The sequence below is a fragment of the Vicia villosa genome, linkage group LG4 (genome assembly GCF_029867415.1).
Source record: "Vicia villosa cultivar HV-30 ecotype Madison, WI linkage group LG4, Vvil1.0, whole genome shotgun sequence".
Taxonomy (NCBI): Eukaryota; Viridiplantae; Streptophyta; class Magnoliopsida; order Fabales; family Fabaceae; genus Vicia; species Vicia villosa.
In genome coordinates this window covers 110395087-110456034 of record NC_081183.1, presented here as the reverse complement: position 1 = coordinate 110456034, position 60948 = coordinate 110395087, and the positions used below count along the sequence as shown (strand labels likewise).

At 38.6% G+C, this 60948-nt stretch overlaps 2 protein-coding genes and 1 long non-coding RNA gene across 3 annotated transcripts; all 3 read left to right on the top strand.

Moving 5' to 3' along the window:
• Positions 1-16793: 16793 nt before the first annotated feature.
• On the top strand, positions 16794-17486 carry LOC131597661 (uncharacterized). The gene is made up of 3 exons (XM_058870345.1): positions 16794-16934; positions 17025-17292; positions 17377-17486. The coding sequence occupies exons 1-3, from the start codon at positions 16794-16796 to the stop codon at positions 17484-17486; spliced, it is 519 nt and encodes a 172-aa protein (XP_058726328.1).
• A 1216-nt stretch (positions 17487-18702) lies between these two features.
• LOC131599477 (uncharacterized) lies at positions 18703-19078 on the top strand. The gene is made up of 3 exons (XR_009282793.1): positions 18703-18777; positions 18863-18919; positions 19005-19078. It is a non-coding gene; the product is annotated as an uncharacterized LOC131599477 (long non-coding RNA).
• A 3085-nt stretch (positions 19079-22163) lies between these two features.
• On the top strand, positions 22164-25803 carry LOC131597660 (uncharacterized). The gene is made up of 5 exons (XM_058870344.1): positions 22164-22557; positions 22640-23860; positions 23948-24166; positions 24275-25132; positions 25226-25803. The coding sequence occupies exons 1-5, from the start codon at positions 22164-22166 to the stop codon at positions 25801-25803; spliced, it is 3270 nt and encodes a 1089-aa protein (XP_058726327.1).
• The last annotated feature ends 35145 nt before the right edge of the window (positions 25804-60948 follow it).

Sequence of the window (60948 nt, the reverse complement as noted above, 5' to 3'; positions counted from 1 at the left end):
CTCAGATAGTCAAAGAGAGTCTTGAAGTCTCCTAGCAGAACAGGATAGTCAGGAATAAAGATAACCATGTCCCTGCATGGGTTTGCTTCCATTGCAGCAGCCAGTCTTAATACTTCCAATTCATCCACAAAGGGCTTCTCCTCAGCAGCAACACAATTTCTGAGAGGATGGTAGTATATACCATTATCTCCCTCCAGAAGGTAACCAGGGTAACCAGGGGCAGCAGCCACTAGTCTTTTCTGTACTCCCATTGCTTCTACTTGAAAATCCTTGCGAAATCTTCTCCAGAGATTTCTTGTAGAAACATCATCCAGACCATTTAGGAATGCATCCTTCAGAAGGTCTAGACTGCTAATCACCTCTCGTCTGAAGAGTTCCAGGTATGTAGAAGGTTCAGGTTCAGGCGGATTGAAGGTGAATTTGTAGTCAGGGTAGAGAAGACAGTAGGGTTGGGATTTTCTGGTAGGTAATGGATGGGATATAGAAGGTGGAGGTGCGGTGGTTGAGGAAGAGGGGATATCTGAGAGAATGATTGATGAGGTTGGAGTATCAGATGGGATGGATTGAGGAGAGGGTGGAGTATTTGTAAAGGGAATTGGTGAGGGGGATTTATCAGAAGGAGTTGGTGGAAGAATACTTAAAGGTGTGGGGTTTAGAATGGGAGAGGAGAAGGATGATGGAGAAGAATTTAGTAAAGTGAAGTTTACTTTTGGTTCAGAAGGAGGTGATTGGAGAGAAGGTTTAGGGACAGAAGGAGGTGGAGTAAAGACATTTCTGGAGATTTGTATAGAAGAAGAAGAAGATCTGGTTCTGCGAAAGGAATCTCTGATCCTTTTATCTCTTCGTTCTTTAGAGTCCACCTTGTCAGGATCATAGGTGACCCTCAACTTCTTGGCTCTCTCAGCCTCATCTTCTTGTGCCTTTCTTTTTAGCCTTGCCTGACGTTCCTTTTTATCCTTCTTCAGAATATCATCTTTGGATGGAAGTACTCTGCCACGGATCCAAGCAGGATCAACGTCTGATTGCTTCCTCACACAATCTTCCAAGTAAAACTTGACAACTTGATCAAGTTCTTTAAGATACAAAGATATGAATCCTTCAACAGCAATTCTTCTTGACAGAATGTCAGGAAAGCTTGTGCACATAACAGGTACATTCTTAATGACTTCCAGTCCGAACAGATCAACACCATTGAAGATGGGACCTTGAGTTACTCCAAGAAAATGCGAGGCATTACAATTTCTGATGGAGTCCACCACTTTGCTTTCAATCAGAATGTCTGAAATCATCCTTCCGAAAGGAATGGTTGTTCTTGGAATATGAGGGTACTTCACCCTTTCATCTTCTCTTGAATCAAAGATAGAGGTTTTCAGATTCTCAAATAGAATATGAGAGATGTTGATCTCTAACTTTTTACCAATGCAGAAAAGAGTATACTTGTGAGTCGGACTGATGTAGGAGGAGCAGCGCATCCTTTTTCTATGGTGAAGAGAACCCAGAATAATCTCAGCCCATACTTTATAAAAAGGCTTTAAGTTGCCTGTGAAGTGAGAATCAACTCCAACAGCTGTAGAGATTTGTTTTTCAACTAGAGCCCAGTCAACTGTATGTGGTTGAAACTCAGCCCATCCTTCTTCATCATTAAGACTGTACAGCTTTCTGATGAGTTTCTCAGTGATGATCACTTCATGCCCTAGCACGAAGGAAATAATGGCAGTTGGAGTAACTGTTGCATGTACCCAAAAATCCTTTACAAGTTCAGGATAAATTGGACCAACCAATCTATCAAGATATTTTGACCATCCTTGCTCAAATATTCTTGCATCACACTGAAAGCCATTTGCTTTGAGGTTGTTGATATCCACAGCCGATTCACAAAGAACTTCCAGTTCTTTCGTAGGTATTAAGCAAGTTTTCAATGGAGCATCATTTTTGCTTAAACGGTTCTGTGTGGAAGTGATTCCTTCTTTAGAGATTGATGAACGAGAAGATGGATTCATTATGATAATACTTTGAGATCAAGTCAAGAACTAGGGTTTGAAAAGAGATACAACGAAAAGAATACTCAAACGGGAGAGAAAGAGAGAAAAAGAAGGAATGAAGATGAAGCGGGTTATTTAAAAAGATTTAAAAAGAAAATTAATATGCATTTAATGAGAAATGACATTAGGAGAGAGAGAACTCAGTAAATGACATGATTTAATACAGTTACCTAGGTCGGCGTCTTTTCAACTGCACGCTTTGTACTGACCGTACAGACACGTGTTCATCATCAGATAATAGAGGACAGCTGTAAATATCAGAGAGATTTTACGCCTTCAAATTCTGATTACTGCTTCTGAATTGATCTAATTTCTCTTCTGGAAATACTCCTTCTGAAGTGTGCTGATATAAGCCTGAATGATCTTTTGATCCATTACTTCTGATGTACACAGCTTCTGGAGGTTTACTTCTTTGTTCTGCAGCTTCTGATAAGACAAAACTGTATCTGCAGAAATTCTTAAGCTCTTTGTTTCATCAGAAACAAGTTTATCATCAAAACAGATGTTTATTGATTTGTCCACAATCAATGTTTCAATGTTGTATATTCTGTAGCATTTTAGAGCATTCAGAATACTCAAGAAAGAAACATCAAAGCCTTAGAGGCAAACATCATAGATGGTTCCAAGACTAATAAGCTTCTTTTCTGAAATCCTACAAACATAGTTTCTTTAACAGATTTAAGAACCAGAACTTGGAAGACAATCTTTCTTCCCTTCAAGTGTTGAGAGCAACTTGAGTCCAGGTGTCATGTCATGTTGAATGTTGTCTTCTTTGTTATCAAGAGAATCTGCAAAAGAAATAATCTTTTTCTTTGGTACCCACATCTTCTTGGGTCCTTTCTTGTTAGATTTTCTCAAGTTCTGATTGAACTTGGGTTTGACATTATAAGCAATAGGAGGAACAGCATGATAATTTTTAATATGAGTTTCATGATATTTCCTAGGTTGTGTCACATGCTTCTTGGTGTGTGTTATGTGAAAACTTTGTGCATGTGAAGTGTGCCTAATATCATGAGAGTGGCCATACTTGAACTGATCATACAATGGCTTGTATGTGAGTTTCATTTCATCAACAGGTTCAAGTTTGTATGGGGTTTCACCCTCATAACCAATGCCAACTCTTTTGTTTCCGGATACGGCATATATCATAGAAGCTAGCTGACTTCTGCCAATACTTCTAGATAAGAACTTCCTGAAACTTAAATCATATTCTTTCAGAATATGGTTTAGACTAGGAGTGGATTTTTCTGAATTAGAAGGAGATCCAACATCATTGGATAATTTTAAAAGTTTATCTTTCAATTCAGAATTTTCCAATTCAAGCCTCTTTGTTTCAAATTCAAATAGCTTTTTCAGCTTTTTGTATTTAATACAAATCTGAGACTTGGATTCCAGAAGTTCAGTTAATCCGGAAACTAACTCATCTCTAGTAAGTTCAGAAAATACCTCTTCAGAATCTGATTCTGATGTAGATTCTGATCCGTCATCTTCTGTCGCCATCAGCGCACAGTTGGCCTGCTCATCTTCTGAATCATCTTCTGACTCATCCCAGGTTGCCATAAGACCTTTCTTCTTATGAAACTTCTTTTTGGGATTTTCCTTCTGAAGATTTGGACATTCATTCCTGAAGTGTCCTGGTTCATTGCATTCATAGCACATGACCTTCTTCTTGTCAGATCTTCTGTCATCAGAAGATTCTCCATGTTCAAATCTCTTTGAACTTCTGAAGCCTCTGAACTTCCTTTGCTTGCTCTTCCAGAGTTGATTTACTCTTCTGGAAATCATGGACAGTTCATCTTCTTCTTCAGATTCTGATTCTTCAGGATCTTCTTCTTTGGCCTGAAAAGCGTTAGTGCATTTCTTGATATTAGATTTTAATGCAATAGACTTACCTTTCTTTTGAGGCTCATTTGCATCCAGCTCAATTTCATGGCTTCTCAAGGCACTGATCAGCTCTTCCAGAGAAACTTCATTCAGATTCTTTGCAATCTTGAATGCAGTCACCATAGGACCCCATCTTCTGGGTAAGCTTCTGATGATCTTCTTCACATGATCAGCCTTGGTGTATCCTTTGTCAAGAACTCTCAATCCAGCAGTCAGAGTTTGAAATCTCGAAAACATCTTTTCAATGTCTTCATCATCCTCCATCTTGAAGGCTTCATACTTCTGGATTAAGGCAAGAGCTTTTGTCTCCTTGACTTGAGCATTTCCTTCATGAGTCATTTTCAAGGACTCATATATATCATAGGCTGTTTCCCTGTTTGATATTTTCTCATACTCAACATGAGAAATAGCATTCAGCAAAACAGTTCTGCATTTATGATGATTCCTGAAATGCTTCTTTTGATCATCATTCATTTCTTGCCTTGTCAGCTTTACGCCACTGGCATTTACTGGATGTTTGTAACCATCCATCAGAAGATCCCATAGATCGCCATCTAGACCAAGAAAGTAACTTTCCAGTTTATCTTTCCAGTATTCAAAGTTTTCACCCTCAAATACCGGCGGTCTTGTATAACCATTGTTACCGTTGTATTGCTCAGCAGAGCCAGATGTAGATGCAGGTGGATTTGTCGGAGTTTCACCAGCCATCTTTTAAATGAAGCGTTTTTCTCTTCCTGAATCTTTTCTAAACACGGTTAAGTGCTTGCACCTTAGAACCGGCGCTCTGATGCCAATTGAAGGATAGAAAAACACTTAGAAAGGGGGGGATTGAATAAGTGTGACTTTAAATCTTGGACGATAAAAATAAATTGCACAATTATTTTTATCCTGGTTCGCTGTTAACGAAGCTACTCCAGTCCACCCCCGCAGAGATGATTTACCTCAACCTGAGGATTTAATCCACTAATCGCACGGATTACAATGGTTTTCCACTTAGTCCACGACTAAGTCTTCCAGAGTCTACAGATCACAACTTGATCACTCCAGGAACACTGCTTAGACAACTTCTAAGACTTTTCTAGAGTCTACTGATCAACCTGATCACTCTAGTTACAAACTGCTCAGCCAACTGCTAAGACTTCCTAGAGTATACTGATCACACGATCACTCTAGTTCCTTACAACTTAATGTAATTCTAAGAGTATTACAAATGCTTCTTAAAAGCGATAATCACAACTGTGATATTTCTCTTAACGTTTAAGCTTAATCTCACTAAAATATTACAACAGCAATGTAGTGAGCTTTGATGAAGATGAAGATTCTGAGTTTAGATTTGAACAGCGTTTCAGCAAGTTTGATATAAGTTGTTTTGGTGCAGAATCGTTAACCTTGCTTCTCATCAGAACTTCATATTTATAGGCGTTGGAGAAGATGACCATTGAATGCATTTAATGCTTTGCGTGTTCCGTACAGCATCGCATTTAATGTTATACGCTTTTGTCAACTACCTCGAGCCTTGTTCACGCTGTGTCTACTGACGTAGCCTTTAGTAGCTTTAACGTTCCTTTTGTCAGTCAGCGTAGACTGCCACCTGTACTTCCTTCTGATCTGATGTTTGTGAATACGACGTTTGAATATCATCAGAGTCAAAACAGCTTGGTGCATAGCATTTTCTGATCTTCTGATCTTGAAGTGCTTCTGTTGCGTGATACCATCTTCTGATCTTCAGTGCTTCTGATCTCATGTTCTTCTGATGCTTCCATAGACCCATGTTCTGATTCTGCTTCGACCATCTTCTGATGTCTTGCCAGACCATGTTCTGATGTTGCATGCTGAACCATTTGAGACACAACTTCTGAGCGCTGAATTATGCGTACTCTTTATATATTTCCTGAAAGGGAAATTGCATTGGATTAGAGTACCATATTATCTTAAGCAAAATTCATATTATTGTTATCATCAAAACTAAGATAATTGATAAGAACAAATCTTGTTCTAACACCCTCCAAAGCTGTGTTGAAGCCCCGTGAGCATTCTCCTCCAAAAGACAACCGCAGAGTCTTGGGCAAAACACACACAAAACCCAAGCGGGGCAGACATTCAAACTCCCTCGGACCTAGCGACGAAGAAGATTTCCGCAGTCCCTTGTCCGAGCGCATTCGGCGAGTTCGTCTTCCGCGAGGTATGGAAAAACCACCCGTATTGGACCAGTACGACGCAACCACCGACCCCGACGACCACATTAGGAGCATCGAAGCTGTCATGGACTACCATGTTGTCCGGGGATCCATCAAATGCCGCATCTTTCCAACCACCTTAAGGAAAGGAGCGATGACATGGTACATGAATCTGCCTCCTGACTCCATCCACTCCTGGACTGAACTCAAAGACCTTTTCCTAAGCCACTTCACGGCGTCTCGTCGGCAACCAAAGTCGGAGGCAAATCTTGAAGCGGTAATCCAAGGAACCAGCGAACCTCTAAGAGACTATCTCGACAGATTCAACAAAGAAGCCGTCCAAGTGCAGACGACGGACTAAATGAAGAGGTACCTCCTGGAACGGGGGCTCCTCCCCGGAAGTGACTTTAAGAAGGCCATCATGATTGAGAAGGTCCACTCCATGAACGCCCTCCTTCGCAAAGCTCAAGCTTTCATCGCATTCGAGGAAGGAGAGGCTGCTGCCATCAAAGCCTCGCGAGGCAATGACGCCGCTCGCAGTTCAAACTATGAGCACTCATGCTCGAGGCGAGAACATGAAAAAAGGAAAGACGACAGGTCTCTCGACACCAAGGAGCGCCGAGGACCATCTGGTCGTTTCAACGACTACACCCCTCTGAACGCTTCACGGGAGAGGATCCTGGCCGAATGCCAAAACACCGACTTCAAGAAGTCAAACATCAGGCCCCCGAAATCAAACCCCGCGAGGTTAGGGACTGAAAAATCAAAGTACTACAAGTACCATAAGAGTCACGGACATCTGACCGAGGAATGCATTCATCTGAAGGATGCCATTGAAACACTGATCAAGGAAGGTCGCCTCTCGAGATACACAAAGAAAGGGGAACCTTCCCGGAGAGACGACCAACGAAACTCATACGAGGGGAACTCACCGGATAACAGGCCCCCCGCAAGTAACCCTGTCCGTCACCCGTCTAGAAGATTTCATACCATCAGTCGGGATGTCTACCGCACTCAGCAAATGGGAAAGATTCCCATTCACCATGGTCGTCTCTAACGGCGGAGATCCTGGTTCCCTCACCATCAGTTTAGTGAAGAGAAAGTTCGATGAATTGCTCAGTGCCAACGCGGACCTCGGCCCTACTCTGCGAAAGTTCCGGGGAAAATCAGAACCAATCACCTTCTACCTAGAAGAACTGCCCGGCGGATCTCCAACGCCACAATTCCCCTGCTCGTCCGAGCTAGAATGGCGAATTTTGACGTCCGACGGGTCCTGGTCGATGAAGGCAGCTCGGTCGAAATCATGTATTCCCACCTCTTCCGAACACTCCAGCTGGACGACTCACACCTCACCCCCTATGTAGGTTCGGACCTCTAAGGCTTCAACGGAGCCACCAACAAACCTTGGGGTTACGTCGAGTTGATTGTCACCTTTGGAGAAGGGGAGGCCTCCAGGCAAGTCAAAACCAGATTCTTGGTGATCGACTGCAAAACCCTGTACAATTGCATCATCGGGCGCCCCACTCTGGCCGAACTAACCGCCGTGCCCTCCACTGTCCACCTGAAGATGAAGTTCTACACAAGAACAGGACGAGTGGCCACCATCAACGCTGATATTGAAGCTGCCAGAAGAATCTTCGACGCCTCCGTCAAGGGACTAGAACTGATCGCTCCTCCAACCAGTTCCAACAAAAAGCCAAGGGCCGAAGACAAGCATCCTCAAGAAAACTAGCATCAGACAACCAACGTCAGCTCAGTCGACCTGGATGCCCGGTTTACAGAAGAAGAACTGAAGATTGGGGAAGAGGCGCGATCAAAGGCACCTCATCCCGTCCGACCTGTCCCAGACGGAGATTTCGAGCTTGTTCCCTTGGGTGACAACCCCGACAAAGCGGTAAAGATCGGTAAGGGCATCCCAGACCTACCGAGGAAGCAGCTCGTGGCCTGCCTTCGAGCAAATGCCGACCTATTCGCTTGGAGCGTCGCAGAAATGCCCGGACTCGACCCCGAGGTCGCCTGCCACCACCTCTCCATCGATCCAGCCGCAAAGGCCGTAGTTCAACGTAGGCGTCGGCAGTCTCCCGAGAAAGCGGAGGCTGCCGAGAAAGCTGTAAAAGACCTCCTAGAGGCAAATTTTATTTCCGAGGCCAAGTATTCAACTTGGCTCTCAAACGTTGTACTTGTTAAGAAATCTAATGGAAAATGGAGAATGTGTGTTGATTACACTGATGTTAACCGGGGATGTCCAAAAGACGTCTATCCTTTACCTAACATTGAAAGACTGGTCGACAACTCGGCCGGCTATAAACTATTGTCTTTTATGGATGCTTATTCAGGTTACAACCAGATCCCCATGGCGAGGAGCGACAAACAGTCCACAGCGTTTATGACCGAGTCGGGAAACTATTACTACAACGTAATGCCCTTCGGGCTCAAAAACACTGGGTCCACGTATCAACGGATGATGAACAAAGTGTTCCGAGGAGAGATCGGCAATACTCTCGAGGTATACATGGACGATATGATCGTCAAATCTCGAGAAGACACCGACCACACCTCCCATCTCGAGCGGGTATTTGAGCGGGCCAGGTCCTGCAAGATGCGCTTCAACCCGGAGAAATGCACCTTCGGCGTCCGAGCAGGCAATTTCCTCGGTTTCTATTTGACCGAACGGGGAATAGAGGCCAACCCGGATAAATACCGAGCATTCTCTGAACTCCCCACTCCTAACAATAAAAAATCCATCCAAGTCCTAAACGGGATGCTCACCGCACTATCCCGTTTCGTCGCGAAATCCGCCCAACACGCTCTCCCTTTCTTTAAACTGCTACGCAAAGAAGCGACCTTTGAATGGTCCGAGGAATGCGAGCAAGCACCGACCTTTGCGAAGCAGGTGCTCTCCAAACCGCCCATCCTTTCTCGACCCGAGGACAACGAGCCTTTGTATCTTTACCTAGCCGTTTCAAACGAAGCAGTCAGTGCGACTTTGATCCGAGAAACTGAAGACGGGCAAAAACCCGTATACTTCACCAGCAAAGCCCTACAAGGACCTGAGGTGCGATACCAACAGATCGAGAAAGTCGCCATGACCCTAGTGATAGCGGCCAGAAGGCTGCGATATTATTTCCTCGCCCACACCATCTTCGTTCGAACAGATCAACCTATCAAGCAACTCCTCAGCCGACAGGACATGGCCGGCAGAATGCTGAGATGGTCCCTCGAGCTTTCCGAGTTCGACGTACAATACGAGAGCAGGAGGGCATTAAAAGCTCAGGCGTTAGCAGACTTCGTAGCAGAGATGACCTCGACCACCGACTCCCCGGACACAACCAAGAACAAATGGACCATCTACGTAGATGGCGCCTTAAGCAGTTCGGGAAGCGGGGCAGGCATTATCTTAGAAAACGACGAAGGACTCATCATCGAAGTATCCTTAGTCCTATCTTTCAACACGTCGAACAACCAGGCCGAGTACGAAGCCCTCCTTGCAGGCCTGAGACTTGCCGAGGATGTGGGCGCGCGGGAGGTCAAGATCTACACGGATTCCCAACTCGTCGCATCCCAAATCAGCGGCGATTATCAAGCCAAAAGCGACGTACTCGCCGAGTACCTCACGCTCGTCAAGGATAAGATGAAAAAATTTGTCAAAGCAGAAGTCGAGCATATTCCCCGAGAACACAACTCACAGGCCGACATATTATCCAAACTTGCGAGCACAAGAAAGAAAGGGGGAAACAAGTCGGTAATCCAGGAAATCCTACCCAGACCGAGCATAGGAGAAAACGCGCGAGCTCTACAAATATTCGCCATCGGGGACGACCATTGCTGGATGACCCCGGTATATAACTTCCTCACGAAAGACGAACTTCCCGCTGACACGAAGGAAGCTTCAGCGATAAAGAGACGAGCCTGCTCGTACACTATCATCGAAAACAAACTATACCGGCGAGGCTTCTCCATCCCTCTCCTTAAATGCATCGACGCCTCGCAAGCACTTGAAGTACTCCAAGAGCTTCACGAAGGAATCAACGGCCAACACCTCGGAGGACGATCACTAGCAAGGAAAGCCCTCAGAGTCGGCTACTATTGGCCGACCATGCAGCAAGACGCCAAAGAATATGTCCAGAAATGCGACAAATGTCAGCATCATGCCGACATGCACCTGGCTCCCCCGAACGAGCTTAAATCTCTCTCCTCGCCTTGGCCCTTCTCCACCTGGGGAATGGACCTCCTCGGACCTTTCCCGGTCGGGTCTTACCAGAATAAATATCTAGTGGTCGCAGTGGATTACTTCACGAAATGGATAGAAGCTGAAGCGCTCGCCAAAATCACGTCCCAAAACGTACTCCGCTTTTATAAGCGGAACATACTCGCTCGATTCGGGGTGCCACAGGCGATCATAACCGATAACGGCACCCAGTTCACGGACAGAAAATTTCAGGAGTTTGTGGCTAAACTCGGGACGAAACAGCACTTCACTTCGGTCGAGCACCCCCAAACGAACGGGCAAGCTGAAGCCGCCAACCGGGTCATTCTCCATGGACTAAAGAGAAGGTTGGGCGAGGCGAAAAAGGCTTGGGTCGAAGAGCTACACAGCGTCCTTTGGGCATACAGGACGACCCCACATTCGAGCACCGGCGAAAGACCGTTCAGGTTAACCTATGGCACCGAAGCCGTGATCCCCGTAGAGATCTGAGAACCCTCTCGTCGGACCGAGTCACCTCTCGAAGAGGAACTCAATGACGAAGCTATGAGAGAAGAGCTCGATATGGTCGAAGAAATCCGAATAGGATCTTCCTTCCAAGAAGCGAAATTGAAACAATAGATAGCCTTACGCCATAGCACTAAAGTTATCAAGCGTGGATTCGAAGTCGGACTCTTAGTGCTCCGCAGAAACATGAAAGATTCGCGCGAGGGCAAACTAGCCCCGAACTGGGAAGGCCCGTATCGAGTTTACGATAAAACCGAAAACGGTGCGTATTACCTCAGGAACCTTCTCTGCGAAAAACTTGCTCGACCTTGGAATGCTGAAAAACTCAGACGCTATTACAGATAGAAACAACCTAATGCTACCCGGCCGCTCGTAGCGAACACGGGGAAAGGCTGGGTAAGGACTCGCGCCATGGTACAAGCGCGTATGCTCCACGACATCATCAGTCGGAGCCCCCCTATCAGAAGGCGAAACCGACTACGCAGCGGGCCTTACATACAGACCCTCCGCGGAAGTACCTGCACGGCAGAACCCCAGCTCGCGATGGGATCGTTCACGCTGCGAGCCCTTGGCCCCGACCGCGGTCTCGAGCTCGCTTATAGCGCATACCTGCTCTGCGCACCCTGGCCGTACACTACACGCCCGGGCCATAAACCTCGGCCGAGCACAAACATAAATACTCAATAAACATCAGATAAGCGCAAATAAACATTGGAACATAAAATGCAGAATAGTATTAAAAACCGACTAAACTGGCCGGAGATATCCAAATATTACAAAAAATTATCCGGGCACCGCCCAACTAACTACTTTGGCATGCAGGCCACAAAAACATTGGCACGCAGGCCACAAGTAAAAAGAAACAGATCAGATATCGCCATCCTCCTCCTCGGCACCATTGTCCTCACCCTGGGCCTCCTGCTCATCTTCCCAGTCTTCGAACTCCGGATTTGACTCAATCTGCCCGCCCACGACCTTATTGTACGGACCAATGCCCTTCGTCACCAAGCGCGGATTGAGGACTTTCAGTTGATCCACCGCGGCCTTAAATCCAACCCCTAGGGTAGCAACGCAGTCGACCTCCAGCTCCCTCACCTTTCCCAGAAGCTGGGAGCGGGTCACCAAGGCCTTCTCGTCTTCATCTTCCTCGGCAGTAGGGAGATGGGACCTCTCTAACTCAGCAACTCGCTCACGGAGCCTTTTTCCCTCGGCCTCCAAGGTCCTGACCTTGTCCTGCTCTTTATAGAGGTCTTCAACAATGCCGCTTTGGACCTCATACTTGTCTTTGTAATTTTCAAACTCGTGCTCCAGCTCGTCGTATTTGGTCTGCAGAGCATCATAGTCCTTCTGAGGACAGACCCTTTGAGCATTAAGGGTCAAGGCCAAGGCGGCCACCCTCATCATCCCCTAAGGTCCTCAGACAAGTCCTTATCTCGGGCCACCCGGTCTCGCCTGACTATATGCCTCACCTCCTCGCGCTCAAGCAGCACATTCCTTTTCGAGAAGATCCCCCTGTGCAGAGTACAAGAAGGCAGCACTCTGTCATCCTCGGAAGGGTTGTCGTTGATAAGAGGGCGAAGTTCCGGGGTCCCTTCATTCTTTTGTTTTTTCCCGGCCGGAGAACCACCCGAAGTCGTCCCAATCGACGAGGGGGAGCCACCGTCAGGGGCGCCCGCAGCAGCCGCTTTAACCTCCTCGACCCGCGTCCGCTTCACGGTCAGCTTGACGGCCGCCTTGTTCTTTGCCCTCATCTTCACAACTTTGTCATGCAGGTCGGCCATTTTTCCTGCAAAATAAAGAGTTAGAACCAAAGGGATATTGCTCGAACAAGAAATAACTATCTCACCTAACAAAATCATCGCGTCCCCGTAACTTCTGCACTCGAGGACGGCTTTGGTGTTGATATACCGAGGCTCCAGCATGGGGCCTCCATCTTCCTCGAATAAGGGATCCCCGTTAGGATATGTACATATGGCCAATCTAAACCCGTCCACGAAAGAAGCAAGCCGCTGATACCCCCCTGTATCGCGCTCGTTGAGATCCTCATCCTGGAAGGTATAATAGTCGGTCCCACGCTCGAAGTGATCAGGCTGCCACTCCAACGGGAATCGAGCAGATGGGCCCACTTTCTTCACTCCGTCCTGAATATACTCGCGCTCCTCGAACAAGTGGTTCTCGGGCTCAAGAGTGAATGGCTTGATCAAAAAATACCGACTCTTGAAATGCTTGATAGAATCCTGATAAATGGCGAACAGCTTCTTCGGCTGCTTAAAAGACACCCAACTCCACTTGCCATTCGGGTCACGCAACCTCTGCAAATGAAACACTCTGAAGAAAAGAGGCAAAGTCGCATCGACCTCCAAGAATCCACATACAACTTCAAAGGCCCTTAGGAACGCAAAAGCGTTGGGATGAAGCTGGGACGGGCACAGGCGCAACCAACCGAAGACGCTCCGTTGCAAACAAGTGAAGGGGAGCCGAAGGCTAACCTCCTTGAAGATGAACTCATACATAGCGAAGCGAGGACCAGGGAATTGCGAGCAGATCCTCTGGTGAGACTTAGGCACAAAGGCGCCCCAAGAAGGCTCCTCGCCCTGGTCAAGATCCTCGATGACGTTAAAAGCTTCCTTAGGACGCGTCGAGAAACGCGACGCAATCGTCCTCGGAGCAACAGCCATCCATTCCTCAAGTTCCCTCGGGGAGGTGTCGACGATGGGAATGCCCTCCTCTTGCGAGCAACCAACAGCTTCGTCCCCGTCTGATATGTCGAAGACGATATCGTCTTTGTTCTCGTCGGCCATTTACCTGAAAAGCAGAGGAAACAGCGAATTCGACTGGTCAAATCCACCCTTCCACCGCAAGTCAAGTGAAAAGGCGAGGAAAAGGGACGAGGAAAGAATCCCGCCAGCCACCGAATAACCGACGAGCTAAATTAGAAAGAGGCGCCCACAGAATAAGGTCGCCACGTACAGCGGTGGACGGTAAGTGCGTCTGGCTCTCCGGCAAACTCATACCCTAACCGAGGCATGCAACCTCCTTTGCTCGTCGCATTCAAACTACTCTTGATTAATTCTAAAGGCTAGACGTCTCATTCAAATATTCTTGCCCCGCTCACTCAAATCTCACTCGGCAAATGCGTGGGAAAAATAATGATCTCCTAGAGCTACTCGGCTAACTCATGAACTTTGCTCGATACACTCATCAATCCTACCTGCCACGCTCAAAGCTAAAACATAAAACTTAAATAAAAGCAAGAAGAAGACGAGGAACTTACTTGAAGGAGCGGAGAAGATATGTACGAGACGAAGAGGAGAGCAGTGAACGAATCTTGAAAGTTTGAAAAATGTTAAGTGACAAATGAGTGATCTCCTCACTCCTTATATAGGAAAAGAAGGCCAAAGGGTGTCATGATGGCCTAGGCAGCCTAGGAGGCGCCATCATTGCCTACACCCCAAGGCGGCTCCATCCACAAAAAAAGGCCACGTGTCATGAAACAACTTGGGAAAACCCAAAGGGCGTAGTCAGCTTTCGTGCCTAAAAGCGGCGCAACAATAATGACAATCTCCACAACTGCCACCTGTCAGTCACACTGACAAGAAGTAACCGAAACGTGTCAAGTGGAAACCAAGGGACAGCCGCCTCCCAAGTTTCCATGAACACCAGCCGACCACTATTCGGTCTTATAACCGGCAGCAACTCCTCCTCCCGTCGACCTAAGCATGCGAGGAGCCCTCTGTTGTAAACCGTTGTTCGTACTCTTGCTCAGCTAGCCTCTTGGTTAAAGTCATCACCCTCATAAGACTAATGACTTGGGGGCTCCTGTTCTGGACTGGGCCGAGCAGGCCTAGCTCTTCTCACCAGCCGAGCAGGCTCAAATCATTTGGGCCCATTTACTTGATAACCGTCGTAGGTTATCCGCGCGCGAAGACCATGCATCACACTTCAACGAAGGATTCGGTCAACCACCTCCGAACCCTACGCCATGCTCATCCAGAACGTGAGTCTCCTGCTGACTCAGCCCTAGCACAGGACGTTTTGGCAGTTCCCTAGCACGTGGGCCTCCAATTGGATTTGGCCCAACTAGGGAACCTTGGCCCAGCGCTGGGGGCTATAAATACCCTCTTTCACTAGAGGGTCAGGTATTCCATTCTTCACTCTCAACCCTCATTCTCTGATAGCTACTAACTTAAGCATCGAAGAACCTTGCAGGTATCCCCCCATCTTGCTCTCCAAGCCAGATTCTGCTGCCTTGACGATTCTTCTGATCAGGTACGATCACATGGGTATGTAAAGTTAAGATGTAACAAATAGGATTAAAAAATTCGAAAAGATGGGGAATTTTATCCAAGAAATGGATAAAAGCTTACACGACAATCAAGACTACAGGTTGGTGATGGAGACCTGCTGAGCCTCAACTCGTACGGATCTTAGTTGTGCAATTGTATGTGTTGAAGCAATCTACTTTTTGTGCCGTAAATTAGAACCTGCGCACGTTGCTTTATGAATCAGTCCCTTCCAAATGCATATAAAAGATTGGAGATATTGCTTTTTTAGTGCTACAGATAAGTGTGGCTCAGCAATTAGTGTTGAAGAAAGCAATTTTCAGAAGTTTAACTTAGAACCTACACACAATGCTTTTTGAAGCAGTGATATCCAAACGAATATAAGATATTTTAAACTTCTTTATAAGCTAGCAATATGATAGTAATGATGAAAAACTTGGCCCTAAGCATTGAAATAAAAGTACATGACAATTGTTTCAAATTATATTGAATATTGATGCAAAAGACTTGTATATATTTTATGAGAAAAGATATGTGTACACCGATTGTTTACACTTACACCGTAAGTGTATATATAAAGCATACTAGTTTTATATTTTAATAATTTATTCTATCTTGATTTATGTGCAAGACTTTTTATCTTTGTTATTTGAATACGGTGTATCAATACGGTGTATAAAAACTGGTGTAAATATAGCACCCCTCATATTTTATTAAGTTGTTATAGAACATGTATCGATGACAAACATGGATATAGTATGTTCTTGATAAATGGAAGTAAAGGTGTCAATTACCATACCATAAAATCATCAATGTGTTAATTTTGTAATGTATTAGAAGTCAACACAAAGGACATATAGAAACTGATAGTTGTTTATGAAAATATTGGCATTAGTAAACTGAAAAGCTCTAGATTACAAACTTGGATATAATATGTTTTTCATAAATGAAAGTCATCTCTATAAAAGGTGTCAATTAACATACTTAAGCGTCTTCAATATATTAATTTTGTTCTTCAATATATTAATATTGTTATGTATTAGAAGACACGCAAAGGACATATAATAACTGATAGTTGTTCATGAAAAACTTGGCATCAATAAATTGATGTAGGCATTGTGCAAAGCAGTTGGAATGTAAGAAAATATGAAGCCAAAACTCTCTCAATTTATTGTTGGAAACATAGTTGTTTTAATAAAAATCTACTTTTAATATAATAAAGTACAATACATATGAAATCCTCTCATTAACCCTCTAATCACCAATTTGAGGGTGATAATCGGGGACACGACGGTAATTGCATAAACCTTAATAATTTAATTAAAAATATGTATCCCATAATCATTGTATTACTTTTCAGTTGTCCAATTTCTTTTCCATAATTAATATTATTGTCATGCTTTTGTAGATAGTTGTGCAAATCTGCATGGAATACAGCAAAACCATTTGCACGCTTTTTCTCTTTGGTTGCTCAAGAAAACTTCACTTCTTCTATCATCCTTCTATATATATTATGGCTTTTGATTTCAAGCTCCAAACCCTACATTTGGCTTATCTTCCTCTCCTGTTTCCGCCCATCAATATTAGGTTTATCTTTTTCACGTAGAGTTTGCGATACATCCTCCATGCCACACTGTTAGTTGTTTTTCTAAACGACTTTTGTTTTAAGCTATCTATTTTTCCATTTCTGCAGAATATGAGTCGTAAATTTGACTGCATAAAAGACATCAGCGACAAGAAGGAAACATGGAGATTGGTTGTTCGAATTATTGATCTATGGAGCGTTGTTAACAGTAAGGGTGCTGAACATCTGGAGATGGTTATCATGGATGCTGCGGTATAAGTATTTCATTTTCGTTTAATCTTGCATTTTTTCATTATTAGCAAGCGTTTTCTGGGATTAACCATATTTTACATTTGTTGTTAGGGTGATCGAATTCAAGTTTTGATTCGGGCTGATCATACAGATAAGTGGAAATCAAGAATTCAAGAGAATATGACTTGCATAATCAACAACGGTACTGTATTTGATAACGATTTTCAGTGGAAGCTGTGTGACCATTCGAAGAAATTCGTGTTCCTTGGTGGTACGACCATGAAACATATGGATGTACAAAATATTCCTCCTCTGAAGTATTATTTCAAAGAGTTTTCCGAAATTAATGCAGGCAAATGTCATCTTAACAGACTTGAAGGTAGGAAAAAAACATTAAGCACGCTTTACTTCTTATAAGGATCCATTTACTTATAACATTTGCCATATTTGATCTCTTTTGCAGATATTATAGGTGTTGTACATGAGATAAACAATATGCAATCAAACACTCCAGGAAAGAAGACATTTGTGGCCCTCAGTCTGAAAGATTTGAGGTATATTTGTTCCCCTTAATCCTCTTTCAGTATTTATTTATCGATTATTATGATTCAATGTAAATTTTTCTTAACCCAATTTTTGGTTTAACATCTCAGCGGTGACATTATTAACTGCACATTATGGGAGATCTATGGTACTAAGTTTTTGGATTATTATAATGACCCAACTAACACGGGTGCTATTGTCATCATACTAACCCATGCAATGATCAAGGATTCTCAGGGTTTGTTTTTATTTATTTTTCTGCTGTTTGCCTTATCACATTTTTTCAACAATGTTGTAAACTTTTTTTTTTCTTCAATCAGTATCCAATGCATGGAGTGGTTCAAAGTTGCTAATCAACGAAGACATCCAGGAGATTTCTCAGTTTTTGTCAAAGTATTAACATTAGGCAGTCTTTTATTTCAATTAGTTTTGCATGTTGATTCCAATTTATAACATGGATTTATTATAATATTCCCAGGTTGCCTGCAAATGAGCAATCCCAAAAGCCTTCGCAATCTGCCAAATCTATGTCTCTTTGGTCTGGTGGATCTCAGTTTACAACACTTGAAAAATTTGTTCATAAGGCAAAGTGCATTCCTTTGAGTCAATTCTGCAAAATCAAACAAGTATAACTCAGAAATTCGTAAATGTATATTCAAGTTGTTAACAATTATCTATATGTATTTGTAATGTTTTTATTTTTATTTTTAGGACATGTTATGTGTTACTGTTGGAACTACCACGAAATTTTATGTATCCAAGCATGGTTGGTTTTACTATGGTTGCACAAAATGCTCTGTGAAGGCTACTGATTTGAACAATCCATACCAGTGTGTGTGTGGCGAAAATGTTCACAAACCCATACCAAGGTTGTTTGTTGTAATTATTTATATTTATGACCTTTTAACCCTTTTTGTCTAAGATCACTCAATTATACCTATATGTATTTATGTAATAGGTACAAAGTTGATATATATGTTTATGACGGTGAATCAAAGTTCCGATTTGTATTTTGGGATGCCGACTGTGAGTAGATTATAGGACAATCTGCTGATAGCATGCATAAATCAATGTTAGAGGTATGTTAATAATTTAGTTTCTTTGTAAAATAGTATAATATATGGTTTCTAACATTCTTTTTCAACTTTAGAATGGTGAAGATGATCCCATGGTTTATCCTGACGAGCTTGACATGTTGTTGGAAAAGAAAATGGCTTTGAGAGCTAAAGTACAACCAACCTTTTGGCAAGCATCTGTTTGGAAGTTTTCTTATGATGAAGAATTTGTCAGTCAAATTGAAAAGGATTATATTGCTGATGAGGTTTTTCAGTTTATAGTAATCCGCTTGAATATCTTAAATTAACTGGAATCCAACTGTATTAATAATATCCTATTGTATAATACAGGCTCATAGTCTTCCTCCCATTCAAAATGCTGTTGCTGATCATGTTGATACTTCCATGGTATGTTATTTGATAATTGCAATGTTTTCATGCAAAACATGTATTTTATTCCATATTTTACTAAATCTGTTTACTACATTCGAAGGAGTCCTTATCTGCATTTGGAGAAAATGATCCTGACAAGAGTTTGGCCAATACCCCATCAAAGAGTGTTTCTCATGATGTTGATGCTGAAGAATCGGATTGTCAACTTTTAGGACTTACACAATATTCAGGAACCAAACCACCCAAAAAAGTGAAGATTGAACCAAATGCTTGAAGACTTCATCAACTTTTTTATTTTATGCATCCTATATCTAATTTGCTGGAACTTATAATCCTATGGTTTATGTTTTTTGGTTGTTAAATTTATGGGATGTATTGTTTTATTTACTTTGTGGTACTGCATTTTCTACCAACAAACCTTTCACTCTTGGACAACATGTAGTTTTTGTATTCAAGCATTTTATTTAATTTCAATTTCGAGATTGCCATGGAATTATTTTGTTCAATTTTAATCAATGTCTTATTCTGAATTTAGTGTTATGACAGTTTTTTTGGGTTGTATTGTTTCAAAATTATATCTACTTTTGTTTATCACTATTGGACAAGATGGATGTGAGATATTTTTACATTTATGCCCAATCCAATTGTACTTTTACTTAATCATATTAGTTTACATAATATGATTCTAATATATGCTGCAGGTGAGATATTGTTATTTAAATTTGTTATATAACAATTTAACCATCTGACAATCAACCTATATATTTTATTTACAAAATCATAATAACAAAATTATACAAGTTTAATTTGAACCATTTTTTTTCTTGCATATTTAGGGTTCTTTTTAAATATTGTATGAATTACTAAATCATGCTCCTATTAATATTTTCAAAAACAGATATTCTCATCAACCAATATAACTTTTGCTATTCCATTATTTTTGTTGCTAAACTTATAATAGTTTTTATTTATTCATGAAATATTTTCAATAATCTCCCTTTTTTTACTCAAGCCACTTACTCACTCATTTCATTTATTACATGCTTTGGAAACTAGACAAGTTAAGTTTGTTTCACACTTTAAACAATCATCATTGCTTTTCTATCATGCTTTGGATGTTTAATGACACTTAACATGTATTGCCAAGAATGATAATCATTACAATATCAAAACAAAATTGTGTATGAAAGAGATTAATTCATGACTATGCTAAGCGTGCAGATGAAAGTAAAGGACCAAACAAAGGCATCATTGCTAATATCAACTCCTACTATAATTATTACATATCCACATAACTTAAACATACATATATTATGGCTTTATATTCCTACCAAGTCTTTGTCCGAAAATCTGTCTAAACAAATCAAATAAGCAGAAATATGGATGGTCTAAATCAAAAGGCTCTTGAAGATAAATGGTTTAGCAGTGTGTTAAGCAAAAAAAGATCAGCAGAAGCAAGACTTCATCGTAAACGTTAACTTCAATCCAAGAGAGCAAAGAAATTGAATGGACTGCAGAAGGAGAATGTAGGAAAGACTACCCCAATTAGTAGACATGATAATGCTCATGCAAGAATTCCATTTTCTACCATCTCTCAGAACATTCCAAGTTCCAGAAATTCGGTTATAACAACTTTGCAGAAAACTCATGCTTCCTCAGTGATCAGTAGTCTTGCAAATTCGTTGAATAAAAAACGTCCAAGAGTCGTTACTTGCAGAAACATCAATATGAGAAGGACGAATTTAAAGAATAGATTTGATAACGTTGTTGGTGAATGTGGTTCTACATCTTCAAAAAACTCTCAATTACATACTACTGAAATCAATGAACTTTTTGAAGATGACAACGAAGAGGATAATATGCATGATGATTCGTCAGAGAGTATGGTTTATTTATGGTAATGTACATTCTCAATGAATTTAAACACTAAACAAATTTCTAATTAACTTTGCATGTATCAATTTCCATAGGTTGGAGTTCAGACGACAGCATGGTTATGGACGAAGATGAATAAGATATGGACAATCAAGCTGTAATGGTCAATGCACTACCATCAGGTTTTGTAACAATAATGTAATCATTGTCAGTAAATTTATATTGTTAAACATCCTCTCATCTGTTAACTTAGCTATGCATTCATTTAGGAGATTTTTACGACATAGGTGATCCAGTGTTTGAATGTCCAAAATGTGGTGCAAACATGTGGTATATAGAAAGGAAGACCAAGTGTCGGCAAACATTAAAACCTAAGTTCACAATGTGTTGTGGGGATGGTAAAGTTCAAATTCCTCTATTGAGAGAACCTCCACCGGTGTTACAGAAACTGCTGTTTGACCAAACAAACCCTGAATCAAAACTATTTCAACAACAAATATGTCTTTTCAACATGATGTTTGCATTTACGTATCCGGGTGCTAAAATGGACAACCGTTTTAACAATGGTAGAGGTCCTCCAAATTATCGAATTCAAGGACAATCATGTCATCGTATAGGTAGCATGTTACCATTGCCATGACAAAATCCCCGATTTGCACAACTCTATATATATGATACTGAACATGAAATACAACATAGAGTAAACAGATTCAAGTATGTTTATTAATTACTTCATGTATAATAATATGCTCTGTTTTATGCGATATGGACCATATACCATTTTTTTGTTTTCATTCTTTGCAGGACAAAAGACGGAATAAATCTTGACATAGTGAAAAAACTCTCTTCTATGTTATATCAACACAATGTTCATGCTCAGAGTTTTAAGATGGCAAGGGATATACTTTCCGAAGGCAATGTTTTTGACCTAAAGCTCCGTCTTATTTCCAAGCGACGCACCGATGGAAGAATTTATAATCAACCAACTGTTTCCGAAGTTGCTGCTCTAATTGTTGGTGATGTTGATACTGCTGAGAAGAGGGACATAATAATGCACAAACAGACTGGACAACTTCAAAGAATAGATGAATATCATTCATCATATTTGGGATTTCAATATCCATTGCTTTTCCCTTATGGCGAAGATGGTTACAGGCCTAACATTAGACATCGCAATCAAGATTCCAACAATAGACGTAACTCAGAATCAATGATTGGAGTAGCCGACAACGAGGATGTTCCGTGGGAGCAAGCAAATAAAAGAAATAGACTCACAATTAGAGAGTGGTTCGCATTTCGTATTCAAGCCAGAAAGAATGAGGCCCAAACAGTTATCAGATCAAGAAGGTTATTTCAATAGTTTTTGGTTGATGGTTATACAATGATGGAATCTGAGAGACTTCGATGGTTAAGAAAAAATCAATCTAAACTTCGAGTTGGAAAGTATAACTATCTAATAGATGTCAGAACCAATGGACATACCGATGGTGCAAACACAGGGAAAAGAGTTGTCCTTCCATCTTCCTATGCTGGTAGTCGCAGATACATGGATCAACTTTACTTTGATGGAATGGCAATATGTAGTTATGTTAGATTTCCCGATCTACTCATAATGTTTACGTGTAATCCAAACTGGCCGGAATTGAAACGTGTACTTGCTTCTAATAATTTGACACCAGCAGATCGGCCGGACCTCATAACGAGAATATTTAAGATGAAATTCGATGAGTTACTGTCAGATTTGACTAAAAAAAGTTGTATGGGAAAAGTTCTTGCGTGTAAGTATTGATTCATTTCAAAACTTGGCATATATTATTTTGATTCTTAAACATCATTATTCATACTTTTTTTCTGTTGTAGATATGTACACAATTGAGTTTCAGAAAAGAGGCCTTCCCCACGCTCATATTTTGATATTTCTACATCCATCCAGCAAATATCCAACACCTGCTGATATTGACCGTATCATATCTGCCGAAATTCCGAACAAGGACACCGACGGAGACTTATATAACTTGGTAAAAAGTCACATGATTCACGGACCATGCGGAAACGCAAACCGGTCTTCGCAATGCATGAAGGATGGTAAATGTTCCAAATACTTTCCTAAAGACTTTCGGGCTGATACAGTCGTCGATCAATATGGTTATCCGGTTTACAGAAGAAGGGACAACGGTCACACTGTCATTAGGAATGGTATAGAGGTTGACAATAGATTTGTTGTTCCTTACAATGCAAAATTGTTGTTGAAGTTTAGAACTCATATTAATATGGAATGGTGCAATCAAAGCACATCCATAAAATATTTGTTTAAATACATCAACAAAGGCTATGATCGAATAACTGCTGCAATTGTCATGAATGAAAATGGATGTCCTATCGAGCGTCAAGATGTTGATGAAATCAAGCAGTATATTGATTGTAGGTATGTTTCTCCAAGTGAAGCATCTTGGAGGATTTATGGTTTCCCCATTCATGGAAGGAAACTAGCTGTGGAAAGATTACACTTCCATTGCGAATGTCAACATTCAGTCTACTATACTGACATCAGCAATGTTTCCAATGTTCTTGAGAAACCAAGTGTAACTGAATCGATGTTTACGGCATGGTTTGAAGCTAATCAGAAATACACCGAAGCTCAACAGTTAACTTATAGCAATTTTGTTTCAAAGTTTGTATATGTCAAAAAGAAGAGAGAGTGGAAACCCAGGCAGAAGGGTTACACAATTGGCAGGTTAATTTGGGTTCCTCCAACTACAGGAGAATTGTACTTTCTCAGAATGATGCTTACACATGTGAAGGGCCCTCGAAATTATTCAGAACTGAAAATAGTTAACAACGTCAAGTACGATACTTTCCGTGATGCATGTTTTGCAATGGGTTTTATTGGGGATGATCGTGAATTTATAGCTGCTATTTCAGAGGCATTTCAGTGGGGTTCTGGCCATTATTTAAGATTGCTTTTTGTCCACATGTTGTTGTCAAGTAGCATTAACAGACCAAGGCATGTATGGAGCAAAACAAGGCATCTTCTATCCGATGGAATTCTTTACTTTCAGCAGACTATTGCCAACAACAGAGGTAACATGTCATTGAAGCAAAAAGTAGATATCAACTTCCTTAACTTCATTTTTTAAATAATTCTATTGCACACTTCTGTTAAAATAGGTTTGAGGTTATCAGAACAAGAAATATACAATCTGACATTGATTGAGATAGAAAAGCTACTACAACGCAACCGTAAGAGCCTAAGCGACTTTCCTGGGATGCCAAAACCACAAGGATATGTTCCCGAAGAATTTGGCAACAAGCTTATTTACGAAGAGCGGAACTACAATCCCGATGAACAACTTCAAGAATTTAACATGCTGTATCAGAATCTCACAGGTTTCTTCACTGTCCATTTGAATTTTGTTATAAATGTAAAACCAAATTAATAGTAGCATAGCATAGTATCTTACGATTGTTTAAGAATAATATTCTAATTACCAACAGATGAACAAAGGGATGTATTCAAGCAAATCATGATGGCCGTGAATAACCAGAATGGAGGCGTGTTCTTTCTTTATGGTTACGGCGGTACAGGCAAAACCTATATGTGGAGAACACTAGCTTCTTATATAAGATCAAAGAAACAAATATGTCTGACAGTTGCTTCTTCTGGAATTGCCTCACTATTACTACCAGGTGGCCGGACGGCGCATTCTAAATTCAAAATTCCAATTCCCACGCTTGAATCTTCCACATGCGACATAAACAAATGGAGCGATAGAGGTGATCTACTAAAACTATCAAAGTTGATAATCTGGGACGAGGCTCCAATGTGTCACAAATTTTGTTTTGAGGCATTGGATAAAACTCTGAAGGATATCATGGGTGGGTCCAAAGCATCAAATAAAATATTTGGAGGTAAGGTAATAGTCTTCGGCGGTGATTTCAGGCAAATTCATCCAGTTATTCCAAGAGGCAGCCGCTCAGATATAGTTCATGCTACAATAAATTCATCATACATATGGGATCACTGCAAGGTTTTGAAACTTACAAAGAACATGCGACTACAGCAGTCGGCAACATCCACCAGTTCTGCAGAGTTAAGACATTTCTCAAATTGGATTTTAACTGTTGGAGATGGGAAGATATCAGAACCAAATGATGGTTATGCAGAGATCGACGTTCCTAAAGATCTGTTGATCTCTGATTTTGATGATCCCCTTGAGGCAATATTTGAAAACACCTATCCAAATTTTGATGTTAATTACAATAATGTGGATTTTCTACAGTCAAGGGCAATATTAGCTGGAACCATAGAGACTGTTGATCAAATCAATCAGTATATTTTAGAATTTGTTATCGGTAATCAACATTTCTTTATAAGATTTTGTTGCGTATTTTATTTTTTCATGCCCAATATTATGTACGACAACAAATAACATTGTCAACCTGCAGGTCAAGAGAAAGAGTATTTAAGCTCGGATTCAGTTGATACCACAGACGGTGACGGCAATGAATCTTTTGATGTTTTAACTCCAGAATTTTTGAATGCCTTGCAAGATTCCGGTGTCCCCAATCATAAAATCAAATTGAAGATCGGTACTCCAATAATGCTTCTCAGGAATATTGATCAAGCAGAAGGTCTTTGCAATGGAACACGTCTCATTGTTACCAAATTGGCCGATCATGTTATAGAAGCAAAAATTATTTCTGAAAAGAACATTGGTGGTGTCGTATACATTGCACGAATGGACATAACTCCGACTCAATCCCCATGGCCCTTCCGAATGACCAGAAGACAGTTTCCTATAATGGTATGCTACGCTATGACAATTAACAAATCTCAAGGTCACTCTTTAGATTTTGTCGGTATATATTTGTCAAGAAGCGTGTTCAGTCACGGTCAATTTTATGTGGCAGTATCAAGAGTAAAGAGCAAAAAGGGTCTAAAGATTTTAATTCACGACAAAGACAAACAACCATTGTCGGTGACGGCGAATTTCGTTTTCAAAGAAGTCTTTGAAAATTTATAGTTGGACATTTAAATGTTCTATTCAATTAGTATTTTGAAGTTTTAAACGCCATGCACGTAAACATTTCAAGTTCGGGGGTTTCTAATGAAGATCTTGAAGGATACTATGATTTTTTTGTAGATGCACAATATTTTTTTTTGTAATTGCAATATATAGTATATGCAACTCATGTATATCTATTTTTTTGCAATTCACACATTCTTCAATTATATATCATTAATCTAAAGCCTTAGAGAAACAGAAACATGCTCTAAAAGAATTACATCATAAAAAGATCCACTTTTTAATAAAACATATATACCAAACAATATAACATTTGCATATTCTTAAGACTAAATCACTTTGTTACCAAACAATATAACATTTGCATCATCATTCATAGAAATTAACAGAGGTAAAACTAAATCACAGTCAACATAAAATCCATATTCTTAAACAAAAACCATTCACAACACAAACTCTAAAAATAAAAAACATCCAACCCAACACAAAATCTAAAGATAAAAAACAACCAACCCAACACAGTACCTTCGTATTAAAACATACCAGCAACATCAATTCCTGTTCACTAACTCAACAAATATCAGATCTGAAAATGGAATCATTGAGAATTCAAGCACGTCTCCTGATTTAAGTTTTTTCTCTCTTGCAAAAGAGTACCATCCAAGCCCAATATGTATTTCATACTCATTCCTTCCGGCCCTAAGAATTACGCAGTGATATCCTTTTCCATCAACAAGATCTACCATCCTTATTGCATTCTGCGTCTTTCCAAAGCACGTCTTTGATATTTCCATAGGAATATTCTACAGAATTTATAACATGCATGATATGTAAATGAGTTGTACAAATATATACATAAATACATTAAATTTTTCAAGATATTTACCAGTGCATTTTGTCCATGCATGTTTGATTTTGTGACATGCTTCCTCCACTTTACTTCACCACTATAATCAGCCATGCATTCCTCTTCAGTAAGAAATCCATCGTTTATGAGACTTTTTAACATTTTATCTTGCTCTTCGTCGAACTCTTTAATGATTTGACGTGCCCACTCAAGGGAGTCTCTTTCCGGATCACTTAAACATTATATACAACAGTATAATTATTCTACAAATTATAACAAAATTATTTCGAATATAACTATTCATTCTTTTTTTGTTGTTAAGAACAACCGTCATCTTAGTACAGATCTAACAAAAATCTTTAATAAATACTTAGTTATCAACTATACATCCCTAATTGAGATCAAGTTTTTCAGTGCATGCAAAAGTAGAGAAATCTGAATTATTTTTATGTCAGAAGAAATTTTCTATTAAGCATGCATTGTCTACTTACCTGCTGGAAGGAGAAGGAACAAATGGTACACCCCACTTCACCATCTCCAAAGTTGTAATGATAATAGAGCAAGATATTTCCATTTCTCTAAAACTTCCTATATATGCTCATAGGTATACACTTACATTTTGGGCCGTGGAACTTGATGGGCCTTTATTTTATAGGACATAAAAACCAAAACAAATTAAAATAATATTCATCATTATACTTTGTAACATGTATACATATATTGTAAACCATACATTATTACTTTTTTAAATTTTGTTATATATGTTTCAATATAAATCTTATTTTACTCGCAATACAACATAAATTAATTCATATTTTTTTTATTATAAAAAACATCTATTTAAAAATCCAATAGAGTTTGGACTTATGTATTTTTTTAAATATTTTCACTTTCTTAATAAATACAGTAAAAAAAGAATTCATATTCTAAATGACAACATTGTAACAAAATAATAGTTTTCATATTCCAAACATATGAATCACATTAAAGTTAGGTGCCAAAATAGTTATCCATAACATACAAATAAACTTATAGATACCATAACATCAGAATTATAAAAAAGATGTAACCATTAGAATTTAAACAAAAAAGATAGTTGAGTTTTGATAGAGTTAAGGAGCATTGCAGGAAAAGTTCAACACAAAATGCCATCCAACAACAAGATTTAAATTCCCCCATACATAAAGGAAAAAGAGTTTATACTGAAAACACTTAAACAACATAATGATTAGCAAGTTTCTTCCACAACTTTCCAAGACCCATCATTTCTTCTTCATCGTAACATAAATGAAAGTACCATGTCGGGCCAATTGACATGTAAGTTTGTCACCTCTCTTGAACCCTTTGGCCTTCACATATGCGTACCAGCCTTGAGTCATGTATTTCTCAGATGGACTTGGAACCCCGTTACGATATGCCGTCTTCACAGTACACTTGAATTGTTGATACAAATCACAATCTCTAATGGTTACCTCCTTCTGATTACTTGCCAAGCAGTCTATTGCTATCTGCTTAGGGAAATGCTGCAACAACACATAGATTCCATTGATCAAACACTTGACATCAGCAAAGTATTAAAATACAAGGTAAATTTCGAGCATGCTTACCTGGACATTATCCTTCTTTACTTTTGAATTCTTTATAGAAATATCCCAGCAGTAAGTTGGCTTTCCCCCCCACATTCTTATCCTAACATTTGAAACATTTTTGCCCTTTTTTGCAAGTTTCACAGTTCTTTTCGGTTTCCCATCTGTAACAGCTCTTTTGTTGGCAGTCCTGCACTCAGCCTGCGTGTTTGTTCTCTTACCAAGGACACTTGCTTTGTTTGCAACTGTTTTCTCAACAACAGTGTTGGAGTTCTCAGTGGTTTTGCTATTTGGTTGATTATCGTTCCCAGAGACAAGGGGACATCATATTGTTCAACCTTAACATTCCTTATAGGAACATCTGTGTTGACGACATTTGAAACAACTTCAGGGGCATTCTTTGAAGTTTCTGCAAATGTAACAGATTTCTTCGATTTTGTCCTATCTTTTCTAACAGACCTGGCACAAGATTGTTTTTCAGAACCATCTGCAACCTCATTCACGAGTTTCTCTATCTCATTCATTGCTGTCTCCTCACTGGAAGAACAGTTGTAAGTCCGTTAGGACGTTTTGAATGAGAAATAAACAATAATAACCCTAAGTCTTACTTAAATAAGCTTAAAATTTCAAGATTAACAACTTGAAAATAGATATAAGATGACAATCTGGACCGAAAATGAAAACTATTAGGAAATAATGAGTAACACTAACAGCCAAACAAAGATAAGTCAAACTTTCACAATATTCCGAAAGGTGAATTTCAGAAATAGTAAGGGTTCTACTCCATTCACATCATTTTCTAAAACTCACACAAAACCATTTTATCATGCAGAATAAATCAAAAAACCCTAAAACCTAAATAGATCGGGGCTGGAAAAAATCCCAACAAATGAAATAGAGGAGGAAATAATGTTTCTGACCTCATGACACCTTCATCGTCGTCTGATATCCACCCATGCGTTGGCTTTCGTCCACCCCTCAATGTCTTCATTTCTTAGTATCTTTTGAAGAAATGTCTGTTTTTTTTCTAAACAAGAGGAATGAAATCAGTAAAAGTGATGTAATGTGAATAGTCCAAAATATATCGTGACTATACCTTGCACGCTTCAGTTTCCCCAGACTTCTTCAATAAATGACACCTATTTAATCAATCATAACTGTTCTCTATTATCCACGGTGTAACCAAAGCAATTACTAAACATTTGGAACAACGCTTTGTATTATAACTAAAAAAATGCATTTATGTTATCAGCATCCGTTAACTTCAAATATACATGCATACACTACTTTTTCTAGCTTTACCAATACCATGCAGTGTTTTTATATTTTGTTCTCCTTTGTTTTGTTTTTTATTACTTCCTCTTTACCATATTTTCCGGAATTCAAAACAGTAAAAAAACTAAATAAATATTTTTTTTATACCTATATAGTAGAATCCAATTTTTAGGGGCAATTATTAGATGTTATCAACTATTTTTAAATAAATATTAGTTTATTTCATCACATTTAATATCAAAATAAAATTTATCACATGCAGAAATTAAGTCACATATTATTTTATAAATACCTCATATATAATTTTTTAAAATTATTATGTATATGTTAGAGCAAATATTTCAAACAAAAATTGTCAAGTTATTTTTTTCCACTCACGTAATAATTAAGAATCAATAAATAATTTTTAAAAAAATACTATATCTATTTTTAAACACTTAATATTTTATTAAAAAATAATATAAATAATTTTAAACACTTAATATTTTTAAAAAAATACTATACATAATATGTGCTTTCAGATGCTTTTTTCTCTACAATTTTATTATTACCAATTATATTGAACTGCAAATGTTGTTACAATATTACTTTCATATAATTATATCCTTATGTTTACTTTTCATACTATATATCATTAACAGTTGTATCCTATTAACTTACATATCTTACACAAATTAATTAAATCTGAAACACAACCACATTACAATAACAACACCAATTAAACTAAACTAAACCATGATAATCATTTAAATGTTCAAGCATCGGTCCAAATCATAAAACTATAATATTGGAATTACAAAAAAAGTTATCAAACCATTGTCTGTTACAATTCAAATAGAAACTATCAATATAACATAAAAAAAGTTCCAAACATTACATTAAACTTCATAGATTTAAAACAAAATAACCCAGCAACATCATTCAAAACAAACTGCCGCTCTTCCAAAACTGCAAAACCACTTCATCCAGTCTAGCCATCAACACCTAAACCTGCATTACACAACAATCACAATTTCACAAAATTACCAGAAGCATACGGATCAACAAACAAATCATTTAATGTAGATATTACAATAGATTTTGTGTCTACAGAGATATTCCTAACCATTGTTTTTAGCTTCTTCACCAACTCTGCCCATATCATCCAGTCACTGTCATACAGAAGACAAACACAGAGTTAATGCGTGAAATGGAATTAAACTCATCTAACCTAATATCATGTTCTTTCAAGACAATCGTTGAATAAAAATGTTATACCTTTCACTTTCAAAGGCGATCCTCCCAAGATACACTGAATTGGATATCTCAACCATTCTGGGATTTATCTGCAGTCCCACACTTCCCATAACATCAGCCACAAATTGAACGTCTTCCAATAAAGCAAATCCCAAACCAGCCCTAATTTCCTGATGCTTCCCCGACCATTTGATTCCAAGCATCTCATTCTGCCACACCATTGATATGTTCTTAATCTTACTCCCCCTTTCCCAGCCGCATGCAACATTGTTGATTGCATGTAAAGCCCACTCACTGCACAACCTGGTAATCCGTTGTTTCTTCGTCCTCAACCTCATTCGGAGTAGCTTGGATCTTTGCTTCATCCTTCGTTTTATCGCGAATCGTTCCACAGGGTCCTCAACGACAAGAAACTTCAAGGACCTACATAAGAAACAAGCATCGAACAGACTCAGAATCCACAGAAAACAAACGAAAGAAAAAGATTGGATTAAAAGAAAAAGATCAACCACCTGCAAGCTTTGGCTACTTGGGAGAAACTACCCATTTTTCTTCCAACTTTTTGCTTTACGGTTCGTCCTTTGTTACTTGAAGTGTGGGACTTAACAAGTTTCTATCACTATATATACACAAAGGCCTATTACCTATTAGACTTCTGTTTAGTAGGTAAACAAGCAAAAGATTTTGGAAACTGGAGAAATCCACTTTTTCTGTGCATGCAGAACTAAATACAATCAACTCTTTTTAAGAGTATTAATTAATTCCACGTTATTTATATATGAGTCAATTTTTTAATTGTGTGGAAAAAATAATATACTGATGTTTGTTTATTTTATAATGTAATCCAAAACTTAAATTATTTCTTTTCATACAATATCACACGTTAAGATTTATTAACATAAAAACTATAAAATAAAGAGTTCTAATGTTTTTTTCTCTTTCATAATTAATAATAATTGTTATTGTGTTCTAATTATTTATTTATTTATTTATTTTTCATACATATTTCAGCTTTAATTTGTAATATTTATGATTTAATTATTTTTATTTATATACATATTTCATTTTGTTTAATATAATTATTTAACCATAACAATATTATATTTATTTAATATTTATAATGTAGTCCACAAATTTTAATTATTTTTTTTGATACATTATCAAACGTTTAAGATTACTTAATATAAAAAATATTACATCTATGTTCAAATGTTCTTTTCCTCTCTATCATATCTATTATTAATAATTTGTTTATTCTAATTATTTATTTATTTATTATTTTTTTTGTCAAAATATTTCATTTTTATTTATCAATCATTATGATATGTTGATTATTATTTATATACATATGTCATTTTTTTAAAAATTATTATTTAACCATAACAATATTATATTTATTTGATATTTATACCGACTTTCCGTGACCCGTGCGGGCGCACGGGTCCTTTACTAGTGTAGAGTAAAAGGGCACAATTAAAGAGGACTTTTAAAATATAACTTTTATCCCCCTTTTTTTGTCTTTCTTTTTTTACTTTTAGTCCCTCTATTTTAAAAACCACGATTTTGGTCCCTTTTTCAAGTTTTGTTTTGAATTTTAGTCCCCCAACCAATTTTAAAATACTTTTTAATGATGTGGCATATCCAAATGGTTCCTTTTTATTTCCATGTCATATTAAATAATGACGTGGCACAATATTGCAACTAGTAATATACAGTAGAAACTCTTTAAATTAATAATGTCAGGACTGGAGAAATTTATTAATTTAGAGAGTTATTAAGTTATCGATAAATTAATAATTATTAATTTAAAGAGTTTTTAAGTAATTATATTGTACATACCAAACAAAAAGGCAAATTAGTTTATGCCTCTTAGAATTACGTTGCAGCGAATCTTGGGACTCAACGTAAATTAATAACTATTGTGTTCATATTCATTGGAAATCAATAATGACTTTTGAAGTACAGTAAATGTAAACAAGAGGAACAAATGTGTTCAATGTATTCTTAAGCAAGTTTGGCATATATAACTTACATGATTTTTCAGTTTCTATGAATTATTAATTTATAATTTTCTTGGGACTGAAAATTATAAAGGGATCTCCCGAAAAATTATTATCTTATTATTTTATCGAGTTTTTCAATTTTTTACATTGGCTCAAGTCGGGACCGGACAAATTTATTATTTTAGAGAATTTATTAATTTACCGAGTATTAATTTAAAGAGTTTCTACTGTAATATTAATTAAAGTTTTCAAAAATTAAGAAATAAAATTATTTTATAAATCAATTATGGGCTAGGCCTTAGACCACTTACTTCCAACAATAGTCCGATACACATGATAACATTTATTTGTGGGTGGTTGAATTATATAGACACTCATGTTGCTTTTAAGCTAAATAATGTGGGACTTTATTGCATTACTCCCTCTGGTCTCATTTATAAGCAAAAATTTAATTTTTAGATTCATTCAACAATCAATGTATTTAGTCTATTATTAGACTAAATACATTGATTGTTGAATGAATCTAAAAATTAAATGTTTGCTTATAATTGAGACCGGAGGGAGTACTTATCAAAACAATTCTCAATCACAATAGTATAAGAACACAACACAACACAACACAAACATCCAACTCTACAATGTGCATTTTTCCGATTCATTGTTTGACATGCTTTTGCAATTGTTATTAATAAAAGGTATATAATAATACAACCACACTTATATTTTCATATAACATTAACCATAATTCTCATATTAGTAATGTGATTAATTCTACAGCTTACTTTGTTGATGGCTTTGATATTGGAAAGTTATTGCTTAATTAACATTATCATAATTCTTAAATTATAAGCATGGACCTTTAACAAATTATTTCTTAATTACCATTGGTTAGTAAAATTATTGCTTGATTGTTGCATTTCTTAAATTACTATGAAACAAATTAATGCACTTATGGAGAGAGATTATGCAATATATAGCCTTCAACATTGACAAAACACTTTGGCCAACTATGATATTATTAGGTGGATATTCTTTTGAGTCATAAGACATGTTATAGACCCTGAAAGTTGCTACTGGACTTTCAAACTCGTCATTGGTTCAATCCTCGCGGGGGGTCACTATTGGGAACAAGGTTGAAACAAATGAGCAATAACAATGGTCTTCAAATGCTGGTGTTAGTTGACAAGAATTTAAAAATTGTCTTCAAATTACTAATTTTCAGTAGCTTTAGATTATTCCAGGTTTGTATCTAACTGTTGTGATTTAAGATAATGTTTTTTTTATTTTTCTTTTCTTTTCTATAATGAATGAATGAAAGCAAGAAAATGGGAGGTGGTAATATGAGGAGAAAAATGAACAACTCTTTCACAATAGTTTTGGATTGGCCAATTCGGCATTATAACATAGGCGAGAATTCTGCTGTTATGATTTAAGAAAATGTTGTGGCAGAGTTGGATGGCTGTGTTCTTCCACTGTTGTGATTCAGTGGTGATTGTCAATAGAATAAAGTCCCACATTGTTTAGCTAAGAAGCAACATGAGTGTTTATATAGTTCAACTACACACAAGTTTGTGTCATCTTGTACACTGCACTGTTGCCGAAAGAAATTAGTTGCGGGTTAAGCCTAAGTATTTGGTTTTTAAATATTTTTAATTCTGAAAAAATATAATTATAATTACTAATTGCAATATTGTGTCAAGTCATTAATTAATATGACGTGGAAATAAAATGTAACCATTTGGATATGCATTAATACATGTGCCACATTGATCAGTGCATTTTTATGCACGTTCTTCGGTTTGTTTTATTTATTTTTATGTTTTAATATGTTTTTATATTTTATTTTATTTTTGCACTTATTTGTTTTTCGTATTAATTTTTCAGCAATAACAGTCTGCACGGAAACGTTCATATCTGGAGTTCCAGGAGTCCGATTGAGGCGTTCTAATAATCGCCGGAAAGCTAAGAAAAAGATCTACGATTTTTGTTCAGAAGTCAGAAGCAAATTCGGACTCCAACAAGGCCAGAAAACTCGTACAAGCTGCTGCATTATTTTTTGTATTTTGTTTGGGTTAGTTGTATTGGGTCTGGATCACACATTTGACCCAGTTAAGTTGTGAAACGGGTCGTGCTAATTGCTCCTAGGGTAGCAGCCGAAAAAAACAATAGGGAGTCACCATTCACGATTTTGGAGGATCATCCATCACTATTCACGGAATTTTCAAAGCTTTTGTACGATCCCATGGCGAACTAATCCTATTGAGTTGATCTGCTGTAATTCGGATTCCAAGACTTGAGGTTAATATTATTTTGCAATATAATTACTATTCATATCAATCATATTTTGTGTCATTCGTTTGCTTAATCCGAATTATCATAGAATAACATTGTTCATTCGATTGATTTATGTTTCCTGAATTTATATGCGCTATATCGTCTGCTTAATTCGTTATTCCGCTAATTGTTGAACCGTTTGCTTAATCCGGTGAAAGAGGATCATAATTCTTATAATTCCATTCTCGCTTGTTGAATGTTTTTGTGCTTCGAATGTGAATAAAATCCGCAGAATTATATTTATCGATGATAGTAGGAACCGAAACAGCAGATTAGCTTAACTCTATAATCACTTATTTTCAAAACAGCTTATTTTATAATCACTTTTTATAAACTTTTTTTTTCCGACCAAACCAACCCCCCCTAATCGATTTAGCGTTTTAGTTAATAAAAATCAAGAATCCTTGCGATACGACTCGAGCCATTGTCGCTATACTACGTTTTGAAAACTACTCGTTTTGACCCGCGAGCGACAGCGGATCACACATCATTAAAAATTATTCTAAAATTGGTTGGGGAACTAAAATTCAAAACAAAACTTAAAAACGGGACCAAAAGCATGGTTTTTAAAATGGAGGGACCGAAACTAAAAAAAGGTTAAGATAGGGCGACTAAAGTTGTATTTAAGCCTTGTTTCTTTAGTTTGTTACAAATGAGTTTATGGAACGGGACCAAAAGCGTGATTTTTAAAATGGAGGGAACAAAACTAAAAAAAAGAGGGAACGAAACTAAAAAAAAGTTAAAATAGGGGGACTAAAGTTGTATTTAAGTCTTGTTTCTTTAGTTTGTTACAGATGAGTTTATGGAACAGGACCAAAAGCGTGGTTTTTAAAATGGACGGACCGAAACTAAAAAAAAGTTAAAATATGGGGACTAAAGTTGTATTTAAGTCTTGTTTCTTTAGTTTGTTACAGATGAGTTTATAGAAGAATCAGGGTTCAGATTTCATGGACAATGAATCTCATACAAAAATGCATAGTTAGGTATGAACTCCATCATGACACTAACAATATAACCACAACACGTTAGGATATTTTTAGGGAGGAATATCATTGAGAGATTATAATTAAGAATTGTAAAAGCATGATCATCGAGAAATTCATAACATTACAAACAACAAACACGTCTTCCATAAAAGTGGTATTTTCATTACAAAATAACATAGATAACTTGTAGAGTAGCTTTTTAATGTTGCACTTCAACAATGTTCAAAAGAGGTGTGGATACTAAACATTACACAAAATAAGGTGATATGCCAAAAAACTAAGATGCATATCATGAGTTAGTAGCTTAAAGTAATTATGTGTGGCCATCATTCAGTTTTGAAATACTTTGTACTCTTCGTGGCAGATAACTTTGGTTACAAGAAATCAGAACATCCTTATTCTTCGACATAATCATCGTGTGACAACCTCTTAGACAGAGTATTGTTAGTGCTAGCCTCAAGGCTCTAGTTCTGGGCAGCAGAAGCAGTATTCTGAAATTGGAAACGCGCATGTATGAAATACGTAGTTGTCTAGAGATTGTTTTGCCAAAAAATTGAAAGTTCATGCGAACATCTTCAAATAGTAATCAACATGTTAGAAGTAGTGACAACAAAAATATACCAAAAACATATGTCATATGGTTTTGATAGCAAGAACAAATGCATAACGGAATTCAGTTATGAGACAAAAATTGAAATGTCATTTGGTTTCTAATTCAGTCAAGCCAAATAATGTTGAATGCAACTTGATATATAATATTGCCAATGGTTCATAAATCAGTTTTATGTTTGAAGACTGTTATTGGATACTGACGCAGTAATATATCTTCGTATCAAAACGATGAAGCAAGAATAAATTAAGTATGAATAATAACAAACATTATGCTATGTTAATATTGATCAATAAATAGAGGTTATGTCGCTGTAAGTATTGATCAAGAAAATGAAGGGTTATGTCGTAGTAAGCACTCATAATTATTTGACAAAGGAGCTTGAGAAATACACACCTACTTCATAATTTGTCTTAAGGCAAATTCTGACATACCAACATATGGTATGCATTCGTTGCCAACTTTCATTTAATGGTCAATCTCGATTTCAATTTAAAACCAGATAGAAAATATATGGATTGTTACTTAGATAAGAGGAATTGATCAGAAAGCATAATATCATATTGAGGAATATGTTCATCATGCTTACTTGGTGATTGGCGGAGGGATTGTTGTCAGAGCAGTTGCATTAAAAGGGATAGCGGTGATTTGTTAGTCTTGTTACAAGGTTAACAAACTTCATAGTACCAGCCAAATTGATTTGCCTTGAACCTCTTATTCGTTCCAATTGTATTGCAGAAAGTTTCCTATTAAAACAACAGGTATATTATCAAAAAGTTGGACTCATACATGCTGACTCTCAAACAGAATTTTTTAACAACATAAAACACTCAAAATAAATAACTTTCACTTTCATGATGTCTCTCTAAAACAAAAGTTGTTAACAACATAAAACACTCAACAAATGCAAACAATAGTACATTCAAAACATGGAGAGGTCAACAACATAAATCACTTAACATAAACCACTTTCACTTTCATGTTGGCTCTCTAAAACGGAAGTTGTTAACAACATAAAATACTCAACAAATGCAAACAGTAGTACATTCAAAACATGGAGTTGTCAACAACATAAGTCACTTAACATAAACCTCTTATTGAAGTTCAAAGCATCGAAGGTGAGTAGATGGAAGCATCGATGAAGAAATTTAGAGTATATATATATATATATATATATATATATATATATATATATATATATATATATATTATTTAATATGATCGTTTGATCAATTCTTTTAATGGTTAAAATTTGGTGTCATATTAAACTTTGATATATTGGGGGACAAATTACTTAGATTTATAACATTTCATGGAGGATCCAATATTTTTTGCGGAGATAAACCGAACCTCGTTCATATTTCAGGGGGTATTGTATATTTAACCTTTTAAAGAAATTTACAAATTACTTTTTAATAAAAAATTAGTTTAAATAAGTATTCTTAAATGTTAATTTAAATACTTAATCATTTATCATAATTTTTTTAAGGGTTAATACCTATTTTCCCTCCTGCCATATAGGGTCGGTTTGAAAAACCCCCCCTGCAAAAAAAATGCAATAATTGCCTTAATAAATTTTAAAAGTTTTATTTTGTACCTTTAGCAGGCCGTAACACCTCAAATCTACCCCGCGAATATACAGGAAAATCAGAGTGTAAAAGTCTCGAAACACACATCACATTTGAGGCGTCACAATTAAATCGCAAAACAAATCATACTCATGCTCACATACATAGCAAGTAATACGGAGGAAACTCACATCCATTAAAAATCAATACTCAAATAGTCATAATTTCGCAACGGAACAACATGAACAATAATATTCAAGTCATTCATGCCAAACATGAGCAATTAAAAATCCAACATATCTCTGTAGGACATACCACACTAGTACAAAAATGTTAATTTACACCCGTTTTTTATTAAATTTACACCCATTATTTTTAATAAAAATCGGGTGTATATCCACCGGGTGAGAAATGTCTAGTGAATTTACACCCGTTTAAAACGGGTGTAAATACGTTCTAGTTTACACCTTATTTTAATTAAAATCGGGTGTAAATACTTTCTTAATTACTCCCCATTTTAAAAATATCGGGTGTAATTGGGCGTAATTACGTTTTTAATTACACCATGTTTTAATAAAAACCGGGTGTAGATACATTCTTAATTACATCCTATTTTAATAAAAATTGGGTGTAATTACGTTCTTAATTACACCATGTTTTAATAAAAATCGGGTGTAGATACGTTCTTAATTACACCCCATTTTTATAAAAATCTCATTTTTATAAAAACCGTGTATAGATATGTTCTAAACCATACCTGGGATTATTTTCCATAGAATTAAAACACTAAGTGCAATGTAAACAATACATTACCGCGTGCTGCATCGACTACTATAAAAAAAAAATTAAGTTAGGTTTATATTCCACCTCTTGGATCAAGTCTATTGAAGAGGATGAAAAAAATACTTAAGGAAAAAATATAAATTACCTAGTAATTGTTGTTGGAGATTTCCATTGGCCATGTATTCATATATCAATGCTTTGATTTCATCTTCATTGCAATAACCAATGAGAGAGACTAAATTTCTATGATGAACAATCATCAGATGTTGTGCCTACATTTTAAATTTCAATTTTGGTATAAAAGCCAATCAAAACTGATCGTACCTGATCAGAAGGATCGTCGATAGCTGCTCGGACTGGATCTTCTAGGAAGGAGGAGGGGGTGTACCTGCAAGATACTCCAATGCCAAAGTAAGTTGACGAGCAAAGGAGCGCAAGTACTAGCTAAGAGTGAGTAAGAAGTGAATACCTGACCCTCTAGTCAAAGAGGGTATATATAGCCCCCAGCGCTGGGCCATGATCTCGCTATTGGGTTGGATTCCCAAGCCCAACTAGGAGACTGCCAGGTTTCCTGAGCGGAAATATCGGAGGTGCGTGTATGCCCTCTGTCCTGGTTAACCGCTCCAAAGTTCAAGGAGAGACGCGGTCTTTTCGGAGCCACGTGGGATCCGAGTTATTCGGAGGGTTGAATATGAAGGAACCCAGCGCGGAGCAGGGTCCTCGGCAACGAAGTTGTTCGCGGGAATGTTAGTGCCGAGCATGCCGGGTGTCGTATGCTCCGGGGATATGGGACAGCCGAGCACGTCTAAGGTGGGCATCCTAGGTGCGTAGGAGGGTCGTGGAGGAACGTGGGCCTCTGAGGTTTACTGGGCCGAAAACTATATTGGGCCTAACCTTGGCCCAGTCCAGAACAGGAGCCCCCCAAGTCGGAGTTTTCTGGTCAAGAAGCTGTGACTTTACCTTATGCTCGGACCCATGACCTCGGAGATGCTTGGTGAGATGGCTTCTCGTCATCCAGATGTGCTCGGAGGAACAGCCTGTGGAGGGGCGAAACGTCGCGCGTGGGGGACACGCGCTGACGTGGCATAGGTAATGACGGCCTAGGGTCTAGGAGGCGGCACTTGTCAGGAGAGGTGACGCTTCGCCTTCCGAGCCCTTTCCCTATAAAAGGGGGCAAATACTCTCATTTGGAAGTTTTCCTCTCTCTGTTTACCTGCTCGGCATTAGATAGGCGTTCCTCGGAAGATACTCTTCCAGATTATTCATCATACTGTTCGTCTACCGAGAAGCTCATCCGGTCATCGTCATCATGTCTTCACGTAAGTTCGCTTCCCTCTTCGTTGCTTTATTCTTTTCCTTAGGGTTTGTGCGCTTTATTTCCGCGGTCGTCGTCATAAACGTAGGTTGGGTCCGACGAGCGGTCGTTGCTTCCTCCCTGGGTTATCTAGGCGATGCCCGGGGGTTAGCGTGGGTCGGTGGACCAGATGATGTTGGCGTTAGACCGTTGTGCCCGTTTAGATACGATTCTTCGTTGTCGTGTCACGTCATTTCGTGAGTCCCCGGCTGACGGGTGTCTTTCCTCGGTGGGGGTTTAGCCGGGGGCTCCGCCGCTCCTGCTCTACCCTTTCGCTTGCATTGCGGTGGAAGGGTAGATTTGATGAACTGTCGAATTCACTTTCTCCCTTCTGCGTGCAGGTGGATCTGATTCGAGCGCCAGTTCGGAGTCTAGCTCGGGATCTGATTCGTCGTGGAGTAGCGAGTCGGACGACTCGACAGCCACTAGTTCCGATGTCGAGATCATCGAGGATCAAAACGCGCCCTCTCTGGTTGACGATGACCATGTTAATTCTCCGGGTTCGGATGCCGAGGGAGGGGTTTCCCCAATGCCCTTGTTCAGCTACGAATGCACGGTTGCGCTCGACTGGATAGCCGACGAAGCCTTAACGGTCGCTTCTCGGTACACCGAGTCCTTAGACGGGGCCTTCAAAGAAGTTGAGATCTTAGGAGAGGGTGAAGCGCCAAATTACCAAGTGATTTTCCCGTCTCAAGACGAGCGCATATGCTCTCGGTTCAACGGGGATGGCTTCTCGATGTACGAATATGTGTTCAAGGAGCTCGGCTTCCGATTACCCTTCTCCGACTTTCAGAAATCGATGATGGCGTTTCTAGGTTTGGCGCCGTCCCAATTGCATCCGAATGCCTTTGCTTTTATGCGAGCATTCGAGATCGTCTGTAACTATTTGGGGATTGGCGCCACGACCGCATTGTTCGGCCGGTGTTTTCGTGTCCAAAGGCAGACGGCAGACGGGCGATATAGCTGGGTCTCGTTCAGAAACGCCGAGCGGAAACTCTTCGGGATGTACACTGATTCCGTGAAAGGCTTCAAGGACCGGTACTTTGTTGTCCGTCCGCTCAGCCGAACGGCCTATTCGAAGGTGTCGGATCTCGTGGTCCTTCGTGATGACGACAGGGAGGTAGTAAGGGGCGAGGACGGACAGGTAGCTGTCATACCCCAATTTTTGACCTAAGATACCACCTCATATCATTTGCATATGCATCATTTGCATCTCTAACAAATTGCATAGCTTGTGTTTGTTACTTGTGCTCAGCAGGGTTTAATCAAGAAGTCACTCATCAGTACAAGCAACAATCAATTAGGGTTTTGTTCTCCCTTCATCTCAAAAGAACTATCTTCATCAACAATCAATATTTGGTCCTCAGAGATTCATTTCAACAAGCTCAAAGGCTTTAAATCAACCAGATTAGGGTTTTGACTGAAGATAGCACACCCCTGACTTTTGCTCAGGATTTGACCTAATGACTTGGGACATGACCTCAAGACCACAAGTGCATCATTTTGACCTAATCCATTGGCTCATAACATCTCCTACACAAGGATTGATCAACAGTGAAATCTCAGATCATCAGATTAGGATTTTGAACTATCAGGGACCAAAATCAGGGATCACATTTGGGAAACCCTAAAAATCCCCAGGAAGTCAATCAAAAGTTTCAATCATCCTCAAATAATCCCTAGGACAATATCCAATGGAAATTACATCTCAATTCAAGATCCACAGTCATCAATTTCATCAGGTCGACAATTAGGGTTTTTGACCTGATTCACTGAATAACTGACTTTTTAATCAGGACATGGTGCCACAACTCAAACCATGGCTCAATATCCTCTAATGCTTCAATATGATTCATTCATACCATTCATTTGGTGAGGGTAGCCTGTTTCATTTGAAATCTCCAGAAACGCGATTCGACTGAAAAAGTCAACTGTACAAGAACACCATTGACTTTTGAGGAATTTTGGTCAACCATGACTTTTGAAGTTTTAAATCATCAATATATGATATGAGAAGTCATTTGATCAAGAAAAATCAAGAAAATCAATCAAGAATCAAAAAGTCAAAAGTTTGACTTTCATACTTAGAAAATTTTTCTAAGTATTTTTCATGGTTTTTTCCAAACTTTGGAAGGGAATAACTCAAAATTTCACCTACAAACTGAAAAAACTTCCAACATGAAAGTTGTAGATTTTGATCCAATAAACAACTTTGACACATATAATTTTTTTCCATAAGATCAACCATTTAAGAGATATGGAGCTTCAAAGTTGGTATCTTATGAAAATTTCACTTAAAACTTCATTTTCTTCAAAGTTCATGGAACTTTTTCACCCATTTCCTTAAGAGACTTGAGGAAACTTTCAACTAGGATTTTGAAGTGTGTAACATGAGCTTTCCAAAATGTCAAAGAGCATGAAAAAATATGGAGTGTAGCCATGGTTTTGAATTTTGACATTAGTGAACTTTTCACTTGAAATTTCAAGTCATTTTGCCAAAGTTATGAACCATTTTGCCAAATGATCCAAGTAATGATGCATAGATGCAATAATTGGAGATATTTTTCTGATTTGAGATCAGAATGGAAGAGGATAAGAAGCTAGAGTTTTAACCATGGTTTAGTCACTTTTAACCATGTGCATTAAATGTAAAGATTCCATTTTATCTTCAAATGCCAAATCACCAATTCTTGATCAACTTGCAAAGCTTTGTATTCAGAAACCTTGGCCTATAAATAGAGGTCCTTACCTCATTCAAATTCACACCAAAAACCTCACAAAAGATAGGTTTCTCTCTTCTTTCTTGAATTACAAGTTTCATAAAGTTTCAAAGAGGAGAAAATGCAAGTTCCATCCCTTGCAAGTTCTGACCAAAGTGATGCTTCCCACAAACCATAAACATCACATATGATGTGTTTGAACCATCCATACACCCCAAAAACACCTAAAACTCAAAATCACTACCTCACTTTCCAAATATGCATAACATGAGACTTATCATGCCAAATTTTATTTAAGCTCATTTCTGACCAAGTTAATCATCCAAACACCATCCATGTGCCATATATGAACTATCCCAATCATCATCCATGATCTGAAACATCAAAATCATCAAATTCGATCCTCACACCATAGCTCTGCAGATCGGGTGCCACAAACTGATCAAAAGGTTTTCAGTTCATTCCAAGACTTCAAACATGTTCCATAAGGTCCACTGAAGGTGTTCAGATCAAGAAACAACATCTGGAATCCCTCATTTGCAGAATTCGATTTCCAGTTTTGACATTTTTAAGGTAAGCTCTCTTGAACTTCAAACTCTATCATACATGCATCATAAATGAAAAACTGCCATACTATCTTGTTTCTTGCAGAATTCGATTTCCAGTTTTGACATTTTTAAGGTAAGCTCTCTTGAACTTCAAACTCTATCATACATGCATCATAAATGAAAAACTCCAATTATCTTGCACAAACACGATTTCAGATTGAATTAGGGAATTAGGGTTCTTCGTGTTCATCAGAAAATTAATGATCTTAGAGTGAAAATAAATGAAATTAAATGATACCATCATGTTCCTTGTGGAAAATCGAGCAAGATAGGCTATTCACTTGATCAAAACAATCCAGTTTTCAGAATTTTCAAATTCAAATTAGGGTTGTGTTCTTGGCGCCATATTTTTGAAACTGAAATTTGGAAATCATCTCAAAATATATTTTAATTCGTTGCAAGTATTAACAGACCACGCGCGTGGTCCAGTTGGCTAAGTTTTTGGATAATAACCTCAAGGTCACGAGTTCAACACTCCTAGGGGCCAAACCTATTTTTTTTACACTATTTTTTTCTTCATTTTCTTTAACAACTTTAATTAATTATTTAACCAATGAAATTAATTCATTTTTCATTCATTTTTTACACACTTCTTGTTTAACACATATATTTTAAGAATATCAAAAAAAATCATCAAAAAATATTTATTTGATACATTTTTTAATAGTTTTAAAATGACTTGTTTTTAAGTAATTTTAATACTTTTAAATATTATTTTTCATTTGATTTTCAAAGTTAATCACTTGTAAATATTTTTTGAAGCAAACCCTAATCATCTAAGTGTTAATTGAGGATAATCTTTTGTTTATCTTGATTAAATTGACTTCTTTCAAAATTCAAATCGTTTTAAAACGAGCAATCGCGTTTCTTTTCAAAAAAAACGATAAACCATTTCTTTTTGAAACTACTGATTAAATCTTTTTAATTGATCAATTGATTTTCAAAACGATGTGGGGCCTCTCGAATATTAGAGAGTGTAAGTCCCATTTCTTTTCTTTTTGTACAGTTTTCAAAACAATAAAACTTCTTCAAAAAACAGAACCTTTTCAAATAATTTTCAAATCATTTTCACAAAACTCCAAAGAAACAAAACTTTTCAATATACCATGGGCCTCCATGTAGGTATAAGCCCCAAGCCCTTTTGTACATACCCACTCCAGTACATGAAATTAGGTATTTCATTGTACGCCTTTTGTACATATCTCAATCTGTTTTTTTTAACTTTGAATAACAAACCAAAAATGAAGGTTTCTTTAAATCTTCCCAAAAATACCATGGGCCTCCATGTAGGTATAAGTCCCAAGCCCCTTGTAAATACCTGTTTACATAGCTTTGAATAAACTCAAGTGGACTTCTCCCCGAGTATGAGTCCCGAGCCCTGTGTATACAAATGGATCATGCTTACAGGTATATTTCCTTCATAAACTCCATTATATACACGCACTTTGTCATATATGTATAACTGTTCATGTTTGTTCATACTTGTTCATGTTTGTTCATATGTGTGATATGTGTGCTTATTCAACTTAGTACAACACTAGGTTCCCCATAGCCTCCTATTGGGCTTCGTGCAAAGAATCTCCACTAGTTTAGGTTAGGACATAGAGTATGGTTTCCCGGTGAAATCGCTCTAAGAGCTCAAACCAACTATACCATGCCTCCCCTTGGGCTTTGTACAAACGAGTGACCCTCCCATAGCCTCCTCTTGGGCTTACAATGCAAGGACCCTGGATTGTCCCTCCCATAGCCTCCTCTTGGGCTTACAATGCAAGGACCCTCGGATAGCCTCCTCTTGGGCTTCGTACAAGGACCCACGGGCTTCTTATAAGCATCCCCAATATCCAAATCAAAATACCCTAGGAGATTAGACATTTATCATCTCTATGATAGGAGTATCTCTTCTATATCATCACAAACAATCAATCAATCAATCAAACTTCTTTTTGCCACAAGGCTGGCTAATCAATCAAACTGTTTTACCACCGTACTGGATGATTAATCAAAGTTTTTGTCACAAGGCTGACTTCATTGAAACTTTTGCCACAAGGCTGGCTGATTAATCAAAACTTTTTGTCACAAGGCTGACTTCATTGAAAGTTTTTGCCACAAGGCTGGTTAAACAACAAAAACATCTTTATCATTCTAAGCACCCTAAGTGGCATGGCCCCGGGCTTATAATGAAAAGATTTTTCAAACAAAAATCAAACAGATGTATGTGATGATATAGATTAGATACATCTAGCATTTAGACGACATTTGTCTATTTTCCTTTGCTTCCACTAGCATAAGTGGGAACTACGATTGCTCTGACTTTCTCAACATCCCTTTGAGAATACGTAGGCACAAGGTCGACCCTTGGCGAGCAAAACAAAACACAAAAAAACCATTCAAACCTTAGCACCCGTAGACCCCGAGCTACAGATGCTCTGATTCCCTTTAAGGGATATGTATGCAGAGGATCGCGATGATCTTTGCGAGCATAATCAAACAAACACCTTAGGTCCCACCTATTTCACAAGAACCTCTCAATAACATGGAATGAAAAACAAAGCAAAGAAACCTATAGAGTACTATAGATACGTTGGGTGCTAATACCTTCCCTTCGTATAACCAACCCTCTTACCCAAGATCTCTCCCCCCACTTTTAGGTTATTGCAGCTTTTTTCCTTTTCCTCTTTTGGAAACAATAAAAAGTTTGGTCGGTACAAAAGAAAAATCATTTTTTGAGCACTCGAGCCCAAAGAAGGCATCAGGTGTCTCATCCCACAAAAAAGAGGAACAAAACGATTTTTCGCCCGCGACAGAAAAATGGCGACTTCACTGGGGACCATCTTTTTATTGTTTCCAAAGGAAGGGTTAATTCTATTTGCTTTATTTTTCATTTTTTATTATATGTGTGGTTCTTTGGTTCTGTTACTTGTGTGGTTCTGTTACAAGGAATACATTATGGACAAATCCTAACCCGGATTAAGTACACATAAGAATTAGGTGGAGGGTATAGTCATGTGCAGGCGCACGCGAGAATCCTTCCGCTCAGTGGAGGTTCCTTGTTTGTAATATATGTTTAGCGAGTTAATTGCGAAGACATTATTGCTTTCATTGAACTGTAGAAGCTGAGTTGGCTGTAGAACCCCAACCCATCCTGGCCTTATTAGGTTGTGGTGCAGAAACTATTCAGGTGAAGACTTGGATTAGTTGTCATGCGGAGAACCACACTCAGACGAGTTTTTCTTGAGAATATTGCTGGCTCATGAGTTTAATTGTGGAAAGCCGGTAATATCCGAAAGAAAAATGTAGACTCTGACGTATCAGTAGAACATGTTGTACAGGTGATTAACTAGAACTATCCCATATTTGGTTCTCTGACCTCATGCTCGTGACGCTGGACCTTTAAACCTGTGTGTACCATGTTTGTGTTACCATGTTTGTGTTGCCATGTTTACAGTACCATGTTTGCGTTACCATGCTCGCTTTACCATGTTTGAATATGTGGCATCCATGCATCCATGCATTCATACATCCATAAAAAAAAAAAAAAAATCTTTTTCCATAAAAACATGATTTTTTCCAAACAATTAGAGAATTTTCTTTGCAAACATTATAGGATTAGGTTATGGAGTGGGTAAAAAGGCATACCAAGAGGTACGGTTTCAAACAGCCTAATGTGGAAAGACTGAAAGAGTTAGCGTCTTTTGTACAAGATCCTTCTGATTTTAGGAAAAGCCATGGAAAGCTTTTGCCTATCTTGAACACTCATGTTGATGAAGGACTTCTCAAAACTCTGGTTCAGTTTTATGATCCCGTCTACCGGTGTTTTACCTTTCTAGACTATCAGTTGGTACCAACCTTGGAAGAATATGCCAATCTTTTGGGTATTCCTGTGTCTGACAAAATACCTTTCAATGGTTTGGAAGCCATTCCTAAGTCACCAGTCATTGCAACAGGTACCCACTTGAAGAAATCTGAAATAGAGAGTAATTGGACTACCAAAGGAAACCTTCCAGGTTTGCCTTCACAGTTTCTAATAAAGAGAGCCTTTGATTTCATCGAGACTGGTAGCATGATAGCTTTTGAAGCTGTACTAGCCTTGCTCATCTATGGGTTGGTTCTGTTTCCCAATATCGACGACTTTGTTGATATCAATGCCATAAAGGTCTTTTTGAATGGAAATCCCGTTCCGACTCTGCTTGGTGACATGTATTTCACTGTCCATCATAGGAATCACCAAGGTGGTGGAATTATTGTATGTTGTGCACCTCTGTTGTTTAAATGGATTGTTTCACACTTACCTAAGTCTCCCATTTTCACGGAAAACCGGGAGGGTTTACGTTGGTCTCAAAGACTTATGTCTCTTACTAATAATGATATTCAGTGGTATACCTTGGCTCGCTGCGGTACAGAAACCATTGAAAGTTGTGGAGAATTCGCCAACGTACCCCTCATTGGTACACAAGGAGGAATTAACTACAATCCGGTCCTAGCCCGACGACAACTCGGGTATGCAAATTCAACTAAACCCATTGGCCCTACAGTGGAAAGCTACTTCTATCAGGAAGGAAATGATCCCCAAGGGTTGAAAACAAAAATGGTGAAAGCCTGGTACGATATCCGATGGAAAGAAAAAGGTGAGATAAAGAACTGTATTGCTACGAATTCCTATACCTGTTGGGTGAAGAAAAGAGCAAGGGAGTTTCAAATGCCTTATGATTATGAAAAACCCATGTTCCCTGTGGTACCTCAACGACCCAACATTCCTGCTATGGAGGAATACCAAGACACTTTGACCAAGATGAGGATAGAAAAAGACGCTTGGAAAGAAAAATTTCGAAAAACTGATGTGGAAAACAGAAAGTTGAAGAAACAAGTGAAAGAACATGAAGAAACTCTCTATTATCAGGATGGATGGCTCATGAACAAAGATGAGAAGATCCGTCGGAAAGATGCCGCAATCAGAAGATACATCAAAGAAAGCAAGAAAAAGCTTGAAGGCTCAACAAGCAACGCTCCAACTCCTGACAATTGGAAGAATGTGGTTGACAAGCTGAGGGCTGAAAAGGCCGAATTGAAAGCTTACTATGGGAAGGAAATCATGAAGCTCAAGCTGCACAATGCATTTGGTTCCTCGTCTGATGAAGATGTTTAGGATTTGTTTAGATTTTCATGTATCATTTGATTCTGTAAGGAGCTACGCTCCAATGTTGTAACATTTCCCATTATTTCAATAAAAGAATTGTTTGTGTTCAAATATTTGCAAAGAAAATAATCTTTAAAATGTTTGGAAAAATCATAAATTTTCTCTTTGCATACATCATTCTGCATATCGAGTCTGTTGTATAGAGTCTCATCTTTTGGATCTTTCTCCATTAGATCGTCAAGCTGTCGCGTCTCAAAGTTTCTCGACCGCGCTCGCAATCAGATCACAGATACAATACTCGTTCAAGCAGAAGAAGAGTAATGGAACACTCTGAACAAGAGAATATTGAGCTTCGTGGTACAGTGACCACCCTTCAGGAAAAGTTGGAAAATCTCACTACTCTGGTTGACTCTTTAATGGCCGCACAGAATCAGCCGCCGCCACCTGACAGTCAAGCAACGGTAACATCTGAAGTCACTACTCCAGTTTCTACAGTTGCATTCGGTATTCCATCTTTCTCTATGCCAGAAGGTTGGGGCCCGCCTTTCAGCTTTGGTACAGGTTTCCGCCATAATTTCTCTGGGGTTCAAACAGCTACAACTGAAGCGCCTGCTGCACAAGGTTCAGCATTTATTCCAAATCAGGGGGTAACTTTTTCCCAAATCACTATGGCACTTTCTCAACCCACTATGACAGTTCCGACCCCTACGGTTCACACTGTTCCTTATGATGGCAATGAGATTTATCATGATCAAGGTGATAGCACAAATCAGCGTAATCTTGTGGGAAATCTCCAAGAACAATTCAACAAGATTCAATTGGAAGTCAAGGCTATTCGTGGGAAAGATTTGTTTGGAAAGAATGCCCAGGAGCTATGTTTGGTTCCCAGTGTGCAAATACCTGCTAAATTCAAGGTCCCAGACTTTGAGAAGTACAAAGGTAGTTCTTGTCCACAAAGCCATCTTGTGATGTATGCCAGAAAGATGTCTACTTATGCAGATAATCATCAGTTGCTCATCCATTACTTTCAAGACAGTTTGACTGGTGCCGCACTGAAGTGGTACACAGGCTTGGATAGCACTAATATTCGAACATTCAATGACCTAGGTGAGGCCTTTGTCCGACAATACAAGTATAACTCGGATATGGCTCCAGACAGAGATCAGCTTCGGTCCATGGCTCAGAAAGATCATGAAGCTTTCAAAGAATATGCCCAACGATGGAGAGAAACTGCTGCTCAGATTAATCCACCGTTAAAAGAGAAAGAGATGACAAAGATCTTCTTGAATACTCTCAGTCCGTTTTATTATGAACGCATGATTGCTAGTGCTCCAAGTGATTTCACCGAAATGGTAAACATGGGGATGCGTTTAGAAGAAGGAGTCCGAACCGGACGTCTGACTAAAGAAGGTGGATCTTCAAGCGGAACCAAAAAGTTCGGAAGTGGTTTCCAAAAGAAGAAGGAACAAAGTGTTGACATGGTGTCCCAAGGAAAGTCAAGAGGGAACGTCAATCGTCGACAACAGATTGCTGCTATTGCGCCAGTCGTTAATACAGCACCAAATCCGGGATTTACCCCGCAGTTTCAACAACAACAGCCTCGACAACAGGCTCAGCAGTTCAACAATAATCAGAATCGTGTACAAAGAGCTCCACAGTTCGATCCAATTCCAATGACCTACACAGAATTGTACCCTGCTTTGATTGAAAGAGGTCTTGTTCAAACTAAAGCACCACCACCAGTACCCGAGAAACTCCCATGGTGGTACAAAGCTGAGGTCTCATGCCCTTATCATCAAGGAGCACCTGGCCATGATCTTGAGCATTGCATAGCTTTGAAATACGAAGTTCAGAGGTTGGTTAGATCTAATCTTCTCTCTTTCAGAAATTTGAATACTAATGTGCAAGCAAATCCGCTGCCCAATCATGGAGGGCATGTTGTAAACATGGTGTATGGATGTCCTGGTCCATATCGAGTCTATAATATCAATTACTCAAGAGCCGATTTGGTACAAATGCACGCCACTCTCTGTCGAGGGCCGAGTTTTCGCCAGCATCAATACGGTTCTTGTAGCATATGTTGTGTAGATCCTCACGGATGTTCGATTGTGAGAAGAGATCTCCAAGTACTGTTGGATAATGGTACTATTCAGATCTACAGAAATAGGGATGAAAATGAAGTTAACATGATAGGATGTTATCCGCATGAGCTTTTAGTCTCAGATATCAACTCGGAAATGCCTAAAGTTAACGTCATCGTTCCTCATTTCAACATGCCTGAGCGCATAGAAGTTACTTACAACAAGCCAAAGGTTCCTATTGCTCCTTTGATCATTTGTCTACCTAGACCTGTTCCTTATGACTCTGACAAGGCAGTTCCATACAACTACAATGCAACAATGATAAAGAATGGACAAGAAGTTCCTTTACCAACTCTCTCATCTGTCGTAAACATCGCTGATGTGAGTCGAGTAACAAGAAGTGGAGGTGTGTATACTGCACTACCTTCAAAGCAACCTGTTGCTCCTGCAACCGGACAAAATCCTGTCAATGTTCCAGTGGGAAATCCTGTGGAAACTCCTGTCAGTAATACAAACACTGATGTTGGCCAATCCAGTGGAACCAATGTCAGTCCAGATTTTGATGAAATTTTGAAGCTTATCAAAAGAAGTGAATACAAGATTGTGGATCAGCTTATGCAGACTCCTTCAAAGATCTCAATACTTTCATTGCTTTTAAACTCAGAAGCCCACAGGGAAGCCCTGATGAAGGTCTTAGATCAAACTTTTGTAGATTATGATGTGACTGTTGATCGTTTTGATGGGATAATAGCTAACATAACTGCTTGCAACAATTTAAGCTTCTGTGATGAAGAACTCCCCGAGGAGGGTAAAAATCACAATCTCGCTTTGCACATTTCTATGAATTGTCAGTCAGACTCTTTGTCCAATGTGTTGGTAGACACCGGATCTTCCTTGAATGTGATGCCAAAGACGACTCTTGCTCGCTTGTCTTACCAAGGAATGCCTATGAAGTTCAGTGGTGTAGTTGTCAAAGCATTTGATGGATCGCGAAAATCTGTTATCGGCGAAGTCAACCTTCCCATGACAATTGGTCCACATACATTTCAAATCACTTTCCAGGTCATGGACATTCAAGCTGCTTATAGCTGTCTGTTAGGACGACCATGGATCCATGAAGCAGGGGCAGTAACTTCTACGCTCCATCAAAAGTTAAAATTTGTAACAAATGGAAAATTGGTAACAATAAGTGGAGAACAAGCCTTAATGGTGAGCCATTTATCCAATTTCTCTTTCATTGGTGCTGATGATGTGGAAGGAACGCAGTTCCAAGGTCTCTCTTTAGAAGACGAATCTTCCAAGAAGAAAGCATCAATCTCTTCTTACAAAGAGGCAGTAAAAGTAGTAAAAGATGGAACTACCACTGGCTGGGGGCAAGTTGTGATCCCTACCAAGAATGAAACCAGAGCAGGACTCGGATGTTCACCGATGTTTTCGAACTGCACCAAGAAGGATGAAACCCTTCGTCCGATCAAAAAAACATTCATTAGTGGAGGATTCCTTAACCCAATTCCTCAAGAGGTTAATGTCCTTATCGAAGAATGCATCGAAGAAGGTTTACCCGATCCTGAAGAAGAATGGAAATGTTATCTCAATGACTCGGGATACATATCTCAGGAAGAACCATATCCTCCTTCAGAGAAAACAAGTGCTAAAGAAATTCCGCCTATTCCTGCAGAGGTTTGGGACACCTTGGGACAACCAAGTGGAAAATTTGATTACATGGTGAAATACACTGCGCCTGAAAGTTCAAAGATTGCGATTGAGGATATCCAACCAACTGGATGGGGAGATTCCTTTGAATATAATAGTCAACCAGAAGAGGCTTATCAGCCCTGTCAATTTTCTCAGCAGCCTGAAATTACTGAAGATTTCGGATTCAATGCATCTGCCAAGATTTACAATCCTGAAGATGGTTATTATCACATAAATGCCATTTTTGAAGATGAAGGGGAAGATGGTCCCGCAACTGACTCAGAAAGTGTCGCTGACAATGAGTCTCTTCATCCTGGAGACTGGGGAATACATCCTGAAAATTCTGAAGATTGTGACTCGTCTTATGCTCTTCAAGAAGTAGAAGAAGACCGTTTCAACTCTACAAAGAACAAGGTTGACAAACCAGGACCTTCAAATCCTGCCCGACCAGCGGTCAATGTCAATACTGAAGATAATTCTGGGGAATTTTCCTGAATACATAATACACAGAGGAGTTCGTTGCTACTGGAAAGCTGTCGACGTTCCGAATGTTGTTCGCCGCTCAAAGTAATCACCTCGCTGTTATTTTGACCTCCTGCCTTGCCCAAAGCAGAGAGATGTTTTATAGGGCTTTGCTTTTAAATGTTCCGCCCAAATAACTTTGTGTATAGGGCTTTGTTTTTAAAAGTTTCCCTCTTTGTCCTGCCCAAGACAAATGAGTTTGTGTTTAGGGCTTTGTTTCAAAAATGAATCATAAATAAAGTGTCATTTTGAATTCCCTACATTATATGTTCTATTTTTTTTTTCTTCTGGAAATGGTAATCCTAAAAAACCAAAATAAAAAAAAAAACTTTTTCAAAAAAATCTGCATACACTCTTGCATTCATAAATTTTCTGAAACAAATATAAATCACATGTGCAGATTTACTATTGATAAACCCATTGAATGCAATAACCCTATGCCCTCTCCCAACTTTGAGTTTCCTGTGTTCGAAGCCGAAGAAGAGGAAGAAGAGGAGATCCCGGACGAGATCTCTCGATTACTTAAGCACGAGGAAAGAGCCATTCTGCCTCACAAAGAGCCTTTAGAAAAGATCAACTTGGGTTCTGAAGAAGACAAAAAAGAAGTGACCATTGGATCGCTGCTTAATACTGATATCAAGAGTAAGTTGACAGACCTTCTCAAAGAATATGTTGACGTGTTTGCCTGGTCCTACCAAGACATGCCTGGGTTGGATACCAATATTGTTCAGCATTACTTGCCGTTGAAGCCAGAATGTCCGCCAGTTAAGCAGAAATTGCGAAGGACTCACCCCGATATGGCTAACAAGATCAAAGTGGAAGTTCAAAAACAGCTCGACGCAGGTTTTCTTGTCACTTCTGAGTATCCTCAATGGTTGGCCAACATAGTGCCAGTTCCGAAGAAAGATGGTAAAGTTAGAATGTGTGTTGACTACCGTGACTTGAATAAGGCCAGTCCAAAAGATGATTTTCCATTACCACATATCGACATGCTGGTTGATAACACCGCTAAGTTCAACGTCTTTTCCTTCATGGACGGGTTCTCCGGTTATAATCAGATCAAGATGGCTCCTGAAGACATGGAGAAGACATCTTTTATTACCCCATGGGGTACCTTTTGCTACAAAGTGATGCCGTTTGGATTGAAGAATGCAGGCGCAACTTACCAAAGGGCAATGACTACTCTTTTTCATGACATGATGCATAAAGAAATTGAAGTTTATGTGGATGACATGATAGCCAAGTCCAGCACAGAAGAAGAACATATCAAATACCTTTTGAAGTTGTTTCAACGACTAAGGAAATATCAGCTTCGCTTGAATCCTAACAAATGTACTTTTGGGGTTAGATCTGGAAAACTCTTGGGTTTCATTGTCAGCCAAAGAGGAATTGAAGTAGATCCCGACAAAGTCAGAGCTATTCAAGAGATGCCTGCACCAAAAACTGAAAAGCAAGTAAGAGGATTTCTCGGACGATTGAACTACATCTCCAGATTTATCTCTCAGATGACTGCTACTTGTGGGCCAATTTTCAAGCTTCTCCGCAAAGATCAAGGGGTTGTATGGACTGAAGATTGCCAGAAAGCGTTCGACAGTATCAAGGAATACCTGTTAGAACCACCAATATTGATTCCTCCAGTTGAAGGAAGACCATTAATCATGTACCTTACTGTGTTAGAAGAATCCATGGGTTGTATGCTTGGACAGCAAGATGAAACCGGTAAGAAGGAGCATGCCATCTATTACTTGAGTAAGAAATTCACAGACTGTGAGTCTCGTTACTCCATGCTCGAAAAAACATGTTGTGCTTTGGCCTGGGCTTCAAAACGTCTCCGCCAGTACATAATCAACAATACTACTTGGTTAATCTCCAAGATGGATCCGATCAAGTATGTCTTTGAAAAGCCTGCCTTAACAGGAAGGATTGCCCGATGGCAAATGCTGTTATCCGAATATGACATTGAATACCGTGCTCAAAAAGCGGTCAAAGGAAGCATTCTCGCCGATCACTTGGCGCATCAACCAATTAATGAATATCAATCTCTCAAGTTTGACTTTCCTGATGAAGATGTCTTGTACTTGAAGATGAAAGATTGTGACGAACCGTTACCTGAAGAAGGTCCTGAGCCTGGATCAAGATGGGGCCTAATTTTCGACGGAGCAGTAAACGCTTTCGGCAATGGAATTGGGGCAATCATCATCACTCCCAAGGGTACTCATATCCCGTTCTCTGCCAGATTTCTATTTGATTGTACCAACAACATCGCAGAATACGAAGCTTGTATCATGGGTCTCGAAGAAGCCATTGATTTAAGGATCAAGATCCTAGACATATATGGAGATTCCACTCTCGTGATCAACCAAATCAAAGACAAGTGGGAAACTTACCACCCTGGCTTGATTCCTTACAGAGATTATGCAAGACGGCTGTTGACTTTCTTCAACAAGGTTGAATTGCATCATATACCTCGAGATCAGAATCGAATGGCAGACGCCTTGGCTACTCTATCTTCCATGTTCAAAGTCAGTCACTGGAATGATGTGCCTAAAGTCAGAATCACGCGCCTTGAAAGGCCCGCCTATGTGTTTGCAACTGAAGCAGTCATCGATGATAAACCGTGGTTCCACGACATCAAACGCTTCCTTCAAACTCAAGAGTACCCACTTGGGGCATCAAACAAAGATAAGAAAACTCTAAGGAGACTTTCTGGCAGTTTTTTCCTGAACGGAGATGTGCTATACAAAAGAAACTTCGACATGGTTTTGCTCAGATGCGTGGATAGACACGAAGCAGACATGTTAATGCATGAAGTGCATGAAGGGTCCTTTGGAACTCATTCAAACGGGCATGCAATGTCCAAAAAGATCTTAAGAGCAGGATACTATTGGTTGACAATGGAATCTGATTGTTGTAAACACGTGAAGAGATGTCACAAGTGCCAGATCTATGCAGATAAGATCCATGTGCCACCGACTCTACTCAACGTTCTCTCATCTCCATGGCCTTTTTCCATGTGGGGTATCGACATGATTGGAATGATCGAGCCGAAAGCTTCAAACGGTCATCGTTTCATCTTGGTAGCCATTGATTACTTCACCAAATGGGTCGAAGCAGCATCTTACGCCAATGTTACAAGACAAGTGGTTGTGAGGTTTATCAAGAATAACATCATTTGTCGATATGGTATTCCCAGCAAGATCATTACTGACAATGGTTCAAACTTGAATAACAAAATGATGAAAGAATTATGTGAGGAATTCAAGATTGAGCATCATAACTCTTCTCCTTACAGACCAAAAATGAACGGCGCAGTTGAGGCTGCTAACAAGAACATTAAGAAGATCGTCCAGAAAATGGTCGTCACTTACAAAGACTGGCACGAAATGCTGCCATTTGCTTTACATGGATACCGTACTTCAGTGCGTACTTCAACAGGGGCAACTCCCTTTTCTCTAGTATACGGCATGGAAGCTGTGCTCCCCGTAGAAGTTGAAATCCCATCAATGAGAGTCCTCATGGAAACTAAGTTATCAGAGGCTGAATGGTGTCAAAGCAGATACGATCAGTTAAACTTAATCGAAGAAAAACGTATGACTGCTCTATGCCATGGACAATTATACCAAGCAAGGATGAAACACGCCTTCAACAAAAAGGTTCGACCTCGTGAATTTCAAGAAGGCGACCTCGTGCTTAAAAAGATCTTGTCTTTTCAACCAGATTCTAGGGGCAAATGGTCTCCTAATTACGAAGGCCCGTATGTTGTCAAAAGAACATTTTCTGGCGGCGCCATGACTCTTGCAACCATGGATGGTGATGAACTCCCACATCCTGTGAATGCTGATGCAGTCAAGAAATACTTTGTCTAAAAAAAATACAAAAGAACAGCTCGGTAAGTCGAAAACCCGCAAAGGGCGACTTAGGCAAAAAAGAGCGTCTCGGTGGATTGAAAACCCGAAAGGGCGGTCCAGGCAAAAATTAGAGACAAAAACAGAAAAATTCATCCTGGTAGATTGAAAACCTGAAAGGGCAATCTAGGCAAAAATTAAGGATTTATGACAAAGTAACTGCATCAGTCCATACTTCGTCACCTGAATCGTCTTTTCCATCAAAGGATCTACAATCAAATCATTGCCAATCTGAAGCAACAAGCACAGTTGGAACTCAAAGTTGTTGGGGGGAATAGTGGTTATTGGTTTCAATGTAGCCTTTTCCGCGTAATTACCATTTCCAACTTTTGTAAATACTCTATGGAATCACGCCTTTAGCTGATTACCATCCTATTAAATAAATTTGAGCCTTGTGCCCATTTGTTTGCAATCTTTAATTTCTTTCAGCTTACAAAATGACGCTTTAACTGTGTTATTCACTTTTGAAAGAAAAAGAAAAAAGTTTTAAATGAATTTACTTTTCTTTTTCAAAATAAAAGCGAAATTTTCCTTTGAGTTGTGAACAACGGAAGGAACATCAGCAGTCGTCTCCATAGGATGAACAAAAGGATTCTCCCTGAAAAATTGTTGAGACAACGGTATTCTTGTCCCAGAAAAGAATTCTTGAAGCAATTATCCCTCGAAATAAAGAAGCTCTTCTATCCCCAGTGAAGAAGCTCTTCTATCCCCAATGAAGAAGGTCTTTTATCCCCAGTAACGAAGATTTTCTATCTCCAGTGAAAAGGTTCTTCCATCTCAATAAGAAAAGATGCTCATCTTCCCCAGAGAAGTTTAAAGCACGCAACACCATTCATCACCCGTGTTATCTACACCGTGTTGAAGAACATTTGCCGAGTATCTGGTTGTATTGCGACGTCGGTCCATCTCTAGTATATACTTCTTTGTCTGTCAGTATTGTCAGCATGCATGCTACATTCATGACATTCATCATTCATACATATTAGCATCATTTATGCATTCTTGCATTTTTCAATGTTTGCTTCAAAATCACTTGTCCAGGATATACCTATCCAAAAAAAAAAAAAAGAAGAAAAAAGGAAAAAGGAAGAAAAAAGAGAAAAGAAAAAAAGAGAAGAGAGAAAAAGAAAAGAAGCAGATATGGGCGTGTCATCTCTCCAGTAGGTTGTCACCCATAAGCAGAAAGAACATTTTCTTTCTCCAGTTCCCCACTGAGATCATTCCTCGTGGAAGAAGGTTGCTTTAGTTTCTCCTCTCAAAAACAAAGGAGAAAATCCCCAGTCGAGTTCATTCCTCATTGGGTACAAAGTCTTGTTTGACTGTTTCTTTCCAATTCATTCATGGATAGAACCCTGTCTTTACCAGAGATTCAAATTCTGATTCCTCAAACAGAGTCGTGAAAAACAAACAATAAGCAATAGCCTCATCGTCTGAGCAGCTTATTTCTCTTTCAAAAATTTTCCTCTCAAGGAAATCAATCATGAAGACCATTTGACAATCAGGGCCTTATTACTGTTCACAAGGCTGAATAACCAGTAATTTCCCTAGCAAAGTCTCCAGGATCATTTTATCACTTGGCTGATAATTGATCATGTCTTCAAAACCGCTATCACGAGGCTGGTAGTTGGTAACCTTTTGTTCTGGTTATATTATTTAACATGTCTATCACAAGGCTGATAGTCGGTAATATTAACCGAACCTTTGAAACTCTTTTACCTTGTCAAGTCTATCACCATGCTGATAGTCGGTAATACGGTTTCACACCTTCCACCTTAGCATTATTAAACAAGTCTATCCCCATGCTGATAGTCGATAATGTCGATAGGTAAGCTTTTCTTACAAAGCTATCATTCCCCGGTGAAGCATACACTTGCTTTCCCGAAAAGACAAAACGGATTCTCTTCCTAAAACGGATTGAGACATCCTTCCCGATCTCTTTTCCCCAGTGGAGTCAGTTTGATATCCCTTGGTAAAGATATCCTTGCATCATTCGCAATTTTGGTATCTTAGGTCCAAAATTTGCGTCTTCTGATATTTAAGTCTCTTCCACCCTATCAAAACGAAGATTTTCAATCTTCATATCTCAGGTTGAAGAAACTTAAATAGGGGCATCTGTCATACCCCAATTTTTGACCTAAGATACCACCTCATATCATTTGCATATGCATCATTTGCATCTCTAACAAATTGCATAGCTTGTGTTTGTTACTTGTGCTCAGCAGGGTTTAATCAAGAAGTCACTCATCAGTACAAGCAACAATCAATTAGGGTTTTGTTCTCCCTTCATCTCAAAAGAACTATCTTCATCAACAATCAATATTTGGTCCTCAGAGATTCATTTCAACAAGCTCAAAGGCTTTAAATCAACCAGATTAGGGTTTTGACTGAAGATAGCACACCCCTGACTTTTGCTCAGGATTTGACCTAATGACTTGGGACATGACCTCAAGACCACAAGTGCATCATTTTGACCTAATCCATTGGCTCATAACATCTCCTACACAAGGATTGATCAACAGTGAAATCTCAGATCATCAGATTAGGATTTTGAACTATCAGGGACCAAAATCAGGGATCACATTTGGGAAACCCTAAAAATCCCCAGGAAGTCAATCAAAAGTTTCAATCATCCTCAAATAATCCCTATGACAATATCCAATGGAAATTACATCTCAATTCAAGATCCACAGTCATCAATTTCATCAGGTCGACAATTAGGGTTTTTGACCTGATTCACTGAATAACTGACTTTTTAATCAGGACATGGTGCCACAACTCAAACCATGGCTCAATATCCTCTAATGCTTCAATATGATTCATTCATACCATTCATTTGGTGAGGGTAGCCTGTTTCATTTGAAATCTCCAGAAACGCGATTCGACTGAAAAAGTCAACTGTACAAGAACACCATTGACTTTTGAGGAATTTTGGTCAACCATGACTTTTGAAGTTTTAAATCATCAATATATGATATGAGAAGTCATTTGATCAAGAAAAATCAAGAAAATCAATCAAGAATCAAAAAGTCAAAAGTTTGACTTTCATACTTAGAAAATTTTTCTAAGTGTTTTTCATGGTTTTTTCCAAACTTTGGAAGGGAATAACTCAAAATTTCACCTACAAACTGAAAAAAACTTCCAACATGAAAGTTGTAGATTTTGATCCAATAAACAACTTTGACACATATAATTTTTTTCCATAAGATCAACCATTTAAGAGATATGGAGCTTCAAAGTTGGTATCTTATGAAAATTTCACTTAAAACTTCATTTTCTTCAAAGTTCATGGAACTTTTTCACCCATTTCCTTAAGAGACTTGAGGAAACTTTCAACTAGGATTTTGAAGTGTGTAACATGAGCTTTCCAAAATGTCAAAGAGCATGAAAAAATATGGAGTGTAGCCATGGTTTTGAATTTTGACATTAGTGAACTTTTCACTTGAAATTTCAAGTCATTTTGCCAAAGTTATGAACCATTTTGCCAAATGATCCAAGTAATGATGCATAGATGCAATAATTGGAGATATTTTTCTGATTTGAGATCAGAATGGAAGAGGATAAGAAGCTAGAGTTTTAACCATGGTTTAGTCACTTTTAACCATGTGCATTAAATGTAAAGATTCCATTTTATCTTCAAATGCCAAATCACCAATTCTTGATCAACTTGCAAAGCTTTGTATTCAGAAACCTTGGCCTATAAATAGAGGTCCTTACCTCATTCAAATTCACACCAAAAACCTCACAAAAGATAGGTTTCTCTCTTCTTTCTTGAATTACAAGTTTCATAAAGTTTCAAAGAGGAGAAAATGCAAGTTCCATCCCTTGCAAGTTCTGACCAAAGTGATGCTTCCCACAAACCATAAACATCACATATGATGTGTTTGAACCATCCATA

What these genes read in the sequence shown, in the direction of transcription:
- LOC131597660 (XM_058870344.1), top strand. Translation starts at nt 22,164, where the DNA reads ATGGAATCTGAGAGACTTCGATGGTTAAGAAAAAATCAATCTAAACTT. An exon ending in GACTATTGCCAACAACAGAG is followed by an intron (nt 23,861 to 23,947) that starts GTAACATGTCAT and finishes CTGTTAAAATAG; the next exon opens with GTTTGAGGTTATCAGAACAA. An exon ending in GCTGTATCAGAATCTCACAG is followed by an intron (nt 24,167 to 24,274) that starts GTTTCTTCACTG and finishes AATTACCAACAG; the next exon opens with ATGAACAAAGGGATGTATTC.
- LOC131597661 (XM_058870345.1), top strand. Translation starts at nt 16,794, where the DNA reads ATGAGTCGTAAATTTGACTGCATAAAAGACATCAGCGACAAGAAGGAA. An exon ending in TGGTTATCATGGATGCTGCG is followed by an intron (nt 16,935 to 17,024) that starts GTATAAGTATTT and finishes ATTTGTTGTTAG; the next exon opens with GGTGATCGAATTCAAGTTTT. An exon ending in TCATCTTAACAGACTTGAAG is followed by an intron (nt 17,293 to 17,376) that starts GTAGGAAAAAAA and finishes TCTCTTTTGCAG; the next exon opens with ATATTATAGGTGTTGTACAT.